General features: G+C 38.3%; 2 protein-coding genes and 1 long non-coding RNA gene across 3 annotated transcripts in view; 2 read left to right on the top strand and 1 right to left on the bottom strand.

Annotated features, from left to right (window-relative positions):
- The first annotated feature begins 200 nt into the window (after positions 1-200).
- On the top strand, positions 201-19,995 carry LOC579416. Its single transcript, XM_030979562.1, has 8 exons — positions 201-381; positions 10,633-10,790; positions 12,098-12,364; positions 12,782-13,142; positions 13,440-13,754; positions 14,426-14,664; positions 15,300-15,475; positions 16,162-19,995. The coding sequence occupies exons 1-8, from the start codon at positions 258-260 to the stop codon at positions 17,279-17,281; spliced, it is 2,760 nt and encodes a 919-aa protein (XP_030835422.1). The 5' UTR covers positions 201-257; the 3' UTR covers positions 17,282-19,995.
- A 10,255-nt stretch (positions 19,996-30,250) lies between these two features.
- LOC579346 (rhodopsin, GQ-coupled-like) lies at positions 30,251-33,359 on the bottom strand. Its single transcript, XM_779466.5, has one exon. The coding sequence runs from the start codon at positions 32,869-32,871 to the stop codon at positions 31,756-31,758; it is 1,116 nt and encodes a 371-aa protein (XP_784559.2). The 5' UTR covers positions 32,872-33,359; the 3' UTR covers positions 30,251-31,755.
- A 25,093-nt stretch (positions 33,360-58,452) lies between these two features.
- The window catches only part of LOC115921827, a 3,371-nt gene continuing 875 nt past the window's right edge, over positions 58,453-60,948 (top strand). Inside the window, exons 1-3 of the long non-coding RNA XR_004063128.1 lie at positions 58,453-58,540; positions 58,944-59,210; positions 60,648-60,774. This is a non-coding gene — a long non-coding RNA (uncharacterized LOC115921827). The remainder of the gene's footprint in view (positions 58,541-58,943; positions 59,211-60,647; positions 60,775-60,948) is intronic.

Below are 60,948 nucleotides of genomic sequence, written 5' to 3'. Positions count from 1 at the left end.
AGTGAAAGCACTTTTAAAAAAATGGAGATTAACTGTACTCAAGTAATTTTATTCATTGAAATTATTAATGTTGTAATAATAAGTAATGATGAACAAGATTGCATAATTGCTGTATTCACTTATTTAAATTAACTTAATAATTTCAATGTCTGAAATAAGTATACTAGCTCCGAGTCGAACTAAACTAAAACAACAACAACAACAGAGTTGTAACAGTTTCCGATCCACAGCCCGAAGTTGGATGAAAGAATATTATAATGGGGGAAGAAGCAATGAATTTTGACTCATATGAGGAATTCAAGGAATATCTAGATGATTACGAGAAGAAGACGATGAATCATTTTATCACAGTAAAGAAAGAGAAGAAATTTTCGGAATCGTGTAAGTTAATTGAATATACTTTCTGATAAGCTAACCGCCTCGCATTTCTTGTGCTCAGCCTCAGCTCATGTAGCTCAGGCACGAGCGCCGCCTCCGCCCGGGCTGCGGGCTCTCCAGCAAAGCATAGTCCAGTCAATGCTAATGCGTATTGACCTCTAGATGGAGTCGGGCTAACTCGGCCCACGGGACTACTCGGCCCAGCTGGAAAAACTGGGCCGAGATGTCCCGACCTGATTAATCGATCGAGAGATACCAATGTGTATATGTTTGTGCTCTTTGTGACTTAATAATGCCCTTTCCAACCTAAATCTTTAATGGAATTGTGTTAAATGATACCAATGAAGACAATTTTTAACTTATCTTTAGGTAAAATGACAAAAAAAATGACATTTCGGACAATTTACTCACAGCTCGCAATCCGCATTGCCGCACGTACATTAAATGTGCGTTGTATCTACTCGGACCACTGAAATTCGAGCAGTGTTTTCGTCGGTAAATCACTGCAAAAATATCATTTTTATCTCGTATGAAGGTCTATTTTTTATTCCTGACACAGATTTCATTATTGAGAAGTCGAATATAGTACATTTTAGATGAGATGGTTGATGTTTGTTCACATTCTTTCGTCCTGGCCGTAAATTAGCAGACTACTGCCTAGTGCTACCGCAGCAGCTCAGCTCAGTGTGCAGCTAGCCGTACAGCGCCGCCGGCCGGGTCGGCGGGGGAATTCACTGACTCGGCGCCCGTACCGGGCCGCTGCACTGCATTGCATGATTGTACTGCCCAATTTGATCGAGTGATGTGAGTATAACTAATCAAACTAGATCTATATCTACTGTATTATCATTATTCATTCCGAGTAGAATATCCAATTTGATTTAGTGAGTAAACTAGACCTAGATCTATATCTACTGTAGCTACATCATTATCATATACTAGATTAGTCATTCAGAGTAGAATATTTGATTAATGAAGGAATGGAATTTTTCTTTTTCATAATCAGATAATCATATTTTACTCCTAAAAGTTAAAGACTTGATAAATAGCTAGATCTAACGTAAGGGCCTAGCCTAGTATACTGTAAGAGAAGTGAGCTGAAGAATCGCCTTCTTCTTTTATTTTGGAGGGGCAGGCGCGTAGCCAGGGGGGGGGGGGCAGTGGGGGCGGTCGCCCCCCCCCAAAAAAAAAAGAGAAAAAAAGAAAAAAGGAAGAGGACGTAGGAAGAAAAAGGATTAAGAGTCGAGAACGGTACAACGAATCGTCTTCTTTCTCTAATTATTTAATGAAACATCAAAGCTTCCGCGCTTCGCACGAGAAGGGGGGGACAAAACTGAATTCAGGTAAGGATAAAGAGTCGAGATCGGTACAACGAATTGTCTTCTTTAGTAATTTATAAAACGTAAATGCTTCCACGCTTCGCGCGGGAGCGGGGAAACTGAATTCAGACAAGGATCTAGAGTCGAGAACGGTAAAACGAATCGTCTTCTTTCCCTAATTATTTAATGAAACATTAAAGCTTCCGCGCTTTGCGCGGGAAGGGGGGATGGAACTGAATTCAGATAAGGATTAAGAGTCGAGAACGGTACAATGAATCGTCTTCTTTAATAAATTATGAAACGTCAACGCTTCCACGCTTCGCGCTGGAGCGGGGAAACTGAATTCAGACAAGGATCTAGAGTCGAGAACGGTAAAACGAATCGTCTTCTTTCCCTAATTATTTAATGAAACATTAAAGCTTCCGCGCTTTGCGCGGGAAGGGGGGATGGAACTGAATTCAGATAAGGATTAAGAGTCGAGAACGGTACAACGAATCGTCTTCTTTCTCTAATAAATTATGAAACGTCAACGCTTCCACGCTTCGCGCGGGAGCGGGGAAACTGAATTCAGACAAGGATCTAGAGTGGAGAACGGTAAAACGAATCGTCTTCTTTCCCTAATTATTTAATGAAACATTAAAGCTTCCGCGCTTTGCGCGGGAAGGGGGGATGGAACTGAATTCAGATAAGGATTAAGAGTCGAAAACGGTACAACGAATCGTCTTCTTTCTCTAATTAATTATGAAGTGTCAACGCTTCCACGCTTCGCGCGGGAGCGGGGAAACTGAATTCAGACAAGGATCTAGAGTCGAGAACGGTAAAAGGAATCGTGTTGTTTCTCTAATTATTTAATGAAACATCAAAGCTTCCGCGCTTCGCACGAGAAGGGGGGACAGAACTGAATTCAGGTAAGGATAAAGAGACGAGATCGGTACAAGGAATTGTCTTCTATCTCAAATAATTTATAAAACGTCAATGCTTCCACGCTTCATCCATCCCTCTAATCATCAATATCGTCTTCATCCCTTACATCATCAAAATTGTCTCCATCCCTCTCATCATCTCTAATTCTCCATCCCTCACATTGTCTCCATCCCTCTCATCATCTCCATCCCTCACATTGTCTCCATCCCTTTCATTATCAATATCGTCTCCATTCCTCTCATCATCTCCATCCCTCACCAATCCCTCTCATCATCTCCATCCCTTACATCATCAACATTGTCTCCATTATGTATTATGCCACATTGTGGAAATGCAATTTTATTTTTTTAATTCATTATTTATTTATAGTATGTACATATTTACAGGTACACAAGATCAGATATAAATCTGTTAACCCCCAGCCCCCCCCCCCAAAAAAAATTGTAACATGCAGATGACACGCCACGCCATTCCTTGTGTTGTGGTATTGGTACGTATTATTTCATATGCAATTTACAAGGCAAAAAAAAATCTAAATAAATAAAGTTAAAACAATTAAATAAAAATGAGGACATGTTTGAAAAACACACATAATAGCAATAAACATTATTTGTTTACGACTCCAAGATACAAATTCCAACAATATGACGTCAAGCTGACTCAAAATAACAAATGATAAGCAGGTGTAATCGTGTATTAATTTTATGCCACGTTGTAATGCAAATTTGTTTTTTTTATTTATTATTTATTTATAGTATACATATTTATACAGGTACACAATATATCAGATATAAATCTGTTAACCCCCAGCCCCCCCCCCCCCAAAAAAATATAAAAATTGATTTTGCTCATAGATCTTTGCCTCTGTTGCTGATTACATACCCGGCCGAGATGGATGGGAGGGGGGGGGGGGGGGCAGCTGCCTTTTAGAAATTTGAGGAACGGTTAAATTAATGACCAGTTGACCAAAGGTCCAGGAGAAGGCTTACAAGAATTAAGATCCCCCTGCCCAGGGGCGGCCGAGCGACTTCCAAAGTGGGGGGGGGGGGGGGAGGGCACCAACAAAAAAGGGCACTTTCTGGAGAAAAAAAGGGCACCTACAGTGGGAAATCTCAAAGCGAAAATATACAATTTTTTAGACATTGGTATATACCCCTACATTGTGATTACATTATCAGGGATGATTTCAATATTTGTTTTTCTTCATACATCATACAAGATATCGCTTAAGCATCATACTTTACAGTTGGGTGTGATGTCTGAATATGCATTTACGAGCGAGCGAAGCGAGCATGAAAAATTTCAAAGATCTACATTGTATGAGGTCGCAGTGCGAAAAATTACATCTTATAAAGAGGAAAAAAGCCAATCGTGATGGGGTTATAAGCACATTCTCATAACGGAAGACTGAAAAGACCTTTAATAAGTAACATAATTATATCATCTTTAAATGCGAGCGAGCGCAGCGAGCGAACTTTGGGGGAAATTGCTCTCAGTCTCCTTAAATAAGGGGCACGTTTAATGATTACAAGAAAAGGGGACAATTATCGAAAGGGATAAGACACTTATACGAAAAGAAAAGGAGCACGTGTCAAAGTACAAAGGATTATTATAAGAGGTGAAAATGAGACAAAGAGGCGTTTACGAAAATGGGAAATAGGCATTTGTTGACGGAAAAGGGGCACCCATCAGATTTTGATAGGGGCATTTATAAGAGGTGAAAAGGGGATAGTTCCCTTATTAGAAAGGAAAAGGGGCACGTATCATTATTAAAAGGGGAATTATCAGAGTTGAAAAGGGGCATTGACCAGATATGAAAAGGGGCACTTATAATAAAGGAAAATGTGCATTTGTTGAATGAAATGGGGGCACCGTTCAGATTTTTAAAAGGGGCAGTTATGAGAAGGGGAAGGAACTATTTCTTTTTAACGGGGGCACTTATCATAAGGAAAAGGGGCACTTATTAGAAAATAAGAGGGGCACATGTTAAAATGAAAGGTGTGCTCATCCGAGTTTAAAAAAAGGGGATAGTTATTAAAAGGAGAAGGGGCACTTCTTACAAAGGAAAAAAGGGGAAGTTGTCAAAGTAAAAGGAGCACCTCTCAGTTTTGAATAGGGCAATTATCAGAGGTAAAGGGGGCACTTATTAAAAGTGAAAAGGGGCACTTCTCGTACCTGAAAAGAGGCACTTACTAGAGATTAAAAAGGGCACTTATTCAAGATTATTTCAAGATTTATGAGAATGGAAAATGGACACTTATTGCAAAGGAAAATGGGAACATGTCGAAGGAAAAGGGGCATGTGTCAAAAATAAAAAAGGGCACTCGTCAGAGGTGAAAAGGGGGAAGGGGCACTTTTACTAAGTAATAGGGGCACTTGTCAAATGAAAAGGGGCACCTTTCCTATGTAAAAGGGGCACTTCTTACAAAATAAAAGGGGCACTTTTCCTATGTAAAAAGGGGCACTTTTGGGGTATCTGAAAAAGTGGGAGGCACTTTGCCCCCCCCCCCCCCATCCCCGGGAGGGCCGCCTCTGCCCCTGCCCCTCCATGCACCGGCACGTCATTGCAATATCATGTCTTAATTGCTTTGCTTTGTATATATCTCTTTGATTCCCAGAAAAAGGGAACAAAAAGGAGATTTTTTGGTTTGTTTGGGGGGGGGGGGTGGTGGGGTGCATTATTTATACAAAAAACTTGAAGCCAATACCTTCTTTTCGTAGAATTTTTTGGAAGCAGCCCCCTCCAAAAAAATAAGGCGATTCTTCAGCTCACTTCTCTGCTTAGAGTACTAGGCTAGGCCCTTACGTTAGATCTAGCTATTTTATCAAGTCTTTAACTTTTAGGAGTAAAATATGATTATCTGATTATGAAAAAAGAAAAATTCCATTCCTTCATTAATCGGATATTCTACTCTGAATGACTAATCTAGTATATGATAATGATGTAGCTACAGTAGATATAGATCTAGGTCTAGTTTACTCACTAAATCAAATTGGATATTCTACTCGGAATGAATAATGATAATACAGTAGATATAGATAGATCTAGTTTGATTAGTTATACTCACATCACTCGATCAAATTGGGCAGTACAATCATGCAATGCAGTGCAGCGGCCCGGTACGGGCGCCGAGTCAGTGAATTCCCCCGCCGACCCGGCCGGCGGCGCTGTACGGCTAGCTGCACACTGAGCTGAGCTGCTGCGGTAGCACTAGGCAGTAGTCTGCTAATTTACGGCCAGGACGAAAGAATGTGAACAAACATCAACCATCTCGTCTAAAATGTACTATATTCATTAATCGGATATTCTACTCTGAATGACTAATCTAGTATATGATAATGATGTAGCTACAGTAGATATAGATCTAGGTCTAGTTTACTCACTAAATCAAATTGGATATTCTACTCGGAATGAATAATGATAATACAGTAGATATAGATAGATCTAGTTTGATTAGTTATACTCACATCACTCGATCAAATTGGGCAGTACAATCATGCAATGCAGTGCAGCGGCCCGGTACGGGCGCCGAGTCAGTGAATTCCCCCGCCGACCCGGCCGGCGGCGCTGTACGGCTAGCTGCACACTGAGCTGAGCTGCTGCGGTAGCACTAGGCAGTAGTCTGCTAATTTACGGCCAGGACGAAAGAATGTGAACAAACATCAACCATCTCGTCTAAAATGTACTATATTCGACTTCTCAATAATGAAATCTGTGTCAGGAATAAAAAATAGACCTTCATACGAGATAAAAATGATATTTTTGCGATGAAAACACTGCTCGAATTTCAGTGGTCCGAGTAGAAACAACGCACATTTAATGTACGTGCGGCAATGCGGATTGCGAGCTGTGAGTAAATTGTCCGAAATGTCATTTTTTTTTGTCATTTTACCGAAAGATAAGTCATAGATTGTCTTCATTAGTATCATTTAACACAATTCCATTAAAGATTTAGGTTGGAAAGGGCATTATTAAGTCACAAAGAGCACAAACATATACACATTGGTATCTCTCGATCGATTAATCAGGTCGGGACATCTCGGCCCAGTTTTTCCAGCTGGGCCGAGTAGTCCCGTGGGCCGAGTTAGCCCGGATTCCTCTAGATCTAGCGATGTACTAGCAGCGTTGCATAGCCATTAAAAAATTTAGAAAATTATGCATACTTCTCGTATGGTTTATGGTATCGCGTATTCAAGAAGTCTGCATAATTTTGTACTGATAGCTTCAGTTTGAGTAGGCAAATTCATGCAAAAAAATATATTCAAAAAATTGACTTGAAAACACATCACACAATTAGTCTGAACCGAGTCAGGAGCAAATTTGAAGAAATTATATTTTTAAATGTTGTAAAACCAAAGATATAAGAAGAAAACTGACCAAGTATCTGTACTAAAAATCGTAGATGTAAAATTGGTCGTAGACATTCGACAGCTGAATATGACGCGCACGCCGCACGGTTGCATTACGTGCGTTCTCGAATCCAAAAATCGTACCTCACACACACTGACACACAATCTCGCCATACCGCGAATGGTCCGTCTTGGGGAGCTAGCCGGCTGAGAGTTTGCAGCGATACCAACGCAGCTTCGGAGCTCCGCAGCGCGCCATTTTAGCGGGACTCGGAAAGGTTTGCGATGGGAAGGCAGCGGCCTAGCTTTTTGCCCAAACAACGCTAGATCGGCTGTTGGCAAAATGAAAATAACTACGATCGAGAACATCGTCGGTTTCTTAACTTTTCAGTGAGATAATTCTGAATTCTAATTGAGACTATATAATAAATTAAATCGACAAAGAAACCTCGGTAGAACTCTTATAACTATACAAAAGCTTGTTTATTTCTTCATTTGACATTTTGTTTTCGACCATTTTTTCGTGCGTGAGTCAATGTAAACTATGTATTACCAAACTTTCAACACGCAAGGAACGGGGAACACTCGCGGAACTCGTAACAAATTCGTTGCAAAAAAAAAATTTCAAGGGTGATTTTGAAGCAGTGAAAAACATTGGCGCTGCAATGCGCAGAAATATACTTGAAAGAAACTTTTAAAAAAATACCTGAATTTTCAGAAAATCGTATTTGTGTTAGTGTACCTAGATGTGACTTGTTTATAAATCAGATTTTATGAAGATTTGTCGGGAAAAAAATGTCAATTTTTTCCGTTTGGTGGTCATTTCTAGGCTAATATTTTAAAAGTTGCATCAGTAATGGGCCCGATGTTTCTCTTATCGTACTCGCATGTTATTTCTACATAGATTAAACATAGGATGGTTAAGGGTAAGACCAGATAACATTATAAAAAAGATATATCCTTCCACCCTCCCATATCCAAGTTTTGGGCCGATTATTGCCGACCCACCGCAGCAAGGCCATTCAGATTTTCGTACGCGCGCAAAGCGCCCTCTAGTGCCCCATGAATGTGCCTAGTTTGAGGTGCAGGACTAGTGAGTATAGCGTAGGAACGGTACTGAGCGACGACGTCGACATTGAAGCCCTAAACGAAGGTTTCCCGATGTAGGATGTGATCCAAATTCAGGTGGAAAATGCAATATATGATTATGATTAAAATTAGTAAACAATTGGGCCATAATTCCTTTGCTAAGAATAGGGAGGCCAATGCCCGGGCGTAAGGCTTCTACACCTACGATTTGTGCGCTCGTCGCCCACTTAAAAAAATTAGCAAAGGGAAAAAAAATGATGTAAAAATAAAAATTGAAGAAAATAAGAAAAGAAAATTATACATTTCACAACATACCTATAATCACGGATCTGTAACAGTCTTTCACCATTTGTTGACAATCTTGCAGATTTTGACGTTTTTTAATCCAATAATTGTGGTTGCAGACGACCTTGACGCACTCGCACCACCGACTAAGAAAATCCTAGAGGGCGTAGAGGTTTGCTCACTAAAATCTTCTCATTGGCAGAAGGTAGACCCTAAAAATATGGGATCCGTTTTGAGTAAAGAACTTTTGATAGAGATCAACATTTCAGATGTTCACAATTGCCACTTCTAACAACTAGAAAATATAAAGAAAAAAGATTATATCTTTTTAAATACAGATTTTTACAAACTGAACATTCGAAAGTAGATAGAGTACAATGTTTCTGTCAAGGGTGCGTTGGTTTGAGCCCTATAGCTACATCCATCTCAAAATGAGAAGGAAAACAGTGACGTCATTGTTCGCGCCAAAAATAAAGGGTATTGCGACATAATCTGAGCTCCGGTCAGATCGTGCGCAAAGCGTAGTCTTATTTATAGACCCTAGTACCTTATTCTCACAGCACTAGATACGAGTGTCGTGCAGTAATGTATGAGAAGTGTTAAAAAAGATATTTCAGTAAAAAAAAAAGTCTACGTGAGCAGTCTACATGTATACTCCAATTGAGAATTGAAATGAAAGCCATGATTTGAAGGTGTGTGTTGTATGATACATGGTTAGTGAGTGTGTATGTTACGTATAGCGAAAGGGAGAGAGAGAGAGAGAGAGAGTGAGAGAAATATTAGTACACGTACGTTGCATGCATGGATGTGCGCTATGATTGTGTTCGCTGCAAGATGGATGTTAATTGGACCTCGTAACTTCTCGATCGTTGATAATAAGGAATACTCATGAGGAAATCAAATTATTGGAATACACATCTAAGGTAAATATCAATGAATTATATATATTTCTATTCTTCATTTTTGAACCATCGTCTTCGGCTCGTAGTAGTAGAAGATGTAATCGTTCGCACATTGATGGCTGGACTTCAGCCTGCATCAGGGCTTGCCTGTGTCGGTGGTGGGATCAACTAAGAAGAAGAAGGTGTGTACGTGTGCGACCGATTCAAGGCTAGCCGCTGTTGAGTGATTGCACTTTCGGCTGGACTTCAGCCTGCATCAGGGCTTGCCTGTGTCGGTGGTGGGATCAACTAAGAAGAAGAAGGTGTGTACGTGTGCGACCGATTCAAGGCTAGCCGCTGTTGAGTGATTGCACTTTCGCGCGAAGTTTTAAACTTCATCATGAACTTTGTCCCTCGGGCCTGTCTAATTATGAACGTAACTTTGCGACATGAAATATAATTGTTTCAAGGCTCTTACGTACGGAAAGGCGTAGAAGGAAGCTGGATAAAAAGAGCTGGATATCTCCTATTTGATGGAACTTCTGGAGTCGGCAGATGGGTGGATTTTCTTAGTGAAAGTAAATGCTTTCTTTTAATCTTAGTTTTAGTATAAACAAATAAGTAATTAAAAAGTTAGATTTGGGCATTGGCCTCCCTACTAAGAATGGATATTAAACTGCTAAAAAAAATGGATACGGAACTACACTAGCGCCAAAATACCTCCAGTTCACCGTCTACTTTTATAGGTTCTCAGTCTTCCTGAGGATTTATCGTCATATAGAGGCTAGGTCTTTATCGTGAAAGCCTCTGTACGAAGTCAACGTGAAATGCATCAAGAAAATCATTGCTGAATCCGTTCTTTGTATCGCCAACGCGCAGGTTGGAAATAAGAATTGTCCCCTTATTCTTGGACCAGCGCCCCTAGGCCCCCTACTAATTATGCCGCTTGTTTGTTCGTTCGTTTCGTTCATTCGTGTCTCCTGCTGCTGACCTGTGTTAACAACCGATCACAACAATAAACAATTGATGATATCAACTGCGATATCAGAAAATAAAGCTTTCGGTCTAGGGTAAAACTAGGGGTAGAGTCTAGATGGAAATCTTCAGTCTCTGATATCTTGAATCTTGAACCTGAGTTGAAGTATTAATCTCTGTTGCAGCTCAGTCCCCCTCCCACCAGGAGTTCTGACTCTGGCATAATGGACATAAGTGAGAGAGAAAAAAAAAGGAAAATCATGTCATTTCAGCAACATTTGTAAATCACTGTTATTGAATTAGAAATAAAGCACATTTGAATTTTATTTGGTGGGTCAACTGCCCCCAAGCCTCCCCCCCCCCCCCCCTATCCAGTGACTGCTGACCAGTAGACCACCTCACTACTACGTTTTTATTTCATTTCACCTCAGGTTATAAGGGCAAGTGTCTTCACTGGAGGGAATTCCCAGAGCTGGATTGCTGCATCCCATTTGTCAATATCGGGCAGCTGCTGCTAGGGTGCCATCAAGGTAGAGATAAGAATGTGGGCAAGAAGGAGAAGTACAGGCAACAGGTCGCAGAGAAATTGGTAAGTAAAGTTAGGAGTACCAAAGCTGTGACATCATAAGAATCAAATTTTAGAATTTCTCAATTTGAACTTCATTTTCCTAAAGAGCATCAAAAATAATGTCCAAATGTTGAAAACCAATTGAATATGTTAAGTATACGCATTACGCAGAGATATGACCATCTAAAGAAATAGATGTCCTATAGGAACTCAGTGTTATTTTGCTCTGGTTCGTAATGTTATGAACCAGAGCAAAATAACACTGAGTTTCTATAGGAAATCTCTTTGACATGGTCATATCTCAGCCAATACTTAACAAATTCAAATGGTTTTCGACATTTGGACATTTTATTTGATGCTCTTTCGGAAAATGAAGTTAAAAGTGAGAAATTCTAAAAATAGTTTTTTGATGACGTCACACTTCACCACTCTATAGGAGGTCTGATAAGCTGAGTTCTGCTGGAGTATAGCCTACTTGGGGCTCATACTAAAACATGTATTACTAATTCCATTATTAAATTCTCTCTGACAAGTGCACCATCAAGGCTAACGAATCTGCCAATAGATAGGCTCCTACAAGAATCTGTAATTGTAAAGTTTACCTTATGGTTTTAAATTTTTAGGTAATCTTCTAATTCTGGACCGTGCGGACGCAAATCTTAAATCTTACTTGGAAATTTTTAATCATGAGTGATCTTTTGGTTAGCGTTGAAACTAGAGGTTGCTTTTGTGATGAGCGAAACCGTAATTTTCAATTAAGAGGATAAAATAACTCATATACGATAAAAAAAAGCTACCGGTAGTCTTGGTAAAGACATTCTTGTGAAACACTTACGGCCAAGTCGAGAGACAGCGTTGGGATGTTGTTTATCTTTTACATGTACGACCCCCTGGTTACTATTTAATCCATCTGCTGTACATTAAATGGTATCTCTCTGGATGGAATCCACTTTGCATATATTAACTATTGCTATGTCTGGCAAGCTTTTATTTTTCCATAGAAACTTTTGTTCAAGAAGTATGCATAAGATTAACTATAGATGTTGGTGAATTGTTGAATGTTTTTCTTGCAACTGGCCCCAGATTTAAGTGGGACTGCACTTACTTGTATCTACTTGCTCCCTCTATATCGCCAACAAAGCCTAAGCGGTACCCGTTTTTTTCTTATGTTAATTATGAGCTGATTTGATGAGATAAACACCTGCCAGTGACCACGCATGTAGGTCTAAACCCTCCTGGCCAAACTAGTGCAGAAAGGCTTTTTAAGATATACTATATATATACTATACTAATATACTATTTCCATTCCTGCCTTGGCCATTTTATAGAAAAACAACGATGCCAAGAAGAAGGTCCAAAGCCGCTTCAGAACACACGCTACCAAGAAACTAGATTGCCCTGCTGTCATCAGCCTGAAGAAGGTAGCCATGTTTCCTGGGTTCAAGGAGGACCTCAGGTGCTCTCTCTGGACGAAGCGGAAGACCGTCCTGGAGTTCCAGCAGTTTGTGGAAAGAGATAAGACCATCGACGTCACCTATAAATATGTGGCAAAGTTTCCTGTGGCCGATGCACACAAGTATCATATACAGGGACAGGTAAGGAGTACTGATTTGGAAAGTTTTTGAAGGATCTTTGGAATCTATATTGTTTACCTTCGATCTTTGCTGAATTAGTGTCGCATTTTTGTCCAATTTTTCATTGCTTTGTTGTCAGCAAGCATTGTGGCAAAACAGAAAATGGGAACATTTTTCATGGGGTAAATTATTTTTGGAAAAGGGGCGCATCCTCCTCTAGCATCCCTTTAAGACTACCTTCTTGTGAAAATTTGTACAAACTTTTTGAAAATTTGGGAGTTGGTAAGCCATGTCATAGCTTGTTCTGTCTTCTTGCCTTGTCCACAGTGTATCTCGCTAACGAACATGTGACTTCATGAGAACCTACATTTTTTGTTTCACCAAGTTAATGCGTATTTATAACCTTTGCACCATTCCCCTTCTCTTTTTCCTGTTAAGTTCGCTGGCATGCGAGAACCTGTAGACCCCTTGGTAAGAGAGAAGGTTTCCGAGCTCGTCAGAAATGGTATCACCAAGGTACCCGAAATCCAGAAGGCTGTGAGGGCGTTTGTTGTCAAAGAGCTGTTCCCCAACCAGACACCACCACCCACGATCCGTCGGAGGTACCACCCTTCCCCGAGGGATATCAAGAACATGACGTATGGTGCAAAGAAGAAAGTAAACAGGCACAAGAGGAAAGATCAGGCTGCAGAAGAGCCACCAGATAACCTTGATGAACTCGCCACCAAGAAGATGGAAGACCACTCAGAGAGCAAGATTGTGCCAGCTAGAAATTATGAAACACCTCCTAGTCAAGAAGGTAAATTCCCCCTTCAATAGAACCATGTTTGTGCAGGTACAAAACAATTCCTGCATTCCTTGTAATCGTGATATTCAGAGATTCTGTTATGGATTACAATCAAACTTGAATTTCCAAAATTGCTTCTGTTTTGGTTTGTAAAATCGCTCTATGGCAGGGGGAATCATTGTCCACTATGCACAGTCGAACATCCATCTAGTTTAAAACAGAACCCCAATCATACAAAAGCAAAAACAGTATTGATGACAAATGACTAGCCCCCATCAACCTTTGCTTGTTGTCTTTCATTTCATTCAGACTTCGGCAACAAGAGTGTGCTCTTTTGCCACCAGACTAGAGAACAGCAGCGGTTACTCGGCATCTACGGCTCCATGATCGTCATGGACATCGTCTACCGATCGGCAACCCTCCCTACGGACGTCGTCTTCCTCTTCGTGCGGACGAACGTGGACTTCCAGCTCGTGGCGGGGTTCGTGGGGGACGCGGGGACGACGGAAGCGGTGGAAGAAGGGTTTATGGTGATGAAAGAGTGGAATCCGGACTGGACACCGGAGTTCTTCGTCATGGACCATAAGCTAGAGATGATGGAGATGGTTAAGAGAGTCTTCCCTGGTGGGTTATTTCTTCATTTTAACACTGTTAGTTACTTCCTTTTGAGGCAGTGACCCAATTTATCCCCTTGGTGGCTTTTGCTCCAGAATTTGTTTACCATTTGTATTGATATTCGTCCAAAATCAGGCCAAATCTTCATTTGTGGGTTGGGACTTCCAAATTCAATATGAAAATGTACACTGAAATCAGAATTAATCAGTTTCATTGAAATTATTACAGTTGGGACCACTTTGGTCATTTTGATGGCCGGCTAGCGTTATGCTGCGCTGCACTGGTTGAAAGATGTCTACCTGCGAGCTGAAAAATTGGCCCGTCGTGGCTTGCCGGTTGGGGCTCTGTCAATTATGAATCCTGCCCTATTGTACGCACCTTTCATCTTCTTTGAAATTTATCTACACAGCATGTATCTTCATTCTTGTTTGTAAAACTCTTTATCTACATGTATATTGTCTTTATATGTGTGTTTTTAAATAGATTTTGACAGAGAAGTTTCAATTCTGATAAAGGTGAAAATAATTGAAACTTGATTCCCATTATGATATTTAACATGATCTGTTAATACTTCAACTGATAATTGTTTGCTAAAAAAATTCCAGTATCTAGTGAACAATCAAACAATTGCATGTTCAATTGCATGTTCATATGAAAAAGTAAACTATTATTTGTTCCAGGATCTGACGTTTTTGTGTCAGATTTCCACCGTGAGAAGTTATGGAAGGACTGGTTTGCTCAGCAGGAGCCTGACATGGACCAGTCCCTGATTGACAAGACCCTGGAACTGATCAGGAAGATGGCCCGTGCCCCTACGCGGGAACAGTATGAGGTGGCGCTCAAGGCCCTGCAGGGGTGTGAGGGGTGGATCTCGTCCGTCAAGCTTCAGAGCTGGTTTGCTACAGTCTGGGATGCAGAGGTGGGTGTTTTTTTAGTGTAACTTTCATTAAAGCCCCACTGTACTACTTGTAGCTACTCTATATAGAAAACAATGCCTAAGCAGTGCCCATTGGGCTCCCATGATCCTCTTTTTCTTTATTAATTGAGAGCCGAGTTGATGAGATAGCCACCTGCCCGTGACCTCGCTGAGTGGTCTAATCCCTCCTGGCCAAACTAGTACAGACAGGACTTACAGGGAATTAGTTACTTTGCCTCGGATCCAAAGCAAAATCAATTATTTAGGCTTATGCTGAATCAGGATTTTTAAATCTTCAGGAATCCCATGAGTTTACAGGACAACTGCCTGCTAGATTATCAAGATATTTATGATTGGAATTCAAAATTTAAAAACCCTACCCCCGGTACATTTGTTAACAGTTAGGAATCTGTAACGGTCGGTAAACCTCCCTATTTCGACACAAAAAGCACAGGGCTTACATCTATATCAGCCGTATTTGAGCCCATAAAATGTCTGACAAGCGGGTTGCTTGTGTGCTCGTGCGCCACCTGGCCGTCCTGGCTGGCTGTTGTCCAAAAAAATCTGATGTCAATATATGCACTTACGATTGGATACCTCTTAATCAACTTTTTCTGATTTTTTCATCATCTTTACAGTCATGGGTGATGGCATTCCAGCCAGACAAGTTGTGCATTCTACTGTCAGCCATGAATGGTCCGGACAAGCTCAATGACGTTCTCAAGGTCAACTACTTCCAGGAGTTCTCCGTCGACTCTCTCCTGGATGTCATTCAGAACTACAAGGACGAAGTGGTGCCAAATTTTTTCCAAAGGTTTGTTGGAAGATGTATTGTGACATATTGTATTAGGTTTGAATCACTAAAATATATTTATAGGTAATGATAATTAACGATAGTATGAGAAAGTTAGATTTTGAAAAAGGCTCTTTATAATAATAATGATAATAATAATAATAAATATTTATAAAGCACACTTTTCTAATTGCGTAAACTCAAGGTGCTATACAAAAAAAAATACACAAATCTCTCTTCAGAATTTTAACAACATAATATCATTTGTTACTCTGAGTAAATTAAACCCTTTAACATGTTTTTGAAAGGTTTCTAGGCATTGAAAGCTTTTTCTGCTGTTTGAAACTACTGACCCTGTCTTTGTATTAATACATTCCACATTTGCAAATGTGTCACCTTTAAAAGGATTTGTTATACTTTCCAGTTGTGCAGGCTAGTCTAATTAGTACAATTCAATTTCATTCAGTTGAGTGCAGGAACTGACTTTATTTTACTCTTGTTTTTGTCCTGCTAGTTTTCTTGGCTCTGTTTGTAGTATATGTCATCGGTACACAGGTTGATAGGATTTAAATGATATTGGTAAAGCTCTTTACTGAAATACTTTGATTTATAACCTGATCTTAGATATACAGTACCTACTACTATTTGCAGTGCTTAATATCACCATTTGTTGAATGTGCATGTCTTGTATTGCTCTTTATACGCAGGTATTTGCAAAGCAATATCCGATGCTCAAGCAGCTATGGGAAACTCAATACAGCTCTGCCGGTGTACCTCAAGGATCGCCCTTTGGACCTCATCACCCACGTCATAGCTCGTTCTCCTGTCCCTGCCTTGCTCACAGACAACATCATGCAACTTGAGAATGGCACTTTCACCGTCCTGAACGAAAAGGGCCGGCACCATTCAGTCAGCTTGGGTAACGAGCATGTCTTTCCATCCTGCACTTGTACTGACTGGTTGCAGCACTGGCTGCTGTGCAGGCACTTCCTGGCAGTCTTCCACCATCTTGGTAACCAGAGCTCCTGGCAGCAACTGTCCCCGCTCTACAGCAACAACCCCATTTTCTCTCTGGACAAGGAGTGCATCTTGCAGCAGACAACGTCGCCAGAGACAACACCCCACAGCAACAGAGCGGTGGAAGTCCACACCCGGACAGCCTCAAAACAAGTGGCAGCCAAGCGTAGCATTGCAAAGCTCCTCAAGAGCGGTGACACTCTGAATGCTTCGGGCGTTGATGGGGATGTCGGATACGACGCCGTTGAAATGGAAGATGCCGACAGCTCAACTTTGGAAGATAATCAGATTGCCTATCAATTGTTGGCACAGATGGGGGCAACTCCAACAGTAGTAGAGTTTCCATCGGAAAAGGCAGCGCCAGCGGCGACCAGGGTGGGGGCAGTGGACACTCCGGCAACATCCAGTGCCTCAGCCGTTGAGGTAGTATCAGAACCGCAGGTCGACGATATGCAAATGGACACATCCTGCACACCCCCTTCACCACAGAACCCAGAAGTAACGGCTGACAGTCTCAAAAACCTTGGAGAGTCACCTGAAGAAAATGTAGAAATGAGTGGCAGGAATGAATCACAAGAGTTTAAAGAGCCAGAACAAACCGAAGCCTCAACTTCTGCCACTTGTACAACACTTTCGGAGAGCAGGGAAAGGGAAGAGGAAAGAGTAAGTATACAAACACTGCAGCAGGATTGCAGTAGGCACCTTGAACAGTTGTTACGGGTAACTCCTACTGTCATGGATGGGACAGTCCTTCAGAGAGTGTTTGGTCATTTAGAATCAGCAATGAAAGAGGCAGGAAATGGGTCATGATGGCAGCCTCATCCAATATGTCTCTATGGAAACCAGCAGTAAATATCACAAACATTTTCATTGAAATGACTACTATATCCCAGTGAATGTTTGGTCATTTAGAGTCGGCATTGAAGAATGTTTTAAAAGGATCTTAGAATCTTTTCCAGAAGTGTCTCTGAGGACAGTTTTGAGTGCTAGTCACATTTGATATTACATCATTGTACTGAAGTCATGCTGTTGATCAATAAAAAACTGAACTTATGCTATAAATTGCTTAGGATGAAAATCACGCTCATTTGGGTAATGAATGAGAAATCCTGCTGACTTCAAGGAAAAATGAGAAACAAAGCAACACTCCACTAATTGTTTGTATTGAGTGTTATATGTTTTGGGGTACCAGTACATCATTAGATCAGAGGAACTAATTAGATTTTCAGGGCTTTAACAACATATTCATATCAGTGTTTAGGATGCAATGATGCAACGAATGATGAAACTCCCAATGAATTATCACAAGGAATTTATTAGTGGTTTTTATATTTGTTCAGCTAGTGTATTTACAGTAAACACTCAAGAAATAAAGAAATGTATTAGAATCAATTCAATTCAATTTCATTTTTCCATTAAAAACGTAATGATTTACCGGTATATAATTTCAGGTTTTATCCTTATTGCGATATCTTGAGAACCAAACTTGATGCTAATATGTATCACTATAGGAAGACAGTCTCAAAAGTCATAGAGGTTAATTTTTTAGATTATAGGTATTACCTTGTTATCACAATACGTCTAGAACTTCTTGAGGTATGAGCTTCAAACATGGTGATAGTATCGCTATAGGACGAAGATCCAATTACATTTTGGGGCTGATTATGGTCAAGATCATGGTTGTCAGTTGACATTAAATTATAGACTTTTTGTTTTCAAGCATGATATTTCACAAATACTTGTTCTAATTTCACTCCAGCTTGTCCTTCAAGTATATTCATTTGGGTGTGGTTGAAATACTTCGGCTAAGGGTCACCCTAGGCCTGTTTTCATCAGCTTGAGTTTGCCAAATAACCCACTACATTCAGACACGGGATATTATCCAAAGCTCGAAATTGTGTCTTCACCAGATGGATACACTCATCACAAACTAGCTTAGACAGGCAAAAATTAGCCTGATATTTTTTAAATGAGACCAATATTTCTCTGGATATTTTCTCGACCAAATATCCCGCTAATTGCAACTGCAGCTGATGAAGACGCGAATTAACTTGTTAATTTTCGATCAGTATAGTTATAATAGGGGGTTATTTGGCAAACTTGAGCTGATGAAGACCAATGAAGGCTGATGAATTTTTGCGCCCAAAGTCCCTTCCCTGATCTGAAGAAATGCATTTTTGCGGCAGTTTTCGTTGAGCAGAGCTTGAGAATGGTCTTAGCTGTCCACATTCATACTCTTCTTTAGCAATCTTATCTGTATTATACTCTTGAAGCTTCCCTTAAAGTTTCTCATTAAAATGCAAGTTGTAATTTTGGGATTATGTATTCCAATAAGTTTTGCCAGTGTTAATTTGTAAGAATTTGTTTTTTGATTGGGACAACATCTACGATAACAGCTGGGAGCTTACATCGGTTTGCATGGTTCATCTAATGTTTTCACATAGGTGGTAGTGATAGGAAAAATTGTGTCCCATAGTTGCCAAACAAAAGCATTCATACATATAGCACAATATGAATGGATTCTGTAAGATACAGGATGTTAATATGAATCAGATTTGTTGGGATTTCGTCAGTGCAATATCACCTTTTTTTCAACATGTATGAATTAAGCACAAACATAGTATCAACCTTATACTTTTTTTTTTTTTAAAGAATTCTTTAGACAGAGAAAAGTACTTACAAAATTATATCAGATATACAACACATGTATCAATGTGTAATTTAAGTGGGAACTTTATTGGATTAAAGCTTTCATATAGATTTGAAGCTTAGACCCTGACGTCAAACCTAAGAAAGCAACTGGAAAGTTGTAAAGTATGGTTCCTGAGAAGGATGCTTAGAATTTCATGGACAGAAAGAGTTTCTAATAATGAGGTAATTGCCATAGCAGGAAAAAGACAAAAGCTTCTGAATAATATGAGAGGTCGACAGTTGAGCTTCTTGGGTCACGCTATTCAAAAGAATAGTTCGGAAAATCTTGCACTGACTGGAATATTAAAGTGGAGTGGGAGTAGGGGTAGAAGGAGGATTCTGTGGATAAGTGGCTTAAGAAGTGGGATTTCTGAAAGTGAAATTGATCTCGGGGAGAATGAATTACTTTATAGAATATGGGACAGAGAGTTGTGGCATTCCATGGTCGCCAACGTCTCAGGACATGGCACGTAAAGAAGAAGGGTATTGAATTTTGTATTTTGTTTCATTTCATTTCATAATTATGCAAGAACATGTATGAGTATATTTTACCAAAACCAGGGTCATTTTTTCACATTGGAGGGAAGTATTTAACCCGATCTTGATGGCCAAACACTTCTATGGGTATTTTGTCATATCCAGAAAATCCATAAATTGTAGTCCTATACAGGTTTTTTCCTTCAATGGCAGCTCACCCGTTATAGGCAAGCGTTCTATTAAACCAATGATAAGCAACATCTCCGTTTGCGTTCAAGTTCATGCCTCTACAATCTCTTGTTATCATGTTGCAAATATGGTGCAATGATTAAAGCTTGGTTTGAAAATGAATTAAATCTTTCTGATTCTTGCAATTCTCTTTGTTTATTTCAGTGAGTGCGGCATGCCAACACCCTGTCTGATATATTCAGAAAGTCTTGCGTGTATGTAATTATGTATGGTCATACGTTTTTGCATGGGTCAGAACCGTTGTGAACTATAATGTTAAATACAAAAGTGAAAATTTCAACAAGCAAATAAGAGTTACGACTCAAGGAAAGTGGTTGACCAACAAGTGAAAATGTAAACAAGCAGAAAGGGGGAAGACACAGGGATAATGGTTATGCTAGTTACACTTTTGCTGAAAAAAATTGAATTTACTGACAATAATTTAGAGAAGGCACCAGGCGCGGATCCATGTAGCGATTTCTCCGGCCCGGCCCCCCCCCCCCCCTAGCCCCCCAAAACGGTTTTTAAAAATAGGATAATAACGTAAATTTAACCTTTCTTATAGGTAAAGAACAAAAGCGGGACCCCCTGACCCCCCAAAAAACCAAAAAGAAGAAGTAAAAAGTAAAAAGTAAAAGTAAAAAAAGAAGAAAATTATATTTTCACCCCCTCAAAGAAAGAAAAAAGTGGTTCTCCTCTCCATCACCTCCCCCCCCCCCCTTATTCACCGGCTTGAAGAATCGCTGCTAAATATTTTCTTACAAATAGGGGAAAAAAATATGTGCTCTTACCCCCAATGATCCAATTTTAACCAATTTATATATCACTGACATAATTGCTTTGAGTGTCTCATTTCTATTCTAAGTTTATTCCAACTATTGTACTTCTTTTGTTTGTTTCACCTTTTTATTCTCTTTTTGTTGCCCCTGACTCGATTTACTTTTGTGTTGTAATTCACCGTTGATTAGTCTCTTGTGTCCTGTGCTTTCTCCCATCTCTGTATTTCTCCTATCCTTCCCTCTCCTCGTTCCTCTCTCTCTCTCTCTCTCTCTCTAAATAGATATTGTCATGGAAACCTAGGACTCTATTACAATTATTAAACAGTATACAAAACACACTGCTCAGTCAAGTAATACAGAAATTCAAATATTTAATAATAATAATGAACGTCATTTGTACAGCGCATAACACTAACACAAAGAAAGTCCCTATGTGCTTAGAAAAGAAGGAAATAGAGATAGGGCGGAATAGAATTAATTATGTGTTTCTATTCAAGCTTGTATTATAAAAACATAAAACAATATAAAGAAAATACACATTCAATTCATTCTGTCTGCATGATGGACATAACACAATCATGATCTATTTCAAGCAAAGCGTGACCAAGGAAAAGTGATTTTATTATCTAAGTAATAACACTTCCCTAATAGGGTTCACAAGAGCTCTTTAATAATACCTCTGTAGTCCTCGCCTGGAGACAGTGACACCGTTCGTAACCAAGGAAACGGACCAAGGATCAGCCGATCGTCTTCCTCTTTCCAACGGTCCTCTTCTATTCATCTTCTCTCTTTCAGCCTTGATGTTTTTTTTCTATCTCCATACATTATGTTTGGCTACCCGTATATATTACATTCATGGGTGTCGATCCCGGGGGGGATGGGGGGGATATCCCCCCCAATAATTTAGGTGGGGGGATGGCCTGTACAATCATCCCCCCAATAATTCACCCTCAAAACAAACAAAAATTAAGAGAAAAATTAATGATGAGAGTAGTTAATGATTATTAATCGCAAGATGACTATCAATATACGCATTTTGCTATCTCATTTTCATAATACATACATACATTATATACAGAGTAAATGAGACAACCGTATATGAGACAAGAATAAATTAATTTTTTCAATCAACAGCATCATTCATAGAAATGCAATGCGCCAAATGCAAAGACGCGGCGTTAAAAAGCAACGAGTTAAATGTTAAGCGCGAAGCGCAAAAGTAGTAATCTGCAATGCACATCAGACAATCCTGGACAGTGTAAACATAGATGAACTCTGTGACGAATTTGTGATGAGATCGGAGACAAGTAGAAAGATTTTCGGACATTAGTATGACTTATAAGATAGCTCACTAGTTGTTATGTTGTTTCCGTTCACCCTTTTTAAAATTCACGTTTATTTTTTTTCACTCATTTTATTTCCTGATATCTCCTAAAACATTTTTCATTTTTGAAATAAGATTATTATGTCACAACTTATTTTTGTTTTATTAAAAAGCTAATGTAGGCCTATGACACTGGCGAACTGGTAGGAGGCCTTGGGGGCGCTAGCCCCCTCCCCCCTCAATAAAATCCAACCGTGACTTATTTTCAATTTCATACAAGAGATTTATAAATGTTCGTGATATCACATGATTTTCAAAATATTCGCATTTCTCCATTTCTGTTGCAAACTGACACATTCCCAAATAGCCAGGAAAAGCATATATTTTATATAGTCACTAATGGGCCTAATTAGTGGCCGTTAACACTAACAGTAGTATACAATTCCTTTTAAGAAGCTATTGCGACAAGCACTGCCGGGAGATAACATGCTACCCATCACTCGGGCTGTGCATGCAAAGATTTGCGAACTAACGTTCCATACGAACATCATGTGGGGAAACTTAATTCAGACAAGGATTCATAAAGAGAACAGTACAACGAATCGTCCTCTTTCTCTAATATTTCAGTGAAACGGCAAAGCTTCCGCGCTTTGCGTTGGAGGGGGATAAATGAAACATCAAAGTACACGATACAACGAATCGTCTTCTTTTATAATAATGTAATGAAACGTCAAACATCCGCGCTTCGCGCGGGAGGGAAAAAACTGAATTCAGACAAGAAAACGATACAACGAATCGTGTTCTTTCTCTAATAATTAAATGAAACATCTAAAGCTTCCGCGCTTCGCGCGAGAGGGGGGGGGGGGGGGGGGACTGAATTCAGAAAAGGATTAAGAGTCGAGAATGGACATCGAATGGTCTTCTTTCTGTAATAATCTAATGAAAAGTCAGAGCTTCCGCGCTACGCACGGAAGAAAGGGAACTTGATCCAAACATTAATTAAGAGTCGAGAATAGTACATGAAATCGCATTATTTCTTTAATAATCTAATGAAGCGTCAGAGCTTCCGCGCTACGCGCGGAGGAAAGGGAACTTGATCCAAACAAGGATTAAGAGTTGAGAATGGTACTTCGAATCGTCTTCTTTCTTTACTAATCTACTGAAACGTCAATGCTTTCGCGCTACGCGCGGAGGAAAGGGAACTTGATTCAAACATTAAGGATTAAGAGTCGAGAATAGTACATGAAATCGCCTTCTTTATTTTATAATTTAATGAAACGTTAGAGCTTCCGCGCTACGCACGGAGGAAGGGGAACTTGATTCATACAAGGATTAAGAGTCGAGAATGGTTCATCGAATCGCCTTCTTTCTTTAATAATCTACTGGCTACGCGCTTGGGGAGGGGGTGCAACTTGCCACACGCTTCTACCTCTTGGTTGCTTTGATCCATTGCCGAAAATATTTTGGCACCTATCATCCCCCCATCCACGGATACAAATCGACACCCTTGATTACATTGCCTCTCTGTGGGCTTTTCTTTGCCTGTGTCTGTCTCTGTCTGTCTCCCCATCTCGCTTTTCCTATCACGCATAATTGTCTGTTGATCCAGGGAGGTGAGACGCCTGGTTGATCCATCCCGTCTGCACCTCTTTGTGAGGTCAAAACAGCCCTTGGTCAAAAGATAGAGAAACATTGTAAAAGACAGGAAATTGATTTCGGGTGTATGTTGATGTGTGCGCGCATGTGTGTGTGTCGGGGGCAGGTTCTCAAAAATTATACAAATATTGACTGCTCGTGGGGATAATGGTGGAAATTATCACTCCCAAGGTGGTGTTTATACCGGCTTTTCTATCACCCCAAGGCGATACCGGCTCTAGTATCACCCCGAGGCGATAGAAGGGCCGGCATGAACACCACTTAGGAAGTGATAATTTTCACCACCATTCGGGAGCGCCAGGAGTGTCACGTATGACAGACATGAGCGCTATACAAGAACCCACTATTATTATTATTATTATTATTATTATTACAGAGCAGTCCACATGTGATAGTTTTGACTAATAAGTGAATTGTATGTTTGAGGTTGATGATTAAATATAGATCCTACATCGGGAGCTTATCCTCTCGATTATCTTTCCACTTCCGCAGAGGGTCTGTACAGCACGACTATTACAATTAATGCGGGTGTATAGGCTACCTACAATGCAGGGGGGGGGGGGGGGGTTGGGAGTTGAACCCCCCCTTGGTATTTTGTATGTGTGTATTTTGGAGGAAAACACCCCCCCCCCTTTTTTTTTTCTCTTTTTTTTTTTTATTAATTAACAAAAAAATTATGCCAATGGCTGAGCAAAAAAAAGTTGACCTTACCCCCCCCCCCATACAAAGAAAAATGTCAATTTTTCAAATTTCGAGACCCCCCCAAAAAAGAAAAGTGTCCTCTTACCCCCCCCCCCCCCCCCCACCCCCGCTTATTCAGCGGCTGGCTGAGTCGTTGCGAAATTTTCGGCCCGATTTCAAAATGTTAAAACCCCCCCTTGAAAAAATCCTGCGTACGCTACTGGCTACCTATACATGCATAATTATAATATCTTCTTTTGCTAATTAACGAAGTTTTGAGATTGTGGAGTACGAGGGAAAACGACATTAATTTGTATCAAGATGAGTTATTAAATAGGAATCATAATGGCCCGAATTCACAAAGGAGGTTTGTCGACAAACCTTGGTTTTCGCACGTCATAATTATGACGCGTTTTACGCGTTTTTTTTACAAACCTGGTTTGTAAAGAACAAAAGGAGGTTTGGCGAAACAAAAGGAGGTTTGAGCTCAAACCTTGGTCTGAGCTCAAACCTTGCTTTGTGAATTCGGGCCAATACGTCTATTTAGGTTTTAAAACGTGCTGGCAAATTAATTTTTAATATATATTTTCCACCAACTCGATCGAAGCTCTGGGACCACAACAAAATTGATTACCCCCATGAGATACGTGGACATCAAACTCAAAAGGGCCGGATTTTCGGCATTCAATCATTTAATTATTCTGAATTCAAAATGGATAATAATTCGATGAACTGTTCTAGATCCCCAGTTAAAGGGCAAGTCCACTCTGATATTAAGTTGTATTTAATAGAAGCAGAAAATTATAAAATGAGATAAACTGACTAGTAAAAGTTTGAGCAAAAGCCGATTAAAAATGAGAAAGTTGTGAATATTTGAAGGTGCGATCAATCAAACACAAATTGGCAACTATGTGACGTATCTTGCGAGCTCCATATCCATTTCCCTGTACTAAAAAATCCTCCAAAAATGTAATTTGCTTATATTTTCCCTTGAGAAAATGTTCAATCTTACATTCACCCTAAATGTAATTATTGTAAATATGTTTTTTGTATACAACCCCTGTCTAAAAAAAATCCATGCCGCGTCCTCAATAACTAAGGAAATGAAAGTGGATTACAATTTTTGGAATTGAAGGTGAGCTCGATTTGCAAGATACGTAACAGTGTTGCCAATTATTTCACTGATTACAACTTCAAAAATTTATAAATTTCCTATTTTCAATCGTACATTATATTATTATTTCGACCATCCACTGTCTTGTCTGATTATCTGCATTGATTAAAACCAGGATGATATCGGGTGGACCTCCTCTTAGAATTGTATTCAAATAATGAATTTTCCGTATTTTGCTAGTTGCCCTTGATCAACTTTTGACATATGCAATACAAAAAGACACAGAAAATGGAAACATTGTTTTTACTAATTTAGCGTCACCTGTTCCTGGGAGGCGCAAAGCAAACTGAATCACTGTAACCCTCGGGTCTCTCCTCCCGGTATAACTTATTGGGAAGTGCATGTGAACCACTTCTCTTTTACGAATAGTGCAGTGGGTTCAAAGTTGGTGACTCTCCTCTAAACGGGGCCTCCATTGAACGTCCTATCCGAGGGACGGAGTGTTTTCCACTTAACCCATCCTGCGTCTATGAAACAGGGGAGGGGCACGTTAACACACCACGCAGGCTTTTAAAATGGATCGAGTTTGAATAATTAATAGAGTTCTTTCTCTTGAAAATCGAGTAGAAATGGAATAAATATTTAATGAGTCAAACGTCAAAATATTGGAGATTAGTTCCTGAAGCAAACCATTAGTATTCTGCTGCATTCGAGGCCACTTTGTCAAGGTCCCTTCAATTTTGTCGTTATGCCCGAATAGATGTCCCTACAGGCTCATTAAAATGAAGCGCAGCTGCATCATCACTCTATATTAGTCTATGCAGAATGTATGGCTATACTGTATATAGGCGTACTTTGAAATGCTGCGGCGTTGTTGTAAACCAGGTCATCATCTTTAAAATGATGTCCATCTATTCTACCATGCATGTTTATATACATCTCGCGGGACATTATTAAGAAACTTGGATATATAAAATGTACTATTATTACATTTCTCCCTATCCTTACAAGGCAGGGGGATTATAATAGTGCTGTTTCACCTTTTAATGATACCCATAATATTATATTGCGTTTCATCTGAAAGTGTTTACTGAATATGCTCAACTTTTTAACCTCCTTTTACCCCTTGCTCACGCTCGCTCTCGCTCTCTCTCTCTCTCTCTCTTTCTCTCTCTCTCATATACTCGATTTCATAATCCAATTGAGCAACACAAATCTCGACAAAATCTACACAACTGTGTTAATATCCAGAATATTTCTCTCGTAATAATCTCTCCCTACAAAAACACATGTCAATCATTTTACTCCTATATATTTGATTTTCTTATCTCATTCCTTACTCATCTTTGCCGTCAAAATGCTATTTTGGGCATTTCTAATTATCTCTTTTCCACTTATAATTGTTGTAACTTCAATTTTATGTTCTCATGAATTGTGACCTCAATTACTAATCGAAATTGGTGGCTCATGACAAAAGACTCATTCACGCACAAAATAATGATGTATTGTATACATACTTGTATAGATTTAATTGACAAAGTGACACTATAGCGAACATCATGACAATATCGACTGTCTAGGCATAATGAGTCATGTAATATCTCGAATAATGTATATAATTGTTCACATTTATCAAAACAATTTTCACCTTCTTTTGAAATGCATGACAATATCGACTGTCTACGCATATTATGAGTCATGTAATATCTCGAATATTGTATATAATAATTGTCCACATTCATGATCAATACAATTTTTACCTTCCTTTGAATTGCATTATTTTGTTTACAAAGGAAATTAACGCGGTCACTCGTGGAAGATATATATATATATATATATATATATATATGTGTGTGTGTGTAAAGAGAGAGAGAGAGAGGGGGGGATAGAGGATGAGAGAGAGAGAGAAAAAGAAGAAAAACAGAGAGAGGGAGAGAGAGAGAGGGGGAGGCATATAGACATAGACAGAATAATCGATGATGAAATAAACAGGACGAGATAGGGATGAAGATAGTAAATAACAAAATAACAAAACATTTCTTTTGTTTACCCCAAAGCGTTTATTAATAACAATAATAATAATTTTGTATTTATTAACATTTATTCCTTCTCACCAGTACAATATGAAACACAATGTATATATAAATTATATATGTAACAATTATTTCAACAAAGAGTATTCGGTAAATAATTCAGATACGGAAGGAGGCGAAAACCCGGAAGGCATAGCTTGATTTGGGAACGCCCATAATAAGTTAACACAGTTACCGAGAGAACATTATAGATATTATTATGAAAATTACATTTTATATAACAGAACGTTGATAGGAAAGAAAAAATAGTAAATGGAAGAGGGAAAAAAATTAGAAGAGAATTAAGTATAGGAAGGCACGTTCACTTAATAGGAGAAATCGATCCTCAGCACTTCGGCAATCGTCCTGGTTGGTCAACGAGCCATTACCTTTTAAGCCTGCTGGAATACCTCCATTCGAATGCTGACAAACCTGGATCAATTACGAGTGTGGCGCTTACGGATTTTTCCAAAGCCTTCGACTTAGTAAACCATAACGTCGCAATTACAAAAATCTACACAATGGGTGCACGGCCATCTTTACTTCCTTGGTTATGCAGCTTCCTTGGTGAGCGAACTCAGCAAGTGCGGTATAAAGACCAACTTTCAACAACACTCGCCACTTCAGTCGGTGTTCCTCAAGGGACGCGACTTGGACCTCTGGTTTTCTTAGCCACTGTCAACGATGCCCTCCAGTCATCTGACTGCTCTAGGTGGAAGTATGTAGATGACCTAACTGTTGCAGAAACACGCCGATCAAATTCACAAAGTTGTCTTAATGCTACATTGTCTGTATTTGAAGAATGGTGTAAGGACTCGAATATGCGTCTAAACCCATCCAAATGGCAACTCATGAGGGTATCATTTGCTCGTCGACAGCTCCCACCAGCGGAAGTTATGATCGGCGAAAATCAAATCCCGGACAAGCAACACGTGAAATTGCTTGGCGTCGTCCTTAGCAGTGATCTTCGGTGGTTGGAACAAGTCAACTGCATTACATCAAAAGCAGTCAAGAAACTCTATCTGCTACGGATGCTCAAACGTTTCTCTATGCCACTTCATGATTTGATCACAGTTTTTACGTCCTTCATAAGACCGGTGCTAGAATACTGTTGTGTAGTATGGCATTCCTCACTAACTCTAAACCAGGAAGCTCAAATAGAATCAATCCAGAAGCGTGCCCTGCGGACAATATTAGGACTAAGATAATGAATCCTACCATCAGGCTCTCGCAGTGTGTATCCTGTCCTCTTTGAGAGACAGAAGAGAAGAGCTCTGTCTAAACTTTGCTAGGTCCCTCTACTGTAACTTTCGTGAGTGGTTACCTGAAAGCCAGTGTTCCCGAAGACAATTGAGACATAGTAATAGGCTACGTGAAATCAAGTGCAGGACAGAACGCTACAGAAAAAGTGCTTTACCCTATCTAGTAAGGCTTTTGAACCAGCCATGATGTAGCATCCGGTTTGTTCAACTTTTTTGATAGCATAATACCTCCAAACTTTGTGAATTATATGTATTTTTGTCAATATAACTTCAATTTCTGTATCAAGATACAAATAAGGTCATTTTTAGTAACCTCATTTGTTTCCCATGTTTGTTTGTTTTTTCTTTATATGAATTATTGCCAGTTATCTAAAGCCTCTTTTAAATCACAATTTGCTCATTATAATTCATTTTCGAATTGCAATCTTTGCCTGAACCCATCTACAATTCGCCGAATCTTAATGCATTATATTTCAGATTCAATTAAATATCTTGGATTGAACAATTATATTATTGCTAAATGTAGAAACATAATGTAAATATTTTCAATACGCTTTACCTCAATTTATCAGTTAATTATCTTTACTCTTCGTATTGTATACTGTCGATTTCATAATTACATGTATTATTTTAAATTGCCTCTGGTTGCTCGTCATTTTATCTTAACGCTATTAGATTACGCAGGTCTGCAATTACTCCTTTTGAATTTCGCTTCTCTGCTATATCCGCCTGTATTTAGTTGTTATGTATAAATATTTTCTTAAAAGGTTGTTATTATACTTCTTAAAATGTTTTTACTACCATTTACGTTAAAAAAGAAAACATTTTCATATATACATTTTACAACTTACCAAATAATTTTTAGGTAAGCCATAATAATAATAATAATGACGGGTTCTTGTATAGCACTCATGTCAGTCAGATTTTTGTTCTTTTTATTAGTACTATTCGTAATGTCAATGTTGCAATGCATACTTTTATCTTTTTATCGTCAATTTGCATGTAATTTTTAATTCTCTCTCTCTCTCTTAGTTCTTCCTCTTTCTCTTTCTCTTTCTCCCTCCTTCATCTCTTTCTCTCCTTCCTCTCTCTCTCTCTTTTTCTCTCTTTCTATCTTTCCTGCTCTTTCTCTTTCTTCAATATATCTCTCGGTCTCTTATCCTTTCTTTCTATTTTTCTTACTTTCCTTCCCTCTCTCCTCCTTCCCCTCTCTCCTCTCTCTCTCTCTCTCTCTCTCCCTTTCCCTTTTTAACCTCTTTCCTTTATGTGACGTAATACGTGTACTTATAATTATGTAAATTATACTGTTTTTAATTTTGTTAAAATGCAATGTATATCCATGTGCAATTCAGTATATGTAACTGCGATACACGTGTCAATAAATACCATACCATACCATAAAAGTTAACTCAATTGGGCTGTGCATGTGTCTGCGATTACATCATAAAAATAACAAAGTGCTACAATTCTAAAATAGACAGCGGGTACATAATAACAAGCAAAATCAACAAACAAACAACAGCTTCATCAGACAGCATTGTCCTGGGGGAATATACAGATGGGGCGTGTACGTAAGTGATCAAACTAAAAAAATAATCTGTCATATAACAGTCATGTTATTGAATTCAACAAGAAGTCATTTTCGCACATAAATACAAGCGAGGGTATTACTATTGAGCAATAAAATACATTTTTGCCTTACGGGGAAAAGTCTGCAAGGAGAGCAACTTATGTAGGATAGATGGTAAGGTGTTCCAAAATTTTGGCCCAGAGTATCGAATATCAAATTTAAATCTTGGGGTTCTATGTTTAGGGAGATGAATGTTGGCAGCTAGCGCTTCTCGTATTATACGTATGGGTTTCCGAGTTGCATTGAAAATTGATAAGATCACTAAATTGTGATGGGAAGATGTTATTCATGCTTTTATACATGAAAATACCTTGTTGGTGCAAGTTGATATCACTGAATCTCAAGAAAATAATATGTTTAAAGACGGGACCAGTATGGGAACGATAGTGCATTCCGGATATTATACGAATATTCTTCTTCTGCAATAGTGTAAGCTTTTGAATTTTGTAATAATAGTAATAACAGTAATAATATTACGAGATTCCTTTGTACTAACGAATTTTACATTAAGGGTAAAAATACAATTTAGGTTTAGTAATGAAAATCAACTGACATATCAATCTACATTTTGCCACTCTCCACCCAGGTGTTTAAATGGGTACCGGTTGGAAGGAATTCATGAATGATATATAAGTGCCGAAATTGGGTGCGTATATAGCAGAGCCGGGGTATTTAATAGTTGGAGCTCCTTTAGCACAATGCATGGTGTTATGTGCGCTATATAAATATCCAATATTTGTGAATGCCCATTACATAGCATGATGGTACAAAATAGGACTATAATCAGATCACAGTACCAGGGTTAAGTTCTACCACGCGGTATGTATACAGCAGTATAAGCCAAATCAAACCGGGAAATATATATATATAAACCGTCTTATATTTTTAAAGTAAACAAGTTTCCATGTACTATGTAATAATAATTTTTACACCCAAAATGTAATCCAATTCATCTGGAGTTATATTGCACCAAATAGATCGGTAAATTGCTAAAAAAAAATGCTTTCATTCTTTTATAAAATAAAACATTCGTTCCACTTCATTTTTATGAATGCCTTTCCCTTAATTCACTTGTATATTTTGCTTGATGGGAAATTTAGGCCAATTTGGCGGCAAATTTGATAAAACTACCACTGTCCACATTGAAGTTGTGGGGGCGACGTCCTTCCACGTAACCTCATGATATTAAACATCATGGTCACCTCTCTCTGTCTCCTACAAATGCCCACTGAATTGTGCTAGTGGGTTGTATGGAAATTATCTAGGAATCGGGAGTTAGTTAATATCTAACGTAGATCATAATATCGTCCGAGCAAAGTTAGTTGGTTTGAATGTATTCCCCCAGGAACGTGGCTCGTGGTTCGTACCTCTCAACTCGATTCGCTCAATTCATGTTTGGAAAGGCACTTTAAGAATGACAACGTCTGAATCAAGGCCTTCCTGAACTTTGAATTCAGCACAACGTAAATTAGCGGGTTGTATATGACCGATGACTTTGCGAAAAGAGAGGGAATCGTTGTGGACAACTTTGATATCGAATTTGCATCTCCTATGAGAACCCAGAGAGAGACAATGCAGTAAGGAAACCATGCAAATAAAAACACTACAATAGTAACGAAGAGTGTAGAGGCAGTTCTCCTGTGGTTGAATCTACGTTTGAACCTAGGTTTGAACCTAGGTTCGAAACTCGATTTTAAGCGGAGAAAAGTCACAGGTTTGTGCAGTATCTGAGTGGTCTTCATTTTCTCCAGCCACGCGTGTTTCTCGTCGCTGTTGATCTCTTTCGTGACGCCGGTGAAACTCGTCCGCATAGAGTTCGAATGTTTGCTCACTCTTTGGTAGATCTTGAAGTAACTCCAGGAGATGAGGCCAAGAGGTAAAAAGAAGAGAAAGAAGAACATGTAACAGATGTATGACACAAAAAGCGGAGTCTTAGTGTGGAAATCGATGTCACAACTGGTGTGGTATCCAGCCAGAACGAAGCGGTTCCAACCGTAAAGCGGTGGCGTCGAGAATATCAACGTGTAAAGGTGAATGACCAAGATGGCATAGATGCTAGAGCGCAGGGATAACTTATTGTTCTGAGCCTGACCCCTGACGACAATGATGTACCGGAACACGGATATTGCTGCGAGGCTGTTTAAAGATATGCATCCGCAGTAGTAGTTCACGAATCCGTAGAATGCACACGCGTTTGTTCCGAACAACCATCGACCGTAGAAGCTACTGACCATGGACAACGGTGTGCCCGTAGTCGCAACGAGCAGGTCGCTAGCGGAGAGGTTAACGATGAGGAGGTTGATGGGGCTATGGAGCTTCTTGAATCGGAGGAACGTGTAGATGACCAGGCTGTTGCCTGCAGTCCCAAGAAGAACGACCACTAGCAAGTATCCACCAATAAGAGGGAATGCAGGATGCGTCTCTTCCATTTGGCTATCATCGGCCATCCAACCAGGGGTTGAATTCTCCATCAGTGTTGTGGGCATTCCAATCTGTTCGTGAGAATCCTGTTAAAGGTCGTCTGCACTAGTTTGGCTAGGAGGAATTGGACCACCCAGGAAGGTCACTAACAGGTTGCTATCCCATCAACTCAGCTCTCAATCAACATAAGAGAAAGAGGATCGTGGAGACCAATGGTTACTGATTAGGTATTGTTTTCTATATAGAGGGAGCAATGAGCTACAAGTCGTACAGTGGGCATTTAAGTGATGCGTGGTTGACAACTGATATTTGCTTTGAGAGACGAGGCCGTATTAGCAATCAAGAAAACTTCGCTGAAAAATGATCTCTAATTTTGTCTTTGTCAGCCGAAATATGATCCTCTCGGAGCGGGTTTTTAATGTATTCTGCGGTGGTCATCATCAGGTCAAGATGGAAAGTAATATACAAGTCTGGTATTGGCATCACGCGTCTCTGTCTTCTATGCTTTTGGTGGATTTTGTTGAAGTCGTATTTCCAGACTATATGGGGTTGATATACGTGGCCTGTAAGAGATATAAACGAACATAAGTGGTTATAATTATTTCAACGTTAGGACAGGGAATGCACTTTAAAATAGAACCAGTTTACAGTGTAATGCAAGGGATGGCTGTGTAATAATAATAATATTTAATTTTATATAGCGCTTATTAAAAATGTCTCTAAGCGCTTTACAAATATACTATTAACCCTTTCAAGATTATCATGATGGACTATCAACCAAACAAACTGTCTTGTCAGTAATAAGTCATGTTCAGGCAAAGAGAGAGAGAGAGAGCGAAATAGAGGAGGAGGAAGAGAGAGAGAGAGAGAGGGTGAGACAAAAAGGGGGAATCAAATAATTAAGCAGGTAGTCCGACGCAAATACGGTACAAATACACGAATTTGAAGTTATTTTGATTATCCATCATTATGACACCAAACCCATGGTGGTTTGAGCTTTTACCGAATTAATCGACAGAGATCAAATTCATGCCACATGCACTCTAAGGTAATACGCGAACGAATTAACCTACAAACACCTAATAATCATTTAGGCTCGATCTGAGACATGCAACCTCCATTTTCTTTGCTTCCGAGCCTGTTGCTCCGTTTTTAAGGTCATTGCAAATTCTCATCCATTCAGTATTTTCGGTTGTTTTTCGATATCGTATTTACTGTTAGAATAAACTGGTTGTGTGTGCGTGTGGGTGTGCGTGTGTCTCTGTGCGTGTGTGTGTGTGTGTGTGTTTGTGCGGCCTGGTTAAATAACTTACTTATTTAATATATTTTTCTTGAGTTGAGAATGTTAGCAGACATCCACTGGGTAATTAGTGTGTGTATGGGTGTGTTTGTGTGAGGGAGGGCAAGGGGGCAGGGAGGAACAGGACTTTGTATCAGTAAAATAACCTCTATTTTTTAATAAGAATAAGTGAAAAACATGTACAATTAACTTATAATTATGTTTAAGTACTTTAAGTTTACTTTGTTGCTCAGTGATATATATATATACTGCAAATGAGTGTTTGTATGATTATGTTTATGTATCAGCAATTAATATTGAAAACGTTTATTTATTTATTCAATTGTATGTTCTTGTTCGTATTACAAATGTGGAGGAATAAAACAAAATTACTAAAACAAAAGTTTAAAAAAAGTATGTGGGTTTGTGGCAACGGAATTATTAATCAGTTTTGTAAAATTACGATTTAATTCCTTCGACAGAAATTACCGATTAAAATATAACCAGAAGTACAATAGTGGTGAGGGACAGATGGCCCTGCATCGTCATATCATACAAGTGACGATATGTAGAAATCCTTAATAGGGGAGGGGAGCGGTATATCATCCTGAAGAGAATGTGGCCTGAATGTACCTTTTTACGGATACGTGGGGGAGGGGCAACATTGCTATTCTATGCTGGATACGCCTTACCTGATTATGAAGGAACTCTTGTATAAGCCGTATTCACCCTGACATTTACTGAGCTTATTATTTAAGTGAAATTTGACCAATCAAATACATTTAAAAATCTGTTGCATTATTGAGTGGATTTCTAAAACTCCTCTTCACTTTTATTAATTCATTTATTGATCACTTCACTTCGATTTCTATTCCAACACTTGAGAAATTACTCTTTATCTTCATAGTTCTAGTTATCTTCGATGCGTTTGAGGGAGGCACGTTTAGAGACATTGGTTTATAAAAGATGTTTTTCATCAAAACAGGATTATGGGATAATATCAAATCTCGGTTATGTTGGAATACGGTATCAAGAGACTAATATTTTACATGATTTTTAGATATTTGGATTAAATTGGAGTGCAGGGATTCATAACCTAGATATGGGTGAAAGGGCAAAATATGCATATTTACATATTGCTATAGCAAAGACGTCATGTTCCTCAAACTGCTAGAGCGCATAGTAAAGACGGGGTTAATAACTGTGGAGCACAAGAAAATGAAGAAATGCCAAGTCTGACAGATATGAGCGCTATACAAGAACTTACTATTATTATTCCTACTGTTGCTTTCTATTTACCTATCTTAACCCCTCACATTCATTCTCTACAGTAAAAACTAAGAAAATATAGTGCGACCCGTCGTGGAGACTACCTAGAGGCCGTCTGTACTGTATCCCTTGAGGAAGAATTAGGCATTGTAGAATCTTTCTTGAGAGGTTACTTTCCTTTTAGCGGCCACTATTCATGTTTTCATTGGTGACCATCTCTAATTATTCGGGACATGTTAATATATTCTTTAACATCAAATCCTTAAAACTGAGGAATCTTGACGTATAGAATCTATTCTCTACCATATAATGTAAGGAACATTTTGAAAAATTGATTCATATGAATAAATTGTATATCCTTCAGAGAAAAATCGAACTTACTACGCATATGTCTTTGAAAGATAACCTGAGAAAAGTTGTTTATAGTAACTACTCCACATAATTATTCTGTTTGCGTGATATACGTCATGCTACTATTGTTTGTGAGCACCTGTTGCTAACAGCAACACAGATTATTACTGCTTACTTCCCTTATCCCTCTTTCGATATAAATATATCATTTGAAATACATTATACTGATCCGTTGCCCGAGGGATTTCCTGAAACATTGAATACAAAATAATGTTATAAAACTTGTTTGAGCCCACTCTAGGATGGTAAATATAGCTATTCTGTATTAAGGTTTGGACAATTTCCATGACGAAATTACCGGTGAATGTGTTATTATGAAATCAGGATTACCGATACAAATAAGAAAAGCAAAGCAAAACAAAACCTAACTAAAGAAAACAAACAAAACAACAACAGCGTAAAAACATTGAAGTGTTTGTTTAAAGAAATAAAATCGATGGGCATTTGGGGGTATTTCTTTTAAGACGATTACGCATTCAGAAAACAATACAAAAGAAGAAAAAAAGAAAAACCCATTTTGAACACACTTTCAGTCATCTGTCAGTAGTCGATGATCTGAGAAATACATCTTTTGAAGTACATGTTATGAATCCATCGCCTGTGGGTTTTCTTCAAATTGTGAAGAAACCGGAGAATCTCAAAGGACCTTCTTCCGCCTCATCTATTAGCTGTAACTGTATCTGTAATTCAAAACCTTTTGGATATTCTTGGAGCCATCAGGAAATAACCAGCGAGTGTTTTTTTTCTAATCAAGCTAAAGCAAAACCAAACAAAACCAAACGAAACAGTCGAAACAAAACAACAACAAAACGTGAAATACAACAACAGTGATGTGTTTCTCTCAAAAATTATTATTATTGTTGTTTAATTTCGGTACTTCTTCATATATAAGTGCGTGAACGAAACGCATTCAGAGTTCGGAATGGGTCAGGGGTAATTACCCAAACTAATACACTATGCCTCTTTCCCAGTATTGTAGGTGATTACCCATATTGATCATTAGGGACTGCCACGTGTGACATCCTTTTAAGGCAATGTGACCGTGCCTTAAAAGGACTTCACATTGCCTTAAAAGGATGTCACACGTGGCAGTCCACGTTCTCGTCGTGCAAATCTAAAAATCTCTATTATACTCTAACACGACCGCAAAGAAACTTTCAAAAGTGAACTGAAGTCAACTATCTCCTTAAAATCACCCCAATCAGTCAATAACACTCAGACAGCCAATTAACTGTCTGGTTATCGTCTGGGAAGTGCTTTCTTGTGGGTAATCGTCGCGTAAAAACTGACTCAGAGGGACCCCGTTTCCAGACTGAGTCAGGCCTTTCGGATGGTGACTTTTAAGGTTGGTCCTTAGTCTAGACTTAAAATGATATTTCAACAAATTCTAGGACAACACCGGGAGTTAACTCAATTGGGCTGTGCATGTGTCTGCAATTACATCATAAAAATAACGAAGTACTACATTTCTAAAATAGACAGCGGGAACATATCATTAAAAACAAGCAAAATCATCAAACAAACAACAGCTTCATCAGACAGCATTGTCCTGGGGAATATACAGATGGTACTACTACTAGCAACAGCTGAGGCGTGTACGTAAGTGATCACAATAAATAAATAATCGGTTATACAACATGTACACAAAAAGTCATTTCACACATAAATAAAAGAGAGGGTATCAATATCGAGCAATTAAATACATTTTTGCCTTACGGGAAAAAGTCTGCAAGGACCAAGGGTGTCGATTTGTATCCTTGGTAGGGGGGATGAGAGGTGCCGAAATATTTTCGGCAATGGATCAAAGCAACCAAGAGGTAGAAGCGTGTGGCAGGTTGCACCCCTCCCTTCCAAGTTATTAACTTTTTCAAGTCACCCTCAATAAAGATAAAATTTCAGAGAATATGGGACCCATGTGGGTCCTACATGGGCTTGCTACCTGGGTTATTATCCTCTCAAGCATATAGGCAGGATTTTATTTTAAGGGGGCGGTAGTGAGCACTTCCTAGGAGGTGGGTGCAGGAAGGGGGAGTTCCCCCCCCCCTCCCGCGCAAGCGCGGAAGCTCTGACGTTTCATTAAACTATTAGAGAAAGAAGACGATTCATTGTACCATTCTCGACTCTTAATCCTTGTCTGAATTCAGTTCCCCCCCCCCTTCTGCGCGAAGCGCGAAAGCTTTGACGTTTCATTAAATATTATTATTAGAGAAAGAAGACGATTCGTTGTACCATTCTCGACTCTTAATCCTTGTCTGAATTCTGTTTCCCCCCCCCCCTTGCCGCGCGAAGCGCGGAAGCTTTGACCTTTTGATTAAATTATTAGAGAAAGAAGACGATTCATTCATCTTAATCCTTTTTCTTCCTACGTCCTCTTCCTTTCTTCTTTCTCTCTCTCTTTGTTCTTTTTTTCTTCGGCGTTTTTTTGTTTTTTTTTAGGGGGGAGGGGCGACCGCCCCTATCACCCCTGGCTACGCGCCTGTATCCTCTCTGTCTCTCATTATCTCTCTCTCCCACTCTCTTCTTCTTTTTTGCACTTTTGCGCTTCGCGCTTAACATTTACTAAGCTCGTTGATTTTTAACGATGCGGCTTTGCATTTGGCGCACTGCATTTCTGTTGATTGAATAAATTGAATAAATTGAATAAATTCATCAATTCCTGATGAAGCCGTATGAGCGAGAATTTAATTTATTCTTGTCTCATATACGGTCGACTCATTTACTTCGTTTTTTATTTATACATGTATGTATTATGAAAATGAGATAGCAAAATGTGTATATTGATGGTCATCTTGCGAGTAATAACCATTAACTACTCTCATCGGGCTCTCATCATTAATTTTTCTCTTATTTTTTAATTTTTATGGTGAATTATTGGAGGGGATGATTGTACAGGCCATCCCCCCACCTGAAATATTGAGGGGGGGATATATTCCCCCATCCCCCCCCCCCCGGGATCGACACCCATGGCAAGGACAGCGACTTCTGTATAATATATGGTAAGGTGTTCCAAAATTTTGGCCCAGAGTATCGAATGTCAAATTTAAATCTTGGGGTTGTATGTTTAGGGAGATGAGTGTTGGCAGCTAGCGCTTCTCGTATTATACGTTTTGCTTTCTGAGTTGCATTGCAAATTGAAAAGATCACTAAATTGTGATGGGAAGATGTTGTTCATGCTTTTATACATGAAAATACCCTGTTGGTGCAAGTTGATATCACTGAATCTCGATGAAATAATTTGTTTAAAGATGGGACCAGTATGGGAACGATAGTGCATTCCGGATATTATACGAATAATCTTCTTCTGCAATAGTATAAGCAGGAATTCGCCCAAACAAGATTACAGTAAGAAAAATATGGAAGTATAAGAGCACAATATAACACACGTAGAATGTGATTGGGCAAGAGATGTTTGAGTCTGGATATAATGCCAATGTTTTTGGACACCTTACTTTCAACTTCGTGAATATGGTATTTCCAAGACAAGGACCTATCTAAACAAACGCCAAGAAATTTGACTATATCTACCCTTGGCAATATGAAATTATCAAGAACAATATTGAAATCATTTAAATCTGCATTCTTTCCATTGTGAAAAATAATATAATTACATTTCTTTACATTTACAGATAATTTATTAGATATGAACCATTCACATATATATCAAGACCTGCATTTACTGTATCCATAAGAGACTTCAAGCTTGAATCTCTGTGAAATATGTTTGTGTCGTCTGCATACAGTATAAAAGACAATTCATTAGCAGATTTATAAATATCATTCACATATATAATATAAATAACAATGGCCCAAGCAGGCTACCCTGTGGAATTCCGCATGTTATTGTCCTAAACTCCGAAATAGAAGATTGATATTTGGTACATTGTAATCGATTGTTAAGATAGCTGGTGAGCTACACCACGTATTCCATAACGATATAGTTTAGATAGTAAAATATTGTGATTAATTGTGTCAAATGCCTTAGACAGATCTAAAAAAAAAACTCCAATTACAAATTCATTTGCTTCAAAGGCGTCTATGACTTTACTAAAAATAGTCATACATGTTGAATAATCCCTACGGAAACCATATTGATGTTTTTTGAGAATAGAATGTTTGTCAAGGAATTCAATAGTTCTTTTATAAACAATGCGCTCGAATAATTTAGAGAAGGCTGACATGACAGTACAGAAATGGGCCTATAGTTTGTAAATTCACGCTTGTCACCAGATTTAAACGCTTTCTTTAGCTCATCTGGAAAAACTCCGTTTATTAATGAAAGGTTGAATATGTGGCGCAGTGGTCTACAGTTATATAATGACCTGTTTAATGACTCTTGGACTGTATTCTTCCAAACCGGCTGCTTTATTGTTTCCCAAAAGTACTAACAATGTTACAAATTTCGTTTTCCCTAGTAGGATATAAATACAAAGAGTCAACAGGTGGATCATTCATATACTGTAAATAAATCGTTTGGGTACCTGGGATTTTATTTGCTAAGGATGGACCAATGCTTGTAAAGAAGTCATTAAAGGAGTTCGAAATAATGTCCGGTTTTGTAGCGATGTCCCGGTTATAATTAAATACAGAATTCTCAGCTGGCTTACTTTTGTTAAGTAGTGAATTGATCGTTTGCCACGTACGATTTACATTAGATTTATTAAGTACAAATTTGTCATGGAAATACTGAGATTTTGCTTTACGAATTAACCCTGTGAGTAGGTTACGATAGTTTTTTATACACATAAGCATTTTGGTCTGATGGATTACGTAAATACATTTTGTATAATTTATTCTTATGTCGGATCGACTGTAACAGTCCATTCGTCATCCAACATTTTAATTTCTTGTTTTTGTTTTTTTCTAATACAATTGGAAAATGCTAATCATACAATGGACGAAAATTTATTTTGAAAAATATTATAACTATCGTTTGGATCTTCTGCAGCATATACATCCCTCCAGTTGACTTCGTGCAAAGTCCTAATTAAGGCCTCAATATTTCTCTGATTTATAATTCTGTGACCTATGTTTACTTTCGATGATTTGACATTAGCAACATTTAACTTTGAAATGGTAAAGACAGGCAAGTGATCGGATACATCACAATACAATAGACCAGTATTATGAAATGAAAGTAAGCTATTTGTAAGTATATTATCTATTAAAGTGGCAGATAACTTCGTAATTCGTGTAGGTTTGTCGATTAAGGGGTATCATGAGTTACTGAATACTATATCGATAAAGTTTTTTACCGAGTTGTTTTCATCATGTTGTAACAAATCGATATTAAAATCACCCATTACATAACACATTTTCTTGTCGCTAGTTATTTTGTTGATACAGCCCCACTTTTGCACTCGAAGAGCTCTCCGAACACAGCCGAGATCTGTGACGTCACGCAAGGGACCAAATTAGCATAAGCAGACGATGTCCCATAGAATGCACACATGTTTTGTTGTGCCTGTTTCGTCGTCTCCTCTTTACTTATGTATCTTACTTCACCAGTGTTATTCTAACTATATGATCTGTTGCCTCACTCTGAATTTCGGACGTGGTTTTATTTGATGAAAAATGCAAAATAAAGAATTGATAAAGGCCTCTCAATTCAACAAGACACTACCCCTTATAAGCCACATAATCATTATCCACAAACCACAGAATGCATAATATGTATACAAACACAATTTCCCTCTTTCCTCCATCCATATAAAAGCTACTTTGGGAAAAGGCCTCTATAAGTTGAGAGCCATTTTATAGTAAATAAAGCCGCACATATCCGGATGGCGCTAATGCGTCTGACGGAGAGTTGTTTTTATCATGTTGTAATAAATCGATATTAAAATCACCCATTACATAACACATTTTCTTGTCGCTGGTTATTTTGTTGATACAGCCCCACTTTTGCACTCGAAGAGCTCTCCGAACACAGCCGAGATCTGTGAGGTCACGCGAGGGACCAAATTAGCATAAGCAGATGATGTCATAGAATGTACACATTTTTTGTTGTGCCTGTTTTGTCGTCTCCTCTTTACTCATGTATCTTACTTCACCAGTGTTATTCTAAATGTATGATCTGTTGCCTCACTCTGAATTTCGGACATGGTTTTATTTGATGAGAAATGCATTTTTTTTTTTTAATAAAGAAAATCAGTAGAAGTTTCACTATGGCTTGTTTAATAGAAGAAAGACGCCATTGTATGCATTCAGCTGCATACTCTAATATAAGGCTTGAGTAGCTTTTAATCGGGAACAAAAACTGTCCATTCTATAACTTGGTGGGCTTTTCAAAAGTGGGCTTATATAATTTTGGTTTCTTTAATCAATCATTCGCCTATTTTGTCGTCTCCTCTTTACTTGTTTCCTTTAATTCGCCCGTGTAATTGTAAATGTTTGTTCTGTTGCCTCACTCCGAATTTCGGACATGGTTTCATTTGATGAAAAATGCAGCTTTTTTTAAATATAAAGATAATCAGTATAATTCCCTATGGCTTGTTAGAAGAAAGACGCCATTGAACTTTCAGTTGCATACTCCAAAGTATGATTAATCAGGAACATGAAAATACCTGTCCATTCTATAACCTGGTAGGCTTTTTAATTAAAACGTGGATATGTGTAAAATATGTTCATGTTTAAGATCAATCAAATTGTAATTATTGAGAAATAGTTGCACCGAAAATATGTTCATTCGTTATGAGACGTTGTCTTCTATATACACACTAAGAAAAAATGATGCAAGTATGCACCTTTAGGAGTGGAAACTGATGCAACACTGGCAGCACCTTTAGGGGTTAAATCCTGCACCCTTTTTAAAGGTGCAATCCTGCACCCTTTAAAAGGGTGCCAGATTGTACCTTTTAGGGGACATGTTAGTACCCTTTATGGTTCAATCCTGCCCACTTAAAAAGGTGCAATCCTGCACCCATACTCGAGGAATACACGTGAAATTTGCTCGTACACAAATACGTATTAAACATGCATGTTGTTTCTTGGTTAGTCATCATATAATCAATATATCAATTGCTAAAACGTGAATGTAATTGTAACATGATCAAACAAAATAATATATTGGTTAAAGGGAAAGTCCACCCCCAAAATAAGTTTGTTTCGATAGAGGCAGAATAATAAGAAAATCAGGTGAGTGAAAGTTTGAGCAAATTCTGAATGAAAATAAGAAAGTTATGAATTATTGAAGTTGTGATCAATCAAATACAAATTGGCAACTCTGTGACTTATTATACGAGCTCTCCTTCATTTGCTTTGTGCATAATATTCCATAAAATCATGTTTTCTTCGTTATTGATGACGGAATATATATTTGTTCCTTGCAGGGGGAGTATAGAAACATATTTGCAATTATTATATTTAGGGTGCATGTATGGTTGAAATTTTTCTTAAGGGAAAATGAAAATGTTAGATTTTTTTAGTACTGAGCAAATGGAAGTTGAGCTCGCATGATACGTCATAGAGTTGCCAATTTGTGTTTGATTGATCACAACTTCAAAAATCCTAACTTCCTTATTTTTAATCGGAATTTGCTCAAACTTTCACTGACTTGTTTCTCTCATTTTTCTACTCATATTAAAACTAACTTAATTTCAGGGTGGACTTTCCCTTTAATGATTGCCGAAGGAAAATACAAATCACAAAATTGATGTGCATTGTCATAATTTGCTTAACATTTTACCCCGGTTTCCAACATAAAAAAATCCTCTGTGTGCCCATGCCTTGAGCCATAATGCATGGCCGTCCAGAGGATTTTTTTTTATGTTGGGACCGGGGTAAAATGCAATAAATTATTGAAAATTTATTGCATTTTCTGTTGTTGTTTTTAATTTATGGAAACTGCCCCTTACCCTAGCCCCCGCTGCGTACAGTCATGGTTCAGTGACAAAGCAATGGCCTCGTAACTGTGAGGCCCCAGGATCAAAACCGTGTCGATGTGCTATATTAGTGCCCTTTTGTGGGGCATTAATCCTCATTACTGTCATTTATAACTTAAGGGCGTGGGTCCCCTAGTTGATAAGCACAGTCTAGCATACACATGATTTAGCAGTCACGCAAAACACACATTGGCAAAGTATTATTCAATAAAATCTGAGAAATGTATACTATTATCTAGATCTATTATTTCTAAATTATTTTTAAAATAATTTCATAAATTGGGGTAAAACAAAAATATTCCAACTATATGAGCGACAGTGTACGACTTTGTATTTTAGAATTGGCCCTGTTTTTGATATTTCTGGGGAACTATACAAACTTTGGGCTTCGCTTATTGGGTGTTAACTTCGCTCTGTGGCACCTGGAAGCGACTTTCTACTGGGGATGCTGCGCAATGCTTTTTCACTCCAGTATTCTGAGATAAGAAAAAGAATATCCTGACATTTTTAAAGAATGAATTATTGACACCAAATTTGCTTGCAGCACCCCTGAATTTTTTTAACTTTGATAAGAAAATATATTAATAAATAGATGAATAAATATTTTAAAAAATAGATGAATAAATCAATCAATCAATGACAACAATACAAACGCAATGACATTCCAGCATTACCCGCAATACTCCTACATCAACCCTTTCAAGGGGTGCTCAGTTTCCGCTTCCTTTTTTTTTTTTTTTTTTACTTTTTACTTGGTTTCCGTAAGCTATATCGAAAGTTATCGATTGGTAGCATAAAATATCAATACTTATGATATTGTGAGAAATTTTCGACAATATTTTCCCGCAACATTCCCGCAACTTCTCTGGTAAAATAGTTTCATAGTCTCGTGAAGAATGACAATGATCAAAAAGGAAGAAGGAAAAAAAAGGGTTCGAATAAGAAGAAAACAGATCGGATGTCACAACAAAGTAGATAGGCAAAATTAAATTGCGATTTAAATTGTTAAATCTGTAGCGAACTTGCACTTACCTTGTTATCAAAATGAGTCTGAAAAGTTCCCCTGATAATGTCACTGATAAGTCCCAACAGTTAGCGATGAATGAATCCAGGACATCGCAGGTATCAGCATAATGACAGCACGGTTTGAAATAGATGACTTATGTACAAGCGCGGTCAGTCTTTTTTTTCTCCATCCCGGGCAAAATTTGCTTGTGTTTCCGACAGCTGACACCGGCTTTTATGGCGCTTTATTTGGAAACTGGCCTCCGACCGTGCATCACACTCGAATGCCGCTAGCTTTTACGAGACACGCATGAATATAAGAGCTGAATATACGTGACTCCACACGATACTCTCCAACTCTACATGGAATCCAGGCACTTTGATATAGTCTTGTATATCTTTTTTCCTTTTCAGACATTTATCGCTGCTTCTCAATTGACCCCTTCGACTGAATTGATAAAGGCCTCTCAATTCAACAAGACACTACCTCTTATAAGCCACATAATTATTATCCACAAACCACAGTATGCATATAAATACAATTTCACTCTTTCCTCCATCCGTATCAAAGACATTTTGGGAAAAGGCCTCTAGAAGTTAAATGTACTATGTCCCTTTTGCAGCCAACCTCAAATTCTGTAGAACTTTGCAGGAATTATGAATATGTCATGTATGTCCTATCTGTGAAATTTAAACGTTAGCAGTGTCCTTATATTCAAATTATGCAAGGAAACCTGTTTACTTGCTAGACTTCACTGTCAGACACTATTGAGTGACTGACTGGCTTATTTCTTCTTTGGTAATAACATACATGAAAAGAGTTGTAAAGGGTACATGAGCATTTGTCTACATCAATAACCCACTTCTTGTGATGGCCAAGATTTAAACTGATTGAATCTTTGCGCAGCATAAAACGTATGACAATTCGGTACAATTGTCTGAAAATCAAGACTATTACTTTTGGGCTCTATAGCCCTAAAGTCGATTTGACAACTAATAGTCGTTATTTTCCCACTTGAAGACATTTTCAAGCCCCACCTTTTTTAGGGAACTTCTAGATTAGTATTATCTTTCAAATGCAGTTGGAATTTAACTTTTTTATTTTTTGGCCTGCAAATGGGACATAGTACCTTTAAGCCATTTAGTAAATAAAGTCGCACATATCAGGGTGGCTGCTAATGCGTCTGACGGAGACGTGTATAAATAATTAAACAAAATAATAACAAAATATATGCTGCGCGCAAATCCACCCATGCAGGGGATTCTCAAGGCGCCAGGTTAGGATTGGTAATCTTAGATAATTATGATGGGTTTGAAACATTCAGGCCAAAACCATTAAAAACCCATCAAACTTGTGCCTTGTGTGTCATTTCGATTGCGTAATTACCTGTATGAATCAGGCCTGTAATAAGGAACTAACAGCAAACGTCTCTAAAGTGACTCGGTAACATTGTTAAATACATCAAGCCCATGTGGCTTTTACGGATGCACCTTTTTCCATCCTATACTCGAAGGTTGATGAAAAAATGAGTAAATTTTGTATGAAATGTTAGTTATTATATTCCTTATACTGTACTAACCCTTTAATATGCAAACAATACTGAAAAAAACTCTCAAACCACTTTGAAGGCGTCACTGTGCGTCACCTTCTATTCTCCCAACCATTTTTTGAATTTTTCCAACCATTTTCCCATGAAAATTAGATATAAGACAGACTTTTAAGAATCTTTCAACACTTAAAGGTACTATGTCCCATTTGCCGGCCAAAGAAAAAGTTAAATTCCAACTGCATTTGAAAGATAACACTTATTTAGAACTTCCCTAAAAAGGTGGGGCTTGAAAATGTCTTCAACTGGGAAAATAATGACTATTAGTTGTCAAATCGACTTTAGGGCTACAGAGCCCAAAAGTAATAGTCTTGATTTTCTGACAATTGTACCGAATGGTCATACGTTTTATGCTGCGCAAAGATTCAATCAGTTTAATCTTGGCCATCACAAGAAGTGGGTTATTGATGTAGACAAATGCTCATGTACCCTTTACAACTCTTTTCATGTAAGTTATTACCAAAGAAGGAAAAAAGCCATTCAGTCACTCAATAGTGTCTGACAGTGAAGTTTAGCAAGTAAACGGGATTCTTTGCATAATTTGAATATGAGGACACAGCTAACGTTTAAATTTCACAGATAGGACATACATGACATATTCATAATTCCTGCAAAGTTCTACAGAATTTGAGGTTGGCTGCCAAAGGGACATAGTACCTTTAAATGTCTGGAATGGTATATAGAGCAATTCATTTCTTTGTGATGTTTTACATTTACCTAAAATGATATTAAATTGTAAAAATATAGTTGGAGGAATTAAGGAATCGATCAGATCATTTTTTTCCCAAGTTCTATCTTTGATAATGGTCTGTTTTCACTCAAACTTCCAGATTATCTCTAATTTTACATCTAGCATTGAAGTCACTACCTTAGCACCATTTTGTTCTCATCTGAACAATGCTACCAAGTCCTTGCACTTTGTATTTTGCATTCCCTTTTTGCACGATGCCAGGCTCATGTGGTGCGTCAAAGGCCACAACAGTTTCTGACTTAGTCCTATGTCAGGTAAATGATGCTTCGCGTGCAACGGGCCTAATTCAGTATGTAAATCATAGGTGTGTTGTGAATTCTAATTGATTAATTTAATTAATTAATTAATTAATTGAAGCCTGAATGACACGTATCATTATCATTGACACGAGGGGGGGGGGGGGGGACAAAGTAGGATCCGATAAGTAACGTGGATGGGGCGTTTAGGAAACTTAAAGGTAAAGACCAGTTATGGTCATGCGATTGCATTGTGAAAGAAACGTTGTGGAATCGATCAGAAAAGGTTGATCATCTAGCATCTAGCATCTGCAAGGTTCTGGAATAATCAAAATGATAAGAAATTTGGCCCTTTCTTTGTAAAGTTACAAGCAATATACACAGAAAGATGTATATGGGACTACCCTATATCTCTCACAGACCATGAGAGAAACAAATTTACCAAATATATGAATTAGTAGGTGGTTTCCCGGCAAATTTTTTATCATCATGTATTAGTCAAAACATATTCTTTCACATGATTGGTAATGAGAGCTTCCATTTCATTTTTTGAAATTGGGGCGTTTCCAATACTGGTCTTTACCTTTAATATCCATTTGGTTTATTACTTGTTAGGGTGGAAATATCAATTAATTGTGGACACCGATGTAGGCCTACATTTAACAAAAAGCACATTTAACAAAAAACAACCTCGAGACGCATTGAGAACACGTACCGTTTGATCTTTGTTTTTGCTTGTTTACTTTTCGGAACAGACAGGGAAACAGTTGAGCATAACATTGTATCCGTAATGAGGGTTATTAAGTAACTTTTGAATTACTCAGAAAATAGGGTCAGCTAGATGTTAAAGACGAGGACAATGACTATAGAACTGTTTAAGAAGTGGCGGTGGCGGGCTGCTCAAAGTGGACTCTTGTAATCGACAGCGTGGTGCGCATGTCTGCCGGGCACTAAGAAGTTAATTAAAATATGGAGTCATTGGAGTGTGTTTGTTATTCTTTTTTGGGGGGTAGGGTGTGGTTGTGGCGGTAGACAGCAGTGTTTTTTTAAGCTTAATCAGTAATAAGCTTCACAATCTTGTACCTTACAACGCACAGAATAAGTGAGTTCGCGTAGGACCCGTTTTTGCGCACATATATTTGTCTATCTCCATTTGCAATTCCTTTAGTACACACACGCACACACACACACGCAAGCACACGCACACGCACCACCTCACACACACGCGCGCGCTCAAGCATGGATAAAACAAAGATATGGATCAAACCCTACATCTGGAAGTTAAAATATCACGGCCCCTTGTTTGCTTGTTAAAATGATATCATATTAGTTCAGGCAATATGCATAATAATTGTTCCAATTAGTCCAATAAATTGTCTACTAAATCAACAGCGCTTGAAAGTCTGTATTTTATGGGTTTTTTTTTAGAGGGGAGTGCACCCAAATTTTGTTTTATTACAACATTGAAATGTGCCATCTTTTGAAATAATAATAACACCAACACAAAACAAATTGTCGGAACAAATGCTCCGTGGGGAGAGGCTGGAACAAATATCCCCTTGCCCCCTCTTCCAGCTGCCACATGAGATAATGGCCATAGATTAAGATTGAAATGGTGGAACCAAAGGGTACAGCTTTGGTTTTATATCAAAAATTCATATCTTATATAAATTGAAATAGACTTATATAATCTCGTGCGTCGAATCCACAATATGCTTTCGAAATGAAAACTGAAGTACCTGCAAGATATTTGCAGAAATCTAGGGTTTTTTCCTTTCAGTGCTTGCAAAAAATCATAAAAACACTTATCGAATTTCTAAGATAAACATCCTTCCTCTTCATGTATTCCCCGAAATCTCGTTAGGATTCAGCTATTGTCTATCTTCTTTTTTTAATTATGTTCAGAGTAATGTTAAGCTCTTTGATGAAAGTATTGAAAATAACATTAGTAGACTAGACATTGCCAAATGAGAGATTTCAAAAGGTTTTGGAAATCAAAAGCAAGAAATTAAGAAAATCGAATTTGTAAGATAAGCATCCGTCCTCTTCATGTATTACCCGCAATCTCGTTATGACTCAACTGTTGTCTATACCTTGTGAGTCAAAAAAAGTTTACACCTAGAAAATTGCTAATTATTTTTAAAATCATCTGTGAACAGTAAATTATTATACATCTCATGAAAGGGTGTTTTATCCCAAATCATTTGGTATCATTTTTGTGCGGTATGTGTTCACGCTTGGATGAACAAGAGGCATTGTTTAAGAGAGTGCAAAAATCGACTTGCGCCAAAGTGATGCCTACAGTATGTATTATGTTGGAATTAGCGGAGTGAGAGAATGAATTGAACGTATCGAATGAAATGCATTGCATATGCTATTTGCAAAGGGTAAAGTCACACACACCCACACACACGCGCACAAACGTTTGTTGATATTTGATATTTGATATGTGTGGCATGATTAATTTTGTTAGGGATGTCATTTTGATCTGCAAAGATCGAATTAATACCCAAATCCTAATTGTTTTCAAACATCACATAAGCAACTTTGGCGCAAGTCGATTTTTTCACTCTCGCAAAAAATGCCTCCTGTGCATCCAAGCGTGAACGCATACCACACAAAATGGTACTAAATGATATGGGATAAAACACTCTTTCATAAGATGTATAATAAGTTACTGTTCATAGATGATTTTTAAAATAATTATCAATTTTCTAGGTGTAAACTTTTTTTTGACTCACACTGTACAGTTCGAGTAAAAAAACGTTGACGCCTAGAAAATTGAAATTATCTAATAATATGAACAGTAAATTATTATACATCTTATGGAAGAGTGTATATTATCCCAAATCATTTGGTATCATCAGAACAGGAGACATTGTGTAAGAGAGTGCACAAATCGACTATTCTTTCTGTTATGAAACTCTAAACCTAACTAATTTCAATGTGCGTGTTTAGAAAGTCCGGTGTCTCGAAGCGAAATTGAATGCAAAAAGTTCAAAAATAAAACAAGGGAGCAACGAATGGAGAAATTTTGCTCGAAAACGAATGCATGTTAATAAAAATGATTGCTGCTTTGACGAAATTGGCCGGGAAAACCTATATCACAACTTTTGCCTATTACTAATCTGATACTTCCCCCAAATGTAGATTATAAATAATAGATTTATGTCTTGAAGAAGGACAAAGTGCAGTGGCAGAGATTCGAACCCCGCACCATGCCGTCCATCGTATATATTAGGGACTTTTAGATTTGCACGTCGACATAGTGGACTGCTACGTGTGACGTCCTTTTAAGGCACTGGCAGTCAGATTTGCACGTCGACATAGTGGACTGCTACGTGTGACGTCCGTTTATTTACCTTAAAAGGACGTCACACGCAGCAGTCCACTTTGACTACGTGCACATCTAAAAGTCCCTAGTAACTAGACCACATCACCCCATAAGAACTTCCTTGCGCCAGGAATTTTATTCCATCAACAATTAAACAAAATTAATATTTGACCAATATCCATGGGTAGGGCAGGGGTAAAAACCTATATTTCTCTCCATTTAGAAGACCCTAAAAGTCTTTGTATCCCTCTGGCGATGAGAAAAATCCCCCTCACACAAAGTAACGTATTACTGCCCTATTTCGGTTAATCAGCATAATCGCGTCACATGACACTAGCATATATATATATATATATATATATTTATGAAGGCCTATATATAATCTTTGTATCCCTCTGGCGATGAGAAAAATCCCCTCACATACAGAGACGTATATGTATTACTGCCCTATTTCGGTTAATCAGCATAATCGCGTCACGTGACACTAGCATATATTTATATATATATATATATTTATTTATTTTTTTTTATTTATGAAGGCCTATATATAATCTTTGTATCCCTCTGGCGATGAGAAAAATCCCCTCACATACAGAGACGTATATGTATTACTGCCCTATTTCGGTTAATCAGCATAATCGCGTCACGTTACACTGGCATATATTATATTTATATATCTATATATATTTGTAATATAACTCGCTGCCGAAGGTCACTGAAACTATGTCATGTAAATTGACTGGGGAATACAACATGAAAGCATTTTGATCTATCGAACAATCCGTTCTGAGTTGCCTGCAGCTAAGCTGTACAAAAAAAATCGACGCCATGAGATGACGGGTAACTCTATAAGCGAAGAATTATTGAAGAAATACTTGTTCTCTTTAAAAGATGAAAAAGAAGAAAAATTACCATCAGAATCAATGTTAATAATAAATCCTACATGCCTCCGAACGGTGATACAAAATTCCATTATCCTCTCGCCTTCCGTGGCACAGTGTCTAAAAAAGCGAGTTCTGACATAATTTATATTAATTCTTCTACCTGTTAGTGTTACCATATTCAGCTACATATTGTTCTCGATAACACTACCTTCTTAGTTCTTTTGTAGGTTCTAAGGTATTGTTAGCAACAAAATATATAGCCGGGCACTGTGGTTGTCTTTTTGACATGGTCTTATCTAAATTGATCGATGTGTACACATTTGTGAATGTAATTGGATTGTTCTCCAGATCAAGACTACAAAACAACACAGGTCATTCAATATTTCATATTATATTCTCAAGATATACAAACTATCAAATGTTTCAAGTGGGTCTACAGAGTTAGTATAATTATCGACATTGCTACCTTCTTACGCGAACTTAACCGAACACTCTCTCACTTCAATTTCACCTTTGAAAACCATATCAATTCGTGCTTTTTATGCAACTAAAAATAGGGCAGCATTCTTTTGTTTCTCTTGTTCGTATTGTTATGTTTTGGTTAACAATGATTCGTCCCTAAGTAAACATTCTTACAATATTAATTCCAATTCTCTAAATGTAAATCCCCTCTTAGCATTACACGAATACCAAACATTGCGCGGGTACTTAGAATAGATTACGTCCTTTTTTGTTGCAGGTGACCTTTCAATAATTTCGCATAAAGACCGATTCTTGCTATTTTATGTAGGCTTATCTTTCCTTGAGGGTATACTACGGAATATGATGACGAGAAGTAGTAAAAAAAAAAAAAAAAAAAAATAAGGATTTTTAAAAATGAGAATCGTGATCTCATTTTCTTTTTCACCATCTGTATACTTGGCCGATTTATAAGACACAAATTGTGATTCAAATTCAATTTCGTTCGTTCAATTGCTTTATCCATGCAACAAGCCCTTTTCTGAATTGTTTTCCTTGCAATTATTCTTTCTCTCCACACAAGTAGTGCTAAAATAAGCTCTGATTATTTTATTCAATGTATATATATATATATATATATTTGTGTATGCTGAGGAAAGCACAGAACTCTTTTTTTTCTTCAATTGTTTACGATATGTTTAGTAAAATGTATCACTTAAAGATAACCCTCGCGGTGTAATCATATGCTTTTGTAAATATGTTAATTCAAATACACTTATTTATACACAAACCTATGAACTGGGACCTATACAAGCTTTGCTTTTTAGTACATCCCCCACTTTATTGATTGATTTATATGATTGTATTCTCTGTTATAACTATTATCATGTACATTATGTTTTCTATATTGTATGTTTAGTTATAATAATTACCATTGTTCATTATGTTCAATTATGTTATTTTTGATAAAGTGAAATAAATAAACTTGAAACTTGAAACTTGAAACTTAAATGAGTCATGTAAATGAATGTTGAATGAGGAGCATGGCATTTAACGAATGGTCAGTCAATCTAATTTTCTCCCATTTTCTCTCGAATTTGTTATCAGTGTAAAAAATTCTTTAAATGAGTCACATGAACTTGGAAAAAGAGCATGCAATTTAAGGGATGGGCATTCGAAAATGTTTAATCGTTCGTATTCATTATCCTTGCAACAACGTTTTTCAAACGATTCATGTATATTTCATCTAGGAGCAGAATATTAGAACTATGCATTCAAAGTTAAATGCCTGTTGCCTCGGCTTTTCTTCAGTCATTCAAATTCATGTAAGTGTAATAATAATTTTAAATAAGGCATTCGTCTTTAAAGGATGCATCGTCCAAGACCAACTATTATGAGTATGCATGTATACCTACCAGGCCCATTCCCCATCTAATTGCGTTCAAGATTACTGCATACTTACTAGCTCCAAAAGGTCCTGTGTGAAGATAATGAAAATTAGATAAAGAGTGTAAAGATGAAATTAAGTGAATTAATTTCTTAGTATTAATTCTTTGTTTGGTTTATTACCTGTTTTACGAACTGCAACCCGAATTACCTTAAATATTCAACTAAAATCAATTAAAAATGGTTTATTAAAATACGTTCATTGCGGCAAAGCCGAATCGTGAAATAACACAGCAACAATTGATTAAATGCATAATGTAGAACATGGTAACATAATACAATCAAACTATTATTCATTGATAAACAGTACAATCAGGATGGATGAAATAGAAAAGAACTGGGAAAGAGAAAGAAAGAGAGAAAAGGGAAGAGAGAAAGAGAGAGAGAGAGAGAGAGAGAGAGTGAGTGAGAGAGAGAGAGAGAGAGAGAGAGAGAGAGAGATGGGGGGGGGTGGGGAAACTGCAACTGGGATGTAGGAATACAAGGAGACAGAAGCTGTCCTAACATGGACAGAGAGGGTAGAGAAATAATGATGAAAGGAAAGAGTTTAAAAAAGGAGGATGTTATAGAGGGAAAAAGAGGGGGAGAAGAGTAGGGGAACACAAAAAATAGACAATATTTTTACCAATGTTATTGATTCAAGTGTTCATTGCGGTACTTTTTGTATTGATATTACTGATCATCTACCACTATTTATTATTTTGAAAAGTCTTAATTCGTCACGTAATGAAGCAAGTGAATGTTTAACGCGTAATTTCTCACATGAAAAATACGAATACAGTATTTTCAAAGAGACCGTTATTAAGGAGAATTGGTCTTATAATTACTGTTGTGATAATTCAGAAGAAGCCTACAATATTCATCGGTTAATCGATCAATATCAATCATCAAAAATTCAATCATGCAATCATTCAATCATTAATCAATTAATTAATTATTCAATAATCTATCGATCAATCATTGCAGTCTTTCACATACGTAAGTAATTCTCTACTTTCAATGTTTGAAGTCGAAACAACCATTTGAAAGAATTATAATGCAGAATAATTAGCCGGCATTTATTTTCCTTCTCTGTATTGTTGACAAATTCCCAGGGTCCGGGAACCACCCGATCGCGAGGTCAACGGAGTCCATCCCGATGAAGTAGAAATCAGTAAAAGTGGTTGACCTTTAAATTCGTTATCAAGTACCCTTTGCAATTAATTACTTCGAAGTAATTAGGCTAGACAAGTTACATGTATATTATTTGTCGTGCTAGAGCAATTGGAGGCGCTGTAAGTTTTTTTCAGTTGTTTTTTTTTCCTTTGCTTTTTCTTCCATTTACTTTTTTGTTTTAATTAAGGGAGTGACGGGTATGAGAGTGATGAGTTTGCATGGCGTGAGAAAGCAAACATAAAAATTATTTATAACAAGAGAACGGGTATCGACAAGAAAGGAGAGGTCACAATTGAGATAGATAGTGAGTTTGGTATGTGTGTGTTTGTGTGAATGAGTGAATGAGTGAGAGAGAGAGAGAGAGAGAGAGCGAGAAATATTGCTTGAGAGATAGATGTAGAAACATATTATAGAGAAATAGAGAGAGGGAGGAAGAGAGAGAGAGAGAGAGAGAGAGAGAGATAAAAGAAAAAAGAAAAAAAGCTTGCACTTGAAAGAGCTCGAAAGATAGAGAAAGAGAGATAGAGAGAGGGGGGGGGGTGGAGAAAGAAATAGGATACAGAAGGGGAAAAGAGGGAATTAAGATTAGAGAATATAGGTAGTGAAGGGTATATTAACATATTGATAAAATAATTATTGCAATACAGGGAGGTGGAGGAAGAATTTGAAGAGATTAATGACGAATATTGGCCGGAGGGGGTTATACAAAGTGGGTAGATTACACGAAATGATGAACGGGTGGGGCATTAATCTAGCTAGAAAATAGGGAAAAGTTTACATTTAGTAAAAATGGATTGACATCACGAATGTGTTTCGGGATGCGTGCGGTTTTGTGCGGATGTGTATTTAAAGGCATCGTCTAAGAATGTTAAATCTGAGATGCATGGCCCAACGTGTTATCAGTGTTTGTGATATCATGGTGTAATATTGAAGTCCTACAACAAAATCGCGCTTCAAAATGATCATGAAGTGCCTCAAAAAACAAAAATATTTGAGTGGCCGGTTTTTACCATACTCATCCCCCCCCCCCAATAGACTGTATAGTTATAAAAAACCGTTAGGAAAACAAAAATGAAATTTCGATTTCCAATCGTAAATATCTTGATAATCAGACAGATGACCGGCTTGTAAAAGTCATGGGATTCCTGACTGAACTTAAGGCTTATAATTATGATTGCAGCATGAGCTAAATCCAGGATTTTTTTTCTTCAGAATCTGAGGCAATGTTGCCGAGTCACTTTTAAGGGGGGGGGGGGGGGGGGGGCTTGCCAAAGATTGGCTAGAGGACGAGGTTGAAGATTACGGAAGATCATAGCCAAGAATACATTTCTTTAACATTCATGGATAAGCTAAGTGATCTTGATCGATGGGGAGAGTACAAAATCAAATAAGAATAGAAAGGGATTTTACAAATATTGTACGAGAATTTATAGAGGCAGAGATAGAAAGAGAGAGAGAGAGGTTGACACGCAGAGTCTAGAAAGAGAGAGAAAGCTATCTATAAGAATAAACTTGAATTCTCTGTAGGAAAGCTATAGTGTCAGTTAATTGCTAAATAAATGAATTGCTTGTAATTCACTACCCCATCTCACCTTGAGCCTGGGTTGACACGTTAGTGCATTCTTAATTGAATTCTAGCTCGTTATACACTTTAAATTTGTTCAAGTACACCGACCACTCCGACGTTCCGAATACTCCTCTCGTTTACATCTCACCCTGGGGAAGGCACTTGACACTTCTGGAGTGCGCCAGGTACCGTGGTTTTTCCCGACAATTTTTAGTAAGAAACAGCAATCAAGAAAACGAGAGGATGAGAAAATGTTATTTGAACTAGAAAAGTCAACTTTTTTTGGACAAGTCGACTGTTGGAGCTCCAACAACTCGTCTTCTCTTCTCCCATCTTGTCTTTTCGTTTGTAATGGCTGGGCCAGGGCCCAGGAAAAAAAGTCGCAAACGGCATAAACCCTAGAGAAACCATGCAGATAATATAAAACACACTTTTTCATCAGCATGCCCCCAAACCTTCCCCCATGGCATTTCAATTACTTCCAAAGAGAGTATCGCCTTGCCATGAGACTCGTTCCTTCATTTTCCAACAATAATTTTCCCCGATCCCAAAGAAACAAGAGTCGCAAACAGTGTTAACCCCGTGTTAACCCTTTAAGAAAACCCGGTTTATAGCAAACTTTTTAATCAGCATACCCCCGACCATTCCCCAATGGCATTTAATAATTTCCAAAGAGAGTATCGCCTTGCCATGACAATTCGTCGACTAGTTGGGGAGACTCAGTCCTACATTTCACACAATAATTGCAGCTCCGATCCCATTCGTAACGCTTCGCCAGTGCCAGAGAAACAAGAAAATTCATTTTTAAAGCACACTGTAATACATCTCAGCATACCCCCTCGGGCCCCTCAGGGCAGGTACTCTCTTAAAAAAAGAGAGTGAATTTTCACTCTATTTTCACTTTTTGGGAGTGACGTCCGTGATCACTTGTTTAGGAGTGAAAATCGATTGATTTTAGAGTGCTCTCTAGAAGAAGAAAAGAGTGAATGTTCACTCTATTTTCACTACATTTTCACTCTCCAGAGGAGTGACGTCCGTGATCAATCGATTTTTTTTTAGAGAGTAATACCCCCCCCCCCCCCCCAGTATTGCCTTGCCACGTAAATTTCGTCAAGAGTTGGGGAGAGTCAGCCCTATTTCCAAAAACTTGCGTCCCGATCCCATTCGTAATCGTGAACCAAAAGTCGCAAACAGTGTCAACCCCAAGTAAATCCGGTTAATAGCATACGTTTTAATCAGCGTACCCCGACCCTTCCCTTATGACAGGTAATAACTCCCCCAAATAGTAAAGCCTTTCCATGCAAATTTCGTCAACTTGTACGGGAGGGGCAGCTCTACATTTTGCATTAATTTACGTCCCGATCACATTCGCATTGGCGTCGCCAGTGCCAGAGCAACAAACCCTGTTTAAAGCACTTTTTTCATGAGCATAAAGTTATATAGCTCGTCATGGCAGTTTATAACTCCACTACGAAGAATTGCCTCGCTAACCCTAATAAAACCCTGTTCATAGTCAAAATTGTAAGTAAATTAAAGAATAATAAGAGATGTCATGGTGACAGGCGCGGATCCAGGATTTCTTAGGGGAGGGGGCCCAACTTTTTTTTTTTTTGCTCCCGAAAATTTGAAAATCGCGCCGGCCGAAAAGTCGCTCAGTGGGGGGGGGGGGGGGGTACAGAGCACAATTTTTTTTTTTTTTTTTTTTTTTTTGCTCCCGAAAATTTGAAAAACGCGTCGGCCAATAATTCGTTCAGTGGGGGGGGGGGGGGGGGGGGGGGGGGGGGGGGGGGGGGGGGGGTAGTGAGCACATTTTTTTTTTTTTGATCCTCAAAAAAAATTTCGATTTGCACCCCCCCCCCCCTTGAGCGCCAGGGGGGGGGGGGCCCAACCCCCAAAAAGGTAAAAATCACGTGATTTACATGATTTTTTTTCTCTAGGGGGGGGGGGGGGGGCCCGGGGCCCCCGGCCCCCCCCCCCCCTGGATCCGCCACTGCATGGTGATGTTAGTGTCTTTAACTCTGATTGTATCATGATATTTTTTTTCCTTTTCTTCCAGTATGTGTGTCTTTAGGGATAGGCTTTTATAAAAGGAATCCCTCCTTTCTGCCCTTCACAAATGCTCTCATAAGTTGCCACTGTTTTGTCAGTTCTTTTTTTTTTTTTAGCATTCCATTGTGTATTTGTATGTTTTATGAAGAGTGTTGAATAAACTTTGAAATGTAATTGTTTATAATTGTTGTTTAATTATCGTAAAGTTTAAAATGTGAGACACGTAAATGTCCGCGGTTGCGAAACGGAGTAAGGACCGAGTCTTTGACGGTCGATTTCGTTTGGATGGTCGACTTAGCTTTGTTTTCATGGTTAAGCAGCTGGACCAAGACGATTCGCTTCTACAATCCACAGCAAAAGTGTATTTCCATCACGATTGTTATATAGTTTTCGTGAATAGAGGTATGAAATCAAAGCTTATTTTGTGATTATTCTGGTCATGTTGACTGTATTTTGACAATCACGTTTCAAAGTAAAGTTTTCACAAGAAAATCAGAGAAAATCATCGTGACCGTTCAGTTACACGATGCAACTGCATTGATTAAGCCTTGAGCCTGAGGGAGCTTCGCCGCAGCCGCTGCGGTGGAGGGTCCCTGGAGCTGGAGTTCCATTGAGCTGACAAGTGTTATTACTGTACAGCGCACGTGCACGTGCACGTGCAGGTTACCGGTAATTCCGGGAAACTCCAACACGATGAATTTCGATAAACAATTAGTTTTCGTATCGTCTGTTTCTCAGCAGACTCACCCGAGTCCTCACTCCAATCCCAGCTCAGTTTATCATTTTTTTTTTCATTCCTCATTAGCCTACCCTGCTTGTTCTTGATTGCAGCATGTGCAGATGTGCATTTCTTGGAAGTGTCACCTGGCTTTCTAGTTCTACCAAGCATCGTTCATCAAGGAAAGATGCGCTTGTCTCCCTGGTACAGCGGTAGTCATGGTAGACTAGAAGTTGTCCTGTACGTACTCTGACTGTTAAAGGCCAACCTTCTCGAATCGTAGCAGAGCCAAAGGGGCTCTTTTCACTGTCTGAAGTCTGATGATTTAGGATGAAAGCAGTTGTAGCAATAAAGGTAGGATTACATTAATCAGGGACTTGATAGAGAAGGACTGGAATTAAGCCGGCGAAACTCTTGTAATTTATTCAACGCATTCATGAGTTCTAAAGCGTTTCAATGGGATGTGTAACATTCCACTTGGCTTTGAAGTTCCATGCTCCGAACCGCGCTACCACTGCACGGACTTTCGGAAGTCAGGCACCAGTTTTACATTTATTACAAAATATTAAATTACCTGCAAAATTTGAGTGTAAATCAAAAACTTTATATGGGGATTGTATTGGGAATAGTGCACAACAAACACATTTCCAAATTTAGAACTCCGTCCTTCCTATAATTTGTGTGCCAGAGTTGTTAAAAGAAAAATTACATCCTGACAAAAACTCAATAGTTTAGGATAATGCGCTAATTTGTGCATGTTTCAATGTCCCGTTATTTGATCCAAGATTTACAATCTTCGATAACATTAAGTTTGCTAATGCGTGTTTTTTCGCGTGTTTTTGAAGTTAAAAAAGGATGAAATTACACAAGTTTGTGTTCGCTTGTTCTACTCTTTACACATTCAAAAATGGATGAGAAATCATTGAAAGGGACAGCGAACAGTTGCTTTGATACCATTTTCTGATGTAGGAATTCTAAATCCTGAAATTCATGCGCTCTTTTATCTCACCACCTGGTCAGCAGTTGCAGATTAGCGCATAACTTTTCGGCGGCATGGAGCATGGGGTCAAAGGAGAGCGGCTTGATTCCAGTCCAGATTCCCTGCATTAATACACTTCTCTTCATAACCTTCATTTACCAAACCAAAGATCTCAATTCAAGCTAGTGGATATTTGTTCAAATGTTCAAACTTTCCACCGATTTAAATTATGTTAATTTATCATGTTAATGCAAGATTAAAGATGGCACACCAAAGATCTCAATTTCAAGTGAATATTTTTTTAATTTTCAAATTTTCACTTATCATCTGAGAGTTGATTGCTAATAGAATAGAAATATAATGTTTTAATCCTTTGGCAAGTTATTAATCTCCACTTGCCAGCTGCCACTCAAGCTCTGTCAAATGGGTATAGTACCACTACCAGGTTACTGGTAGTGGTACTGGTAGTTGTAAAGGAAAAAAATTCCTTGAATGCTTGAGCGCCTTTATATGGTACATGTAGGTAGGCTGAGGGGGGGGGGGGGGGGGTGGGACATGATTGCAGGGTTCTCAGGGAGAACAGTATTAAAACTGCTGAGGCTTCTTTGGTTTCCATTGGGATGGATCTGTGCACAATATATTACATGTAGCTATTAATCATGATTAGTATTGTTACCATTATTAGGATTATAATGATTATGATAATTGTTGTTTTTATTATTATCAGTACTATATCATTAGGAGTTGTATTAATAGTGGTATTTTTGTTATTGTGGTCATTATTAATATCTTTGTTCCACCATTTCATGAAGATGACTTCAACTGGTACTACTACTAGGATTGGAATCGCCACTTTTTTGAAAGACTGGACTGGACTGCCAACCTGTAGGCCAAAGTCATAGCAGAGGGAATCCATTTACCCCCGTTTCTTTGAGGAAGGTACATATAGACCAGAGAACTAAGCAATATATTTTTCTTTAAATCCTGTCTGCACTAATTTGGCCAGGGGGATTAGACCTCCCTGCAAGGTCACTGACAGTTGGTTATCTCATCAAATCAGCTCTCAATTAACATAAGAAAAAGGGGATCATAGGGGGACCAGCAGGCACCAAC

This window comes from Strongylocentrotus purpuratus, unplaced genomic scaffold (genome assembly GCF_000002235.5).
Source record: "Strongylocentrotus purpuratus isolate Spur 01 unplaced genomic scaffold, Spur_5.0 spur5_scaffold_10, whole genome shotgun sequence".
In the NCBI taxonomy this organism is placed as follows: Eukaryota; Metazoa; Echinodermata; class Echinoidea; order Camarodonta; family Strongylocentrotidae; genus Strongylocentrotus; species Strongylocentrotus purpuratus.
The sequence above is the reverse complement of the archived record's forward strand: the minus strand, read 5'-3'. Positions and strand labels throughout refer to the sequence as shown.

Bases quoted from the DNA above. Each gene is read 5' to 3' on its own strand.
- LOC579416 (XM_030979562.1), top strand. From the start codon at position 258: ATGGGGGAAGAAGCAATGAATTTTGACTCATATGAGGAATTCAAGGAA. The intron at 10,791-12,097 runs GTAAGTAAAGTT...GCCATTTTATAG, and splicing joins AACAGGTCGCAGAGAAATTG to AAAAACAACGATGCCAAGAA. The intron at 13,143-13,439 runs GTAAATTCCCCC...CATTTCATTCAG, and splicing joins AACACCTCCTAGTCAAGAAG to ACTTCGGCAACAAGAGTGTG.
- LOC579346 (XM_779466.5), bottom strand. From the start codon at position 32,871: ATGCCCACAACACTGATGGAGAATTCAACCCCTGGTTGGATGGCCGAT.